This window comes from Melanotaenia boesemani, chromosome 13 (assembly GCF_017639745.1).
Source record: "Melanotaenia boesemani isolate fMelBoe1 chromosome 13, fMelBoe1.pri, whole genome shotgun sequence".
Lineage (NCBI taxonomy): Eukaryota > Metazoa > Chordata > Actinopteri > Atheriniformes > Melanotaeniidae > Melanotaenia > Melanotaenia boesemani.
This window is the reverse complement of record NC_055694.1, coordinates 20,539,980-20,601,585: the sequence shown is the minus strand read 5'-3', so window position 1 is coordinate 20,601,585 and position 61,606 is coordinate 20,539,980. Positions and strand designations below refer to the sequence as shown.

The 61,606-nt window shown below is 37.6% G+C and overlaps 2 protein-coding genes across 6 annotated transcripts; both read left to right on the top strand.

Moving 5' to 3' along the window:
* Positions 1-5,746: 5,746 nt before the first annotated feature.
* Positions 5,747-7,074, top strand: hes2.2 (hes family bHLH transcription factor 2, tandem duplicate 2). The gene is made up of 4 exons (XM_042004669.1): positions 5,747-5,874; positions 5,972-6,067; positions 6,178-6,265; positions 6,362-7,074. Exons 1-4 carry the CDS (start codon positions 5,785-5,787, stop codon positions 6,673-6,675), a joined length of 588 nt encoding a protein of 195 aa, XP_041860603.1. The 5' UTR covers positions 5,747-5,784; the 3' UTR covers positions 6,676-7,074.
* A 457-nt stretch (positions 7,075-7,531) lies between these two features.
* Positions 7,532-60,891, top strand: acot7 (acyl-CoA thioesterase 7). Of its 5 annotated transcripts, none has more exons than XM_042004667.1 (10): positions 7,532-7,897; positions 12,884-13,001; positions 15,050-15,206; positions 25,523-25,614; positions 27,042-27,156; positions 27,719-27,733; positions 27,886-27,972; positions 41,358-41,474; positions 46,407-46,588; positions 56,338-60,891. In XM_042004667.1, exons 1-10 carry the CDS (start codon positions 7,848-7,850, stop codon positions 56,434-56,436), a joined length of 1,032 nt encoding a protein of 343 aa, XP_041860601.1. In that variant the 5' UTR covers positions 7,532-7,847; the 3' UTR covers positions 56,437-60,891. The 5 variants fall into 5 exon arrangements, with proteins under 5 accessions (XP_041860601.1, XP_041860602.1, XP_041860598.1 ...); XM_042004664.1 differs by lacking the exon at positions 7,532-7,897 and adding an exon at positions 11,544-11,799; XM_042004666.1 differs by lacking the exon at positions 7,532-7,897 and adding an exon at positions 11,546-11,731.
* The last annotated feature ends 715 nt before the right edge of the window (positions 60,892-61,606 follow it).

Below are 61,606 nucleotides of genomic sequence, written 5' to 3'. Positions count from 1 at the left end.
TTTCTTCCCTGATGGCATGGCCATATTCCAAGATGACATTGCCAGGATTCATCAGGCTCAAATTGTGAAAAAGTGGCTCAGGGAGCTTGAGACATCAATTTTACACATGAATTTGCCACCACAGAGTCCAGACCTGAACCCCATTGAGAACCCATCATCAATACAAGATCTTGGAGAAAAATTAATGCAACACTGGATGGAAATAAATCTTGTGACACTGCAGAAGCTTATTGAAAAATTTGCCACAGCGAATGCTATCGCAATCAAAGCTAAAGGCGGTCCAACAAATTATTAGAGTGTGTGACCTTTTTTATTTTGGTGGCAACTTTTTTATTTTGGCAATATAAGACGGGATGGAAAGCAATACAATGCAACGGAAAACTACCTGGGAGTGGTGATAAAAAAAGAATGGATGCCTTTGTTTTTGAGTGAGGGCCTAAAATATGATGATAACCCAAGTATCCTGGTCATGGAGTTACAATGTCAGTAATGCGGGATGGGGTGAGACATTTAAGGGCTTTAAAAACAAATAAGATTAATTAATTTATCCTTTATCTTACCTGCAACCTGTAACCGGGTGCATTGTGAGCCAGAACTGGGGTGATATGCTGTCTTTACCTGCTTAAACTCTGGTGGCATCATTCTAAATTTTGTGAAGGAAGTTGGATTGAATCAGTCCCATACAGAAGAAAATAAAGTAGGCCAGGTAAACGGAAATGAGCTGGAGGACATTTCTTTTCTAGCTTTGTGATTTTGACAGGACAGCCTAACAGTATCATTACTGAGGTGTCTTCAGATATAGCTGAGAAGTAAAATTGCGTGTCATCTACATCTTTGTATTTATTTTGTACTTGCAAAAAACACACTAATCTCAGAAGAGGAAAGATGCATTGTACCGGATTTATCCACTGGCTAATTTCCATCTTAGGTCCCAGATATAACAACTGTCTGAACAACTATAGCTCCAGGATATAGCTGGTCATAGCAAATATGTGTAATTATATGCAGAAAAACTAATTAGACTTAAAAATTCAATAGTTTGTGCAGTCACTTTTAGCAACAATATCTTAATGGCATCATTTTTGTATTTCAGGCTCTTATCACTGTTAAGTCATTTTTGCTTTTTTCATGTTACTTTAGTTCATTCATATTTAGAGGCATTTTTTATACGCAGCTCTCTAAAAACAATGCATTTCATTCAGGTTAAGGTTCATTCAGACTTTAGTGAGTTAACTGAAAGGTTGACAACAGTCTTGCATGTTTTCCTCTTGTAAATAGCCTTTCTCATTGTAGAATGATGGACTCCAGTGTCATGACTGGTTTAATACCATAACAAAGAAAGAAACAAAGTATGAAAATAGCTTTATAAACCTACTTAACCCTTGTGTGGTGTTCGTACTTTTGTTACTTAGCCAGTGTTCATGGGTCTAGTGGACCCACTAGAGTTTTGGGTTTTCAAAACAACACAATCAAACAATTTTATGTGAAAATACTCAACAGATGTTTACTTAATCACAATTACAAGCCATTTGAACAGCAACCATGGTTAATATTTGCCCTTTACCTTTTATAGAACACATTTATGGATTAATGTGCAACTCATTTTTTTTAATAAAATGTAATATAAATATGAAAATCAGGTATAATCAAGTGAAGCGAGTGGAAAAAAACACATTTACAAGTGAAGCAAGATGTTTCACAACTACTGATTTTATTCATTTGAACTTCATTAGATATATAACTCATTTAGGTTAGTTTACATAACACAAGTTGAACATATACAGTAACAATATCAGTCTCATCACATCAGCCCCACTGAATTCTGTTTACACAAGCCTATACAAAACATGAGGGGCAGAGTTTTACAGTGTGTGTGTTGCATATGTATTTGTTACACTTGCTGCATGTATATTGAGTTTTCCTGTCCAACTTGGGTCCACAGACTTCACAGCGCTTCTTTTTGTTTTTGCTGGCCACAACCTAGAATAATGAAAAGATCAGAAATGTTACGAACACCTCTCTCTGTTGCAAAGCATACATGACATACTGCAACAGCATCACACACTTACTTCAGGTTCATCAGATGGTGGTTTTGTAGGTCAGGTGGATGGGGCACTAGCATTTTCCTCTTGAATTCTCCCCACAATGGCTGCAGAAGCTGGTGTTCGTTGAACATGTTGTCTTTTGAGGATTTGAGGTCTCACCAGTGCCTTTCCCAGTTCCTCGAGAAAGAGGCGTCTCCTCTGGAGCTTCCCCCTGTTCCACTTTGTGTTCAGTGCCATCCAGATGACAAAGGCATCTATCTGGTGGGCTTCTGATCCCGGAGCTGGTTGCTGACGGGCTGGTCGTCTTCATTTTGATTGAGGTTGTGATTGAACCTCATCTTCTTCTTCAAAGTCACTGTCAGACTCTGAATTTTCAGAAATATGATCTTCAGGTTCTGGAACCTCTTCCTCGACATCATCTTCAGAAGCTTCTCTCTTCCCAAACCAATTGCAAGGCCTTCTCAACAGATAATCTTTTGGCCATCTTGATCACTTGTAATAAGCTACTACACTGGCAAAGCCTTTATTTATAGTGTCATGCCCCTAATTTGCAGGTGGGATAGGGTATGAGAAAAAAAAGTTTGGTTCCCGCAAGACAGAGGGTAAAATGTGCGGGAAAGTAAGAGCAGACGGTGTTGGTTGCAACAATGCGGGAACAGGAGGGGCAGAAAACACTATCAGTAGCCCCAGAAAGGAGGAAGACAGAGTGAAGGTACGCAGGACCTATACTTTCCACACTTTATTATCCCTGGGTCCAGTGGACCCACACACCCTGTATGTAATATAAATGCGTAAGGTGGTGTACAGTATGCAGTCACTGAAAATGTGTTTTGATTTCTGTTCTTCACAGATAATGAGCCAAAGCCAATGAATTTCAGGTTGAAAAAATAATTAATTGTTTCATTTTTCTATTGATAAAACTGAAAACGGGTCCCACAGACCCGAACACCATACAAGGGTTAAATAGTTTCTCCATGATCATCGCCAATATATTGTCCCCTTTAAAGTTTCTTAACACAGACCTGAATACTTAAAACCAGCAAACTGCCAAGCTTCTGCTACTAGAAAAGCTTACTCAAATGCATCAGAGACTATAGGTCTTATGGAAGTAGGGTGTATCTTGCTCGTTTTTTACACACTGCTTAGTTTTTTAACTAAATAAATGCATGGTGTAATATGCCATGTGTTTTTGTCCATATCAGACTGTATCTCTTTAAATACAGCCCTATAATGCCCTGATACCAAAACCTTTCAAATTTACTTTATTTTTCACATCACTATAGTTGGAAATGGTTGAGACCCAAGGAAATCGCTAACTGTCTGTCAGCTCACATCAGGCTGCATTAAAAGTCACTGTTTCTCCCCCATAATTCCCATGAAGTGTCGGTACATTGTCAGACAAAGACTCCCTGTTATCCAGCCGGCACAGATGGGTTGCCGACGCCAAATTTGCTTGAAAAGACAAAAGAGGACTCTAACCGTAAGAGGAAAACGGAGAAGTGCCGACACCCCCTCCATCCTCATCCTCACCATCGCCCCTTGAATCCCAGCGGGCGGTGAAGAGCGCGTGCAGCAAGTGTGCCTCTCAGTTACAAGGCAGGGCTTTGCCGATGCACCACAAGATCTATACGCAATGTCGACCTTCATATTACGACTTTATTTTTATTACAATCAATCTGCACCAGTAACGGTGCGACTTATAAGTTGCCCCACGCATTTTGATAAACACATATGAAAACATAAATAACCATAACAATTAAATAAACCAATGGGTTATAGTGTGTTTTGGAAAATTAAGAAATAATTCCAACCACAAAGAAAACAAACGTATTCCGTAATATCATCGCATTTACATAAAATGGCTGTCTTTTTGCAGATTTAAACATCAACGTCGCGTTAATGTTTTGTTTCACAATATGCTGTAGTCCTTAATTAGTAGTAGTCAAGAGTCATGTCAACGGAGCCACGCTCTCTCAGACGAATGTCTTTCTTATAAACAGATGACCTTTGCATGTTGTCATCAGCATACAGAATTGATAAATAGATAAACAAGCATTTTATGATTGTTTAGACGCTAAAATGTATCCAAGAGTCAAGCTGGAGACAGTTGCAGCTTTGAGTAAACCAAAAAAGGGTTGGGGGTGGTGGGGGTGGTGGTTTGTTTCAGTTAGACAACGTAGACTCATTAGAAACCTGCAGATGGGATACCCACGCCACAACTGCGTGGAGATCATGTGTCGTGCTTGTAAAGTTTGTACAAAGCACATTTGTGTGTTTGTGCGCGCGCAAGGATGAGCGACGTCTAGATTGGACCAGAAGATGCAGGATTTGTGTGTGAAGGTGGTGGAGTTGGAGGGTATTTGGGAAGGGGGTGGAGGGGGGTCATTAATAGAGGTTAGGCAAGGGTGGGGTTGTGATCTTTGCAACAGACAGCCATCTGGTCTCCACGGCGCGTGCTCTGCGCGTGGTTCCCCAGAGTGCAGTGGCATTTGATGAGCTGTCATGTCTTTAGTTTTTGGTCAAAATCTGAAATCTCTTAGTTGTTCTTTGATGTTTGCATGGCACCCGGCATCGGATGAGGTGGAGAAATGAAACTTTTCACTACCAGCAGAGAGTGAAAATGCTGTTAATTAAAGAAAATCTAAAAAAGTTCAAGTCCACGACGATATCATATTACAGGGGCATTGTGATCGACGTAGATACAGCATCACTGCATCTACTTCGATTTTTTTTTTGTGCCCCCACCTCTCTGCATGAAGCATAGCAGCTCTGGTGGGACACGCTGCAGGCATAGACTTGCTCCCGGGCAGAAACTCAATGAAAACGTCATAAGCAAAACTATTGTTGTCGAAATCTAAGAACAGATGCGGTTAAAAAGTAGCGTGGCTTGGGTATGTTAATGGAAGAGTGTGTATTTGTGTGAATATTTTTCATACACGCAAGCCTGACCCCTATGCCATCGATACTTGTACTGCATCCTGTTGTTCTAGGTAAATATGTTAACCTAAAATACAGATCACTATATATTCAATGAATAAAGAAAACTGGGAAATGACACACGCTACGTTAAAATGTTACTTTGAAATCATAACAGAAAATCATGCATAGTTGTCTTTAGTCTAATAAATCTAAAATAATGGAATAACATTAAAAAGTTATATCTGAAATGTTTAATTCTATATCTTTAGTTTTAATGAATTACGAAATATGTGAGCAGTATTGTCTATATCTTGTATTTTTTTCCATTTACGTTGAGGGACTGCGTAATTACGCACCAGTATACGTAGACTGTGTTTATTTCAGTACACATGTAAAAAGATAATACGTAGTAGTTTACTATTCTGTATTTTTTTTCCAAATAAATTAGGTTTCAGTATTAGTATGTGGTGAATTAGCGCATGCACATGCAAACTTTAGCTTCTTTACGCACGGCCTTTCTTCGGATTTTTTATGCATCTTTTGATTGGTTTGGTCTATGGATCATAAGCCAGACACGCAGTGAAGCTACGCATAGATTACAGTTTGAGACAGATGGTTATCTTACTATATATTATGCTTTTGTGTTGTTTTAATAAAGAAGAGTCCGTCCAAATCGCTTTGACTTGGCTTGGGGGCGTATCCGTGACGCACGGAAACCGACGCCACGGAACTGGATTTATACCTCGTACTTCGCCATTGAACACACACCATCGCAGATTTTGCTTCTGAACACTTCTGTGGTACAAAGACGACACTGAAAATGTCTCCAAACACTGTTTGCGAAGTTCCTCCGTCTTTTTCTCCAAGGCTTACTGTTGCCAAGAGAAAAGAGGCTCTCGAACTCAGAAAGGTAAGCCAAGCGGATATTCTGCATTCTGTTGAGTTTTGTTTTTCCACTAATATCGCACATTTAATGTATATAAACTAAAAATTATTTTCTTCTTCAGACAATGAAACCACTGATGGAAAAGAGAAGGCGCGCCCGAATCAACGACAGTTTGAACCAACTGAAAAGTCTCATCCTTCCACTCACAGGCAGAGATGTAAGTTATTTTTTCTCTTATATGCACTTGTCGCCTTTTTATATTTAACGTATAGGCAGCCTTTTCGGTTTGTGTGTTCAATGTTTAACTTTTTTTATTTTTATCTGCAGAAAAGTCGCTATTCCAAGCTGGAGAAAGCCGACATCCTTGAAATGACTGTGAGGTTCCTCAGTGATATTCCTCCTGTTAAGAGCAAAAGTAAGTTATAGTTCTGTTTTGATTTTGGTTATAAACGCACAATAAATCAGTTCATCCACTTGGAACAGCAAATGTAACTTTCTATTTTCTTTTCAGTCCCGGCAAACAGTTACAGAGAAGGTTACCAAACCTGCCTCCAACGCGTCTCCGCTCTGCTTCCCAAAACTAACTTGGATCAAGAAGCGTGCCAGCGGGTCAACGACTTTGTCAGGAAGTCTGTATCTGTGACCGTCACCCCAACTTGCCTGAACTGCTGCGCCCAGAGCTCCACGAACTTCCCCCAGATCCATCAAAAACTCCTGAGCCTCAAATCCAGCTTTAGCGCCAGACTGGACAGCGGCGCAACGTCTTCCAGCCGAGCGCAGCCAGGAGCACAGCCTGTTTACGCAGCTGTGTGGAGACCGTGGTAGATTACTGCAATTTGAGAAGCTGACTCTCTGAGAAGCAGTGAAATTACTGTAATATATTTAGGACAGTATCATTTGTAAATACATGCAATGAGTAACTGCGTTGTTTCCACTGATGAAAATCCAAAGGTCATCGTTAAATCGTATTGTTTGAGTATTATATACTTTTTACGGCGCGAGTCTGTTGTCCGGTAGAAGTTGACAATTTTAGACAGTCGTGTTTTTTTTTAAATCCGCATGTATGTATACGTTAACTATTTAGTCCTTTTGCTGGACTAAGTGATTAAGGGCCATTAAAACTGCCCTGTAAGACCCAAAGGGTCACTGTATGTATGGATTTGCACAAAAAACTTTAGTGTCTTGAGTCTGTGCAGATGAACTGTGTAGACATAAAATGTCTGATAAGTACCTCTGATGGGATGTTTTATTGTTGCGGTTTGCAGCAAATGTTGTATATATGTACAAAATAAAATAAAAAATAAATAAAAACGACATGTCGTGGTTACATCTTGTGCCGTTTCTGTTGTTCTCTCTTTATGGTCATTAGAATGTTATGTAATTTTTTTTGCATGCTTAATATGTTTCATATGACGATCACATGGGAACATGTTTTACCCTCCATACTATAAGGCAAAGGGAACACAGTTTCATGGGGCTCCAACAGGCACAGACTAAATAAAATAAATGTATAAATAAATATCAGTAAACATGGTTAAGGGGTAAGTTTACAGAAACGATCCCAGGTCTATCAGCTGGTTTTGGACAAAGTTTGACACTTTTGCTGGTATCATGTGAATAATCGGAACAAAAGCGCCCCCAACAGGAGCGACACAAAACTGCTGACATTGTGGTGGTATTTAAGCGGTCTCTGCTGCCCTCCTCTGGCAAAATGTAAGTATTGACATCATTTCTGCTGCTCGATCAAGTCGTATTTAATCTCGCTTAAAAGCGTTCTGTTCAGTCATTTTAATAAAACTGTAAACCAAACTAAACACACTTTGAAATAATAATCCCTGATTGACTTTTAAGCTAGATTTAGCTCTTTTCTTGGTAAAAAGAATAAGACCGTAGCCACAGCAGCCCGCGGGACGCCGCAGGAGTCTGATTACCCTTCACATCACACAGGCACCTCGTTGCAACACGAGACCGTTGGTCCCCGAGAGCTCATCCAAACCATGTCGGTGCCGCAGATGCGAGAGGCATCATCTTCCCTCCAGCTATGCAGGTAGGATGTTTATGGGTCGTTAACACATGTGCGGCAAACACTTGCGTGTTATCAATGAGCTGTAAGTCGACAAATGAGGAGAACAACGCAGCTACCGGCGTCGGCGCGTGAGCGTTGGGTCACAGGAAGATATCCCGACTAATCCGCCGCGTCAGGTCATGTCTTAACACCCAATACACGCTCTTTCTTCTCGAGAACGACGTCTTTGCTTTGCTGGTGGTTGACTGTGTGCCGGTATGTGATACAGGAGACTGACTGTTTTGGGTATTTTAGCTAGAGGTCTGTGGCGACGATCTGTGTCGCATGAGATGACTTCCTGCAAATCAAGCGCCCGTGTAACCGGGAAATGCTGTCAGGCACAAAAGCTGCCACTATCGGTTTTCCCCAATATCATATTTATGATAGATTTACAAGCAAAACGTAGACATTTGGACTCCTTTAGTTTGTCGGGACTTAAGTCAAATGTGTGTTTTCAAGCCTTGGTTTTCCGTCATAATTACCAGAGGAATAACAGGAGAAGCAACACACATCCATGAACAACTCGGAAAAACCTGACTGCAGATCTGGTGTCTAATTTAACACTTACATACGTAATATGCCGCGTTTTCCAGGAGCGCGCGTGGATAGTAGTACTACGGATCGGCTGTAGGGGGAGCCAAACAGCTCTTCCAATGTTCCATCTGCACCCAACTTCTACGGAAGTGCAAATGGAACATTACACTGTGGTATTACTAGATTATACTACAAATCCTAAAATGTTTGTAACTCAAAGCGCTCCCCTCTAAAAAATAAATAAATAAATAAAAAAAATTACTTATGGCTACAAAGTTATTCTATCATGTCTAGTTTGTCAGTTATATTTATTGATGACCTGATTAGTTTTTGTTTTTCATCATATGGTTTGATTTTGACACACTTAAATTTCCAGTTTCGCTGAAAAACACGTATTGAATATATTTACAAGTTAATCTAGCAATATTTAACAAAATATTTATCATCTTGGCAGGTATGGAGGTAAGTTCAACGTTAACTCTGGGTTTTCTGTACTATGATGCTGGTTAACTTCTTACCGGGGTAAGAATATTAGAAAATGTTCCACCCATAGAACATCCTCTTCCAAAGAAACAAAAATTAAACAAAAATGAACCAAATTTCTAATCATATTTAACTGTTCATTCAAATATGAATAAAAACACCACCAAAACTTGATCAAACTTTAACTGCAACAACATCCTGAAAGCAAACTTAGTGTTTCACTCCAAAATATTTTGATACCTTTTGATGGTAATGGCAAATCAAAATCTTTATATGGGAAATTTCAACAGATGAGAGTACTTACCCTAATTGTTGCATTTTAAAGATTTGGAACTAACATTATTTTAGGTTTAAAGACTATCACTGTTTTTATAAATGAATGAACCATCATTTTCTCCTAAAGTGAGTGTGCAGGGAAGCTAATAGCATCAAAAGATGTCAGTAGGCTACATCTACACAGTAAAGATAACAGCCTATATCAGCCAATGATACATCTGACAGGATAAGGCCGATACTTTCTCAAATGCTGTGAGAATATACTGACTACAGATTAATTTAATTTAAAAAAAAATCTGCGTTTCAGAGACAACGATCAAGGCAGCCTGTAACCAATCAGGTGTTTGTGGTAGTGGCACATGGCTTTCTCTTGTTATCTACTAGCATATATGTTAGACTGTTAAAGGAGCACGATTCTCCTATAAATCCAGAAATAGCTGCATTTATCCACTTTTTCTAGAAGTAGTGGTGCCACCAACAATCTATAGTTGTGTACTGTGGGAAGGTGAAAGATACCTTGACCTTAAATGGCATAAATAGAGAAAATGTCCAAACTGCAACGTGTACACATTGTGTTATGATGTGTGGGTTTTGGTTCAGTTGTTCTTGTTGGATTTCTGTTGTTGTCCTTTAGTTTTCAGCATCCTCTGTGCTGTCCTGTTTCCTATTTTATTTAGTGGAGTCATAGATGTATTCTGCTATGTGTTGCAACAACAAGAATAGCAGTGAGATAATAACCCAAAGGCTGCTACGAAATATACATAGAAGTGGCTTATGGAAGACTCAGTCAAAGTCCTGGAGTTACCCCACCAGATCTGGAACCTAGTAGAAAATGTCCAAAGACACCTGTTTGTGGCTGTTCACCAACACCCCCACCCCCAATTAATTTCTCTGCCAAGAGTGAGGGAGATCAAATTATTTTACAGCAGAATACGTTGGGTATATATATATATGTTGAATTTTCCCAGACTTCTCTTTTTTCTTGACTTAAAGCCTCTCTTAGCAGCTGTATAAAGGAGAATCTTTATTTCTGTTTGTGGGATGGAGGTGTACCTGTGTTTAATAAATGCTGGTCTCACCTGGTGATAGGAATATGTGGTTAAAACCCAAACAGCCTCGTTCATGATGCCTCTCCACACCATTCAGTGCTTATTGGTCTTCTTCTAGTGTTCATTAGAGATTAAACTAAGACATGGTTTTCTGAAGCTGTTTTGCACTTTTTGACAGAGGTAGAATTTCTTTATCTCAGTTTCTAGCAAGGTTTTAATTGTAGTTCATGCTCTTGTTCAGTATTACAGTAGTAGTTTGCCTTGTTAGCTACAGTCTCTGTGTTTGTATTGGTGACTGAAACATTTGTAGACCATATCCTGTAAATAAAATGTGAATTTTAGATAAGGATTGGTCATGTAAAGAATGAACATTTTTCCCTTTACTACATCATCTTTTTTAGGAAGGTGTGTTAGCAGGAGTTTAATTTCATTGCTTCCTGCCCTAAAATTGCCATCAGGAGATGCAGATTTGTGGTTGTGACTTTTCTCCTTTACGCTTCTTGATCTGTTACTACCAATAACTTCTGTAAGGTAAGTCGAAAAGACCTCTATTGTAGTAGGACCCTTAATCCCTGTAATCATGATTTGGTATTTTAAATGATTTTTCTAATTTAAGATACATTAACAGATGTTGACAATGGAAGAAATATCATGTGGACAACATCATGCGACACATCAGTAACCTCTTTGAATAAATCAAATAAAATTACTATCCTTATAGTTCTTACTATTGTTAACAAAACAATACTGGTGACCTAAAATAAAAAAAAAGCAATGCTGAAATGACACAATAGAGAAACACCAAACAGCCCAACCTGCTACATAACTTGAGTGTTGTTTGTTTCTGAGGAAAATTCGGATAGAAATCACCCAAATAAACTCTGACACAGGTTTTTACAAAAAGATTTTGCTAGACGTAACACTTGTCAACACTCTGGTCCTGCATGTTTTCCAAACTTTTACTTTAGTCTTTTTTTGTCATTTTAAAACCATAAAAGCTGAAAAAAAATTAAATGGCATTTTCTGTTTCTCTTTTGGAAATGAGCTCTGCTATTATGTGACAAGTTTTGATCAGCTGTGTCCATACTTTCGGTTGCCATTCTTTATCATTATCTGAGACATTTCCTGCTTTGTTGTCAGCTGTGACACAAACCTCAGTCTGGTAATAACAGATTTGATCAGTCACCAGCAGCATTCTGTCTGTGTATCAGTGAGATCCAGTTTGGTTGGTCATGACCTGTAGGGCGGGGTTAGCATTTACATTTCATGACGTCAGTCAGGCATCATCAGAGCCCAAGATCACAGAAAGTTGTGAATGAAGATTCCACACAGAAGGCCGGCACATTAAGAACTGAAGCTAAGAGTCAGATGGTGTCTAAAGATGCGCTGCTTTAGGCCAAAGACAAGCAAGACAACAGATGAAGTGGATGAAAGAGCTGTGGTGGTGGAAAAACAGCCTAGTCAAAGTCAGCAGGTCAGTGGGAATATCCGAGACGATGGGGAGGCTGGATCTCAGCAGGCCTACAAGTATCAAATCAGCAGGTACTTTATTTCTAATGTGCTGAAAAATACTGTGCATTTATCTTATCTGGACTCTTTGACTGAAAGCATCCCTTTACTATAACAGTAAACTAAAGTTAAAACATTCGAAGTTAAAACTACTTGTGTATATATGGACATACTTGGGGCATCCTGAATCTACAACATCCTTCCATATCTGTCACATACACACATATGCTAGAAGTGCTGGTGTCTATGGTGTTTGAATGGATTATGGCATATTATATTTAAAAGTAAATACTTTTCTCATACAGAATTTTCACAAAATTTATTTTCTTATGGAGCATATGTGTCAGACTTTTTTTTTTTTTGGAGTAAAATGAGTTACTAACTCCCTAGTGACTCTGTGTTATAAGTGGATGAATTTCTGAGCAGTTGCTGTCTTCTTGATAATTATATTGTGTTGAAATTGTGTGATTCCCCACACACTCACAGTGCATTTTACAGAAATTCCTCTTCACTCTGACGTTCATAACAAACAGACCAACCAGTGGCTTTCTAATAAACGTAGGGATTACTAATGGCATTGAAATGTTGATTTTCTTGCTTTGCTGCACAAACATTTGGCTGAAAACCTTAATTATCTGAGTCATAGGACTATAAGATCTCAAAGCAACAGAGCAGTCTTGCGTAGCTTGACTTCTCCCACTTGTTAGTTTGAGAAGATTAGATTAAAACTTGTAAATCTAGTTTGATGCTTAAAGAATGGGAGATTTTGATGGAGCTGATAAATATGCAGTGTGTGATTGCCAAAAGATGTCAGTTCTTTTCAGTGAGTAACTATCTGTGATATAAATATGTCACTAAAGAGAAATTAAGTGACCTATGTGATATTTTGTAAAAATAACTTATTAAAACTAAATGATGTGTTTGTTAGGTCACTGAAAGGCGGGTAGCAAATGCTTTTTGCCTTTAAGTGAAAACACACATTTTGCTGACCTGTGGCAGTGCTGATTCAGACACCTGCTGTCCGTGAATGTCTAAAGTTTTATGACTCTTGTTGTGTCTCATCAGTTGTGATCAGCAGATCCACAGTCTTACTGATATATTTCTTACTCTGCTGCAGGATCATGCGGCCAGATGATGCCAACATCATGGGGAATGTTCATGGTGGCAACATCCTCAAGATGATCGAGGAAGCTGGAGGCATTGTCAGCACCCGACACTGTAACACTCAAAATGGAGTAAGAAACAACCAAATTCATTTGAAACTTTTTAAACTGTACATGGGAAGTTGGACTTTTATACTTTTGAAATGCAAATGAGGAAATTAAAGATGGCTGGCTCAAGGTTAGCTTTTTTAATGTATCTCAACAGCAGTTTTATAGCTCCTCTTACCTACAGAAGGGGTGAGATAAAATGATCTAAATGTCTTTTCAATGTTTTATTAGATCAAGAAGAAAGGCTTTATGTTTCCCTGGCAAGCTGCCTTTTCTGGGAATGAATGTAGAAGTCAGCGATGATGGTTTCACAACCCAATTTGAGTCAATTTTGAAAAATAAACTATTTTTTAAAAAGAATATTATGACAAAAACAAAACTTGAAGGAAGTTATTGGGTTGAATTGGTTTTATGTTAGATTGTCAAGGAAATAAAAGTCATTTAAATTCATAGAAGTCTTTAAAACATGAACGTTATGGCAACATTTTTACAATGCCAGTTGTTTATTTGAAACTTACAACACATATTTAGTTCTTTACATTTAAATCTACCTTTATTGTAAAATAATTTGCTCATGCTTAGCATCAGCTAACTTAAATGTTCTTTCTTCCTGAAAATGTTGGTTTAACCTTTTACCTGGTAAACCTCAGCCTACTTTTCATGTTGTCATCATTTGATTGTCATCTCATCTGCAGGGACATTCCCATCATGTCATCATAGTGTTCAGATAAGATAGCAAGAGAAAAATGCAAATGGATGCTGAGATCTTATTGTTCTACACAGCTGCTTCATACATTGTTGTAAATACCTGTTTTAAATTTTATGTTAAGAATTAAAATCATGCAACATTAGAAGTGCTACATAGCACACTTCAGATCATTGAATGCAGCACCAGAGCACCTGCATGTCCAATCAACACAAACATGCATGTCAGCTCCACTTTTTAATGTGCTGCTGCTTTGTTGCTTTGAGCTTTTTTGTGTGGCAGTTTTAAAATTGTTCATGTGATGATATCGTTCATATGAAATTAAAATATGTCTTGTACAAGGAGTTACCTTCACAAATATTTTTCATAACTAACCAATAAGCCATAGCTTTTAACTTTCTGGTACCTAATTTGTTATATTTTATGCAAGTAAATAAATAAGTTATATACATCACTAATCTCAAGTTCCAAATTTCCAGCTGATTTCTATCAATGAAGAGATTCAATTCAATTAAATTCAATTCAATTCAATTCAATTCAGCTTTTTTGTATAGCGCCATATCACAACAATGTCATCTCAGGGCACTTTACAGACAAATCAGTTCAAGCCAATTCATAATAAATAATACCCTAGTTAAGGTAAACCAACAGATTGCATTGAATCTTTACTTCGATCCAATCCCACATCCTGAGGGGCGACAATGGAAAGGAAAAACTCCCTTTCAACAGGAAGTAAAAACCCAGCTAAGTGAAGGGCGGCCATCTTCCTCGACCGGTTGGGGTGGAGAGGACAGGAAAGAGAGACAAACAGGCATCAGAACATTTAGCCAGAAAGACCCACTGAGAGAGAAAAGGAGAAATACGTCAATGATGGCACTACTGTCATAAGTTTATACATGGAAAACAAAGAGCAGAGAGATGAAAATGAAGTTAGCAGTGCATCATGGGATGTCCCTCAGGAATCTAAGTCTTTGGCAGTATAACTACGGGACGGCTAGACCACCCTTAACTATAAGATTTATCAAAAAGGAAGGAATTAAGCCTATCTTGAAGATAGAGAGGGTGTCTGCCTCCCGAACCCAAACTGGGAACTGGGAGAGGGGCCTGATAGCCGAAGGTCCTGCCTCCCCTTGTACTCTGAGAGACTCTGGGAAGTAAACCTGCAATCTGAGAGCGAAGTGCTCTGTTGGGAATATATGGAACTATGAGATCTTTAAAATACAGTGGAGCTTATTATAGATGGAGCATATATATTATTTACAAAGCTGTTTAGGTCAAGTTCTGATTATCAAACAGTGTCTCGACAACATGATTTATGTATTGCTGTGACTTATCTGTGTTTTCTGTATGATTTTCCCCCCAACAGGACCGCTGTTTGGCAGCTTTGGTTCGGGTGGAGAAGACAGAGTTCTTGTTTCCCGTGTTCATCGGCGAAGTTGTCCACGTGTCTGCTGAGATCACTTACACCTCCAAGCACTCGCTGGAGGTTCAGGTCAAAGTCATGGCTGAGAATATCCTCACAGGTGAATCCTCCTGTCATTTACTAGTTGAACATGTACATGTAGCTCAGTAGCGCACCATTCCTTCAACTACTGTCTTTAATACTACATGAATGATTTACATAAGTGATACAGTGGTGTTTACCTTTAGCCTTATTTCTACCTTTAACACTACAAAAGACTGAAAGGACGTAAAACACTCAAATGCACAAGATTAAAAAACAGGAAGACAGACACACAAGGATACACACAGATACACACCTGCTATCTATGGTATGCCTTATAGTAAGTGAGGCTGCCACTAAAGTTAACCTTTTCATGCAGGGTTTCCACTACAGTGAACACCTAATAGAAAGCTGTTTTTGTATGTATAAGTAAAGATGTATTTTTTTGTAAATTAACCACTTTAATGGGCAAATATTGTAACAGAATAGATGAAAATAAATCAAATGCATAAAAAGTTAAATAAAATTACAAACTGGAAGAGTGATCAACTAAAAATTGAATCTATAAAATAATGAACAAAGCTAATCACTCTTTTCCAAAGTTTAAGGTGACTCGTGTTTTACTTAATCAATAGTATTAGTCCAAATATTGTATGTTCAGCATTTAATAATATAAAATGGAGAGAGACATTAGATTCTTCTGAACTTGGAGTTTGTGCTTGGAGCTTTTATTTATGAAGTGTTTGAAGTTGGGCTAAGACAGGAACAGGCATCCATGCACACTCACATTTATAGCTGCAGTCAACAGAATCACCAGTTAACCCAACATACATGCCTTCTGACTGTGGGAAGAAGCAGGAACACCATGGAAGCTCATAAAATCCTCACAGACACAGGATGGCATGATAAATATCTTAATAATAAAAAAGCAAGAGAAAGGTAAAATATTCAGATCCAATCATTTCTTACCTTATGCTGATTGTTAAAATCTTTCCCATTTATCAGCATGTGACAGCAGGAAAACAAACAAACAGTTGAATTTTTAGCCATATCCATAATTAATTTGAGGTTATATTATGTAAGTGTTGAAGAGTTAAAGATTTAATGCAAGTTAAAACAATGTTTTTGCTTAAATTCCACAGCTGAGTCCTCAGAAGCTGCAGTTTAACCCGGTTCTACATGTAGAACTAACTCCAATAACACTAACAGATGTTGGGATAATAGTGTAATAAAAAAATATGAAAGCCTTGTGCTGTTAGCTTCGTACCCTCCACAGCATTTATAAATGCGCCTGTGTACTTCTGTCTCATGAGGGCATCTTTTATTTCCACTATTTTTAGATCAAAATGGATGTTGCTTTCACATCATGCTGCACCAAATATCATATACTCATCATTTACACAAGTCATTTACTTACTATGTCTGCAACGAGACTGCTGTGATCAAGAAAAATACTGTAAAAAATACCTCCTCTGACATTTGTGAGTTATTTTGGCTGCAAACTTCCATGGAATCATTAAGTTAATTTTGTCACTTGGTATTATTGAGAATTTATTAAAGAAGGTATTTAATTGAGCTTTACTTACAGTCATTTAATGTCTCCACTGTTAAAGTCTTATGTTTGGCCAATAGAGGGCAGCACATCACAAGTACTGATGTTTATAAAAACTGAACCCACTTTGAAGTGTTGCCTTGTGTTCAAGTCTTCCAGTTGATTTTTTGTTTATTATTAATACTAATGAATACTTTATGTATTTTGTGCACACCTGAACACACACACATCTAAAGACTTTTGTAAGCAGACTAACACACATACAAACACATCTACAAAACATCTCAATTCCCTTGAGTAAAGATGTGGGGAAGACCCCATTGGACTGATGCAGTGTCATCTGTGAACCTTCAAATGGCAGCTACACAGACTAACAGGCACATTTCATGTGTTTGCTGTGTTGTAACTGCCTGGTCATATTTGAAAGTGTGTTGCAAATTTACTTACACGTAAGAAGCATGTAAATCCATTAAAGAGAAACAAAAAGGAAGAAGGTGAGGAGACAGACATATTGAACAGCAGGAAGATAGCAAAGAGAATGGAACAGTATGCATTGAGAAAAACAGAAGGATGAGAGAAAAGGAGGTGTGAGAAACAAAAGAAATATCCTCTAGACGGCTGTTGCCATAGCAACAGGATTGTACTGGTTGGTTGGTTGGTTGGTTGGTTGGTTGGCTCGTTGCCGGGCTGGAAGCAGGTTGACAGAGGCGGGGGCTGAGATATGGGTTGACAGGTGGAGAGCAGCGTACATACATACAGGCATCACCATAGACAGCTCACTATGGCCTTACCAGCAAGGACCCCTGATGAGGGGAAAGCAGGAAGAGAGCTCATTGAGTGAATGCAGTTCAAAGCACAGGATGCATTCCAGTAGTAAAACATAATGTTTATCATGACAGAGAAATATTTAGTATATCATAGAAAATTATTTGACTGGAGAAGTATCGTAAATACACAGGAAGCTCTTCTGATCTGGTTGTTAGCAAGCCTCAGTGGTTTTTTTTTATAGGCTTTTCCAAACCGCAATCACTTGCACTGTGTAAATTTGGCATCTGTGTCATAGTGTCTTGCACAGGTATTAACAAATTTGAACCACAAGAGAGCAGACAGATACATGTCAGACAGAGATGGATATTTTAGCTCAGGGTAAATTAATTGTAAACTTCAGCACAAACAACATTACATACAGGAGCTACATTATGTAGCTGCAGGAATGCTGGAATAGTTTAGTTTAATAGAAAACTGAAAATGAACTATTGGAACATTTATTTCATATAGGATGAATTTAAGTCAAGTACAATCAAAAGTTTATTCCTACTTTTAGCTGTTTACTGAGTAAGAACCTTTTCCATTACAAAGGCCTTGGGGGTGATCCTGCATCAGTTTTACATATAAAAATGTCATCCATCCTAGAGAATTTAAGGTGACCGATTAACCTAACATGTAAATATTTGGACTTTGGGAGGAAGCCAGAGTACTTAGAGAGAACCCACACATGCACATGGGAACATGTAAACCCCAAACAGAAGGGCCCAGCTCAAATCCCTCCAAACCGAGGCTTGAACCAGAGACCTTCTGGCTATGAGGCAATGCTGCTAACCACTACACGACCATAATCTTGAAATAGTGCAAACAATTAAAGATTTGACTAAGTTACTTGCATTTAAAATGGAATTAACTTTTGTTTTTAAGTTTCTTTTTGCAAAAAGCTTTTTGCAACGCATTTATCTGTATCCCTGACTTATTTTTAAAACAATGCTATTTTACTCTTAAAACTATTTAGTGTTTTTGTGGAAGTAATGATGATAAGGTTAATGAGTAGCTGTTTGTGTAGATGTTGGAGACTTAATCTCTGTATATTTATATTAGATTGAAACCTATCATTTCTGCAAGAAGTCCTATCATACAATTTTACATTCTGCAACTTTAGAGGATAAAAATCCATGGCATTAGTATGCTGCACACATTGGAACTTTCTAGAATATATCATATTATTTACAACATTTACAGTTCTCAGTAAAAATAAAGAAAAGTGAAAAAAAAAGCATAATCGTGCTTGTTTAAAAAAGAAAAGAGTAAGCAGTTCTGAAGGTTCAGTGTCAGGGCAGTGTGGGTGTATGCAGATGAGCCCCAGCGTGTGCAGAGAGAGGGCATGAAGGTGGGATCCTACGGGAAAAAGTTTTGCTTCTGAGGTCTCTTGAGGCTGTGTGGGCCAAACATAACATCTGTAATGGTATTTATGTAAAAGCCTATATATGGTCCTGATTTATATAAATACCATCATGAGCTAGAGGAAGAAAAGTACAGTACATTGTTAATGTGTTAAAAAAGTTGAACTCAAGAGAAATAAAAATAAGGATTATTTTCCAACGTTATGTAGAGTGGATGAACCAGTTTGTGCCCTAATATTGAAATGATATTGATCCCAGTTGAAAAAGGGGAGTCAGAGAAGGAACTGTTGGTAAATTAGGTTATATCTACAGTATAGGAAGTTTTTCATGTTTAAGTGAATAATGCATATAGATACTTACCTCTTTGTGTGTATGCATGTACATTTGAGTTGTCACAGCTTCCATTGATTTAAACATGCAAATGTGTGTTTTCATGGATCGATGTTTGCCCAAAACATCGATAGAATGTGTACCTGTTTGTTTGTTTGTTTGTTTTTTTAAGCAACAATATGTCTTATAACTGTAAAAAAAGCTTTTTGTTTGTGATTTGCTATTAGATTCTTGATTTTGTGAAAATGTGTTTGCTTGATGCTTGATGCATGCATATTTTGTACATGCATGTGTGTTTTCATCAGTGTTTGGCCCTTTAAAAGGTTCCTGTGGGGCCGAGGGGGAAGAGAAGATAACGGGAGCAGACATTATTTGCTTCTGTCATGTCGACTTAACATCAGACCTCACACGCTGTGGCCCAGTCAGACGCAGACACCAAGTGAATGTACCTGCACACATGCTCCCACACAACGCATGCACCTTCTCAACACACTAAATCACACACACATACACACACAGACGTGGGGTATGAAGGGATGAACAGAGTGCACATGTAGCCTGATATGCTGACACATTTAACACAGAAAAAGTCACACAATAGCACACACACTTACCTTTTAACTAAATGGAGTATAGCACTGAACCAGAATTTGCACAGCTTTGGACACTCCTGTCTAGAATTTTTTCCCAACCAAGGGATTAATGGATCACTTGGATGGAAACACAGATATGGGAATATAACTGTTTGGTTGCAGACTGGAATTTGTTTTTTTCATTGTGCACATATGAGGGTGTGCCATTGTGCAGCCATGCATGTTTTTGTAGCTTTGTTTAAATGCAAATGTGCCTTGTATATGAGGTTCTTTGTGCATGCATCTTTGTATTTATGCATTTATGTTTATTTCATGTGTTTGAATGCCTGTGTGTGCTGGGGGAGGAGGCAAAGCAGCCAGGTTCCACAGTCAGTCAGGCAGCATCTCGTCAGGCAGGCCTCAGTCACAGACCCTCAGGGTAAGGCTGCCCACTGTGGGCACGAGCCGTGATGATTGTCCCCGCTGGGGGTTTGCACATGCGTACTAACATACATATCCGCACTCACAGTCAGACCTACACATGCCACAGCACAAAGATATTTGTATGTACCCATGTATGCAAAATATTATCTTAAAACACACATTCATATCTAGAATATAGCACAAAGTCATGGACCTCCTTTAGGATTGCACACACACACACATAGTCACCCTTAGTTGAAGATGTGTACAACACTGATAAAAAAAAACAACAAACAAAACAAATAAGATCTCTTACACGAATAGATATTTTGTCCTCCGCCAAACATGAAACAAACACACAGATTTCCCACTGATGTAGTGCCATTTGCATTCCATGCGCATGTAGACGTTCATTTGCATAAACATAGTACACAGATTTTACTCACTCAATACACGCGCACACTCATAGACATAACTGAGAGCAATGCATTGTGGACAGAGGCCTAAAATACTGTAAGCAGGACAGTTCTTATCATGATCCTGGTAGGCCTTGAAATTACAAATGCTAAAAAATAGTGCTACATGGAAACACACATATTGTTTTAGGATCATATTAGCCTTTGTTGCTAACTGGCTAAAACAATGGTCCGCTTGTTGTCAGTAGAGATTAATATTCATGAATGTATTTTTTTCCTAATCTAAACTGAAACAAAGTAGAAGATGCATTAATAAAAGTACTACAAGTACTTTAACCATAAAACACATGGCTCACATGACTTTTGAGCATTCCTATGGACATATGTTAGGTTTACAATAAAAACTGCTGCAGAGTAAAGGTTAAGTGAGTACAACAGAGAATTGTTTACGAAGAATCACACTTGGGTCAACTATGGAACAGGTTTTTGTCTGTTTCTTAAAACCACTTAAGGAAATCAAAATATACAACATTTTTGGGAAATGTACTCAGAAAGGTCTGTCCTAAAACTACTTCTCTTATCAAGCAGCAACATCTCACTGTGGGATTGTAGCGTAGTTAAAAGAAAAATGGAGCCTTGGCTCAGCACAATGGAAAATCTGCGGTTTTGATCACAGGGACCAGGCACCAAGAACAATCCTCTCTGCTCTGTCTCTTAACCGCGAACATGCAGTTCAGGACAGAGAAAAGAAAAAAACAAGTTGTTTTTTTTTCTTTTTCTTACTCCCACTGAGACAGCGTTAAGGGCAGTGAGTAAGAGACAAAGGGGAGAGCAGAGGGCTAAGTGAATAAAAGAAAGCAATAAATCAAATATAGCTGCTTGAAATATTAGATTGGGGCAAAGTGGAGGGCAGGAACTGTGAGATAGAGATCTAAAATCTTCATGAAGTTGAGCCAAGGATTCATGACTGATCATTTCAAAACAAAAAATGAATAGAAAATGGTATAATGCCCTGATTGACACATTAAACTTGATCTTGCATAAACCAATGCGGGGTGATCCTTTGCCCACTTAAGCACTTCAAGTCAAGATAGCCCCTCTCTCTGAATACTCAGAGGAGCCCCCAAAACTGCTCTGAATTCTAATTAGGTAGGACATAACAGTGTTGGACATAACACAGTGTTTATGCTACCTATCGTGTTTTCCAAAAAAAAAAAAAAAAAGGAAAAAAAAAAAAGAAAAGAAAAAGCCATTAATGGGCAGCATTTTTTTTTATATTACACACCTAATTTACTTGATTCTTGTCTTGAGTTTAACATTTTGGGGAAGACACAGAAACTTAGATTTATTATGTTTGAGCTCAGATTTATTTATTTATTTATTTTTTAATAAATTTTGGTTTTACTTTTTCCAGAATTCCCAGTAAAATAGTCAGTATTTGCTCTGTTTGGCTCAGTGTGTTTCTGCATTTGTCAACGTATCCAGTTTGCTACAGAATGTTGTAGACTTACCCAGGCAGTGGTAGTTGGACTGTCTTTAGTGTACAAACCTTATTCTAAAAAAGCTGGGACTAATATTGAAATGAAAATAGAATTCAGTAAATTGCTAATCTCATAAACTCATATTTTACGCCCAATAGAACATAATCAAAATATTGGATGTTTTATTTAATATTGGATAATTTCATGGAAAATATTTGCTTATATTAAATTTTGTGGCGGCAGGAGAGCAATGTTGTCCTACTCATCATGTCTGACGCAGTGTCCTACCTGCTCTACAGTCCTAGATCTTTGTTGCAGGATTTTTTTGTTTCACGATGCATCATATGTTTTCTATTGATGATAGGTCTGAACTGTAGGCAATCCAGTTCAGCACCCAGTCTCTTCTCCTGCAAAACAATGCTGTGGTGATAGATGTAGCATGTGTAGTTTGTGGTTCAGCATTTTCTTGCTGAAATAGGCTTACAAATATTGTCTGGATGGGACATATGTTGCTATAATACCTCTATGTACTTTGTATTGTTGATGGAGCCATCCCAGATGTGTAAGATGCCCACACCATAAGCACTAATGCAGCCCCATACTGTTTTTTGGAAAAGTTTTCTAATTAGCCTCTGACCATTTTAAATGAGCTTCAACCCAGAGAAGATGGCAATGTTTTTGGATTGTGTTTGTAATGTCTTTTTCTTTGCACGATGGGACTTTAACCTGCATTTGTGGATTTTATGGCAAACTATGTTCACAGACAGTGATTTGTGGAAGTGTTCCTGAGACCACACAGTGATTTCCAGGAGAAAATCATGCCTGCTTTTCATGCAATGCCACCTGAGAGCCCAAAAACCATTAGCATTCAGTTTCAACCTTCTGCTTTGTCACCTGCACACAGAGATTTCTCCTCATTCTCAGAATCTTTTGATGATTTAATACAAAATGGTGGGATCTTCACAATTTTATGATACTGAATATTTTTATGAAATGTTTCCAAAATATTTACACTGTTTGCGGCTTAGTGAACCTCTACCCATCTTTTTTATCTGAGAGACTCTGCTTCTCTGAAGTGCTCCTTTTTTATGTTACTGTCCAGCTGGCAGTTAAACTGATCAATAATCAAATGCTCCTCCAGTTGTTTTTATTTGTGCCATTTATTTTCTTTTGTTGCCCCTTTTCCAACTTCTTTGAGATGTGTAGCTGCCATTTAAATTCAAAATAAGATAATATTTAAAAAAAAAAAGGTAAAATGTCTCAGTTGTCTTAATTATGTTCTGTTGGAAATAAAATTGGGTTCATGAGATTTGCAAATCATTAGATTCTGATTATATTAACATTTTACACAGCACCCCAACTTATTTGGAATTGGGGTTTTAATATCCTCTTTTTCATGTGCCTCTCATCTTCATGGCGGGCATATCCGTCACACAGCTGTCTTCTTTCCCGTCCAACAGCACAACATTAGTTAAAAACAAAATAAAACAAAAGGAATTTGTCTCAGCTGTCACTATGGCTGGCACAGGGACGGTTAAGATTCATGTAGGTCCTTGATCTAAAAATGCCACCAGATGAAGTTAAAAGCCATTTGTTGTGCCACAGATTTTAAATGTTTGATGAACAGATTTGTTGAACTTGTGTTTGTAGTAGATGCAGCCAAAATCCTTTGATTCAATTATTTGTTAATCCTAACTAAGTAAGCCAGCTGTCCTTCTTGTACTTTTTTGTGTCTGAGTTCAGTTTTCTGTTGTCACATGAAACCAAAACATACCATAAGTCATTTATAAGCAATAACATTATTCCAGAGGTGTTTAATAATGTTTACAAGCTGAGTTATCTGAAGGTCATGTTACTTGTACTTTTGAGGTGTGCTTCAAACTTGTTTTCCCTCCATAAGGAGAACAATACTACAGCTATGTGTGTTCCATTTCAGCAAATATACCGTGAAAGTTGAAAGGATGCAGCCCAGACGATGACATGGTCAAACACTGGCATTGTCTTCATTGGCTGCAGAGGGATTTCAAATCCAGAGCCAGTTCCTTGGCTCCACTGTGGTCAGAAAAGGTCATCAGTCGTACTGGGAATGCTGTCTTAGCCAGCTGGTTCATTCCAGTAATTCATCCTTTGTCTTTCTGTCTAACCCTTCCCTCCTTCTTCCATCTTAAACACAGTTTACTTAAAAGTTCCAGCAGGAACTAATAATAGACTAATAGAGCGAAGGATATGTATATGTGTCTCTCTTATTATTGTGTGTAACTTCCTGGTTGCTGGCAGAGGTAGGAGCCAATGAGAGGAGGAATAGAGAAGCGTGGTTGGCATGGCAACGAGATCCGGCTGCTTGCACAGTTTTAAGTCAGTGTAAAATGCAAATGTATTTTCCATTCGTCTTTGCCATAAGCTGCTGCACCCACTTGCTTTTCTTAACTTCCCATGTTAATGTGCAAAGTCTCCCAACTTGTTAACACATGATCACAGTTCAATACAATTTTTTTATTAAGACAGGTGTATTTATAAAAGGTCCATGGTGAAGAAGTGTGCATATGCATGTTGTAAAAAGCAAAGCAACAATTTCTTTGAAAAATTAAAAAGAAAAAAGGTATTTAATCTTTTTTATTTAAGCCTCTTAGATCCAATGGAGCCAGTTAGCTGCAATAAATAAATAAATAGTTTTGGACTCTTTAAGACATCAGTTTCTATTCAACCTGCTGCCCCTGTGCGCTCTTTAATCTGTGTGCCTCTCCATAACACCACCACCTTAAAATAGCTCTTCTCTTTCTGTTTGCAAATTAGGTGAAAAAGTGTGGGCAGAATACAGCAGATATCACTATGACAACCTCACTGCCTGATTGCTATGAGATGTGATTTCTGTGAGTTTTGCCTCCCGATGTTAACTTTCTTGATAGAGAGGCAGAGTACCAAAATCCAGCCACCAAAACATTTCATGAGCCTCAGTGTGCAGATCATAAATACCTGCACAGAAAATGAATGAGTGAATGAATATGTATATTAGGTAGGTATTTATTCCATTTTTATATTTACAACATAAACATGCAGAAACTTCAGGATTTGTGGACTATGTAAAACCTTGAAATCACCATATTAAGTGAATGAGAGTTTGAGCTTTGTATAGACAAGAACAGCTGTCTTTGAATGAAGTCTTCATTTGTTTTCTGCTCTTTTGTTTGCAGCAATAAGACTAAAATTCAGGCAAAAACAAAGAAACATTTAAAAACGGGATTGGCTCGTATTGGGGTTTGAATAAAAGGGTCTGACTGGATATATTCTGAAAGGATTTGTGCCAATGCTTTTTCTAAAATAGATGTCCAAATGTGTTGCATATTGGTTTACAAATCTGTTTATTTACTTGATTATTTATTAATATAAAACTATAAAATGCCCTGCTGACGTTTTTGAGCTGACAATTTAAGTTTTTCTTTGTCACTGCAGGTGCAAAGAAACTGACCAACAAGGCAGCTCTGTGGTACGTCCCCTGCTCTCTGCAGAATGTTGACAAGATTATGGAAGTGCCTCCCATCAAGGTGCATATGATAAATGTCCTAGAAGTTTTGCATTTTGCCTTGATGATTCTGTTAGTCCATATGAATCTATATTTCTGCTTAAGTATGGCCTAATACATGATCAGGTTTGTCACACATGACTTAAAAGTAGAATCAAATGAGACCAAAATGTTATATTGGTTAACGATTTCTTTTTTTGGTAAAACATGATCCAGTATTCCATATTTTAAAGTTGCAAAGAACGTGTAGCTGAAGTATTTGTTGGTTAATGAAAGTTAGAATAAAAATCAGGTGTTTTTTAACATATGCTTGTTTTATTCAGGGAACAGGAATCTACGGAAGTTTAATCTTCACAACACATGCATAATGACCCAAATAGAGAAATTTTTCTGATGACAACAGGAAGAAGCTGGATTACTTTGTGACAGTGGTGAGGAAAGGGCAACCATGTGCCATGTCCATTTAGGGTGAGGGGACAGCAAGAAAGAAAAGGACAGCAGAGATAGAGAGAGCAACAACAAACAGTAAACACTGAGCAGGACGGTCAGATCTGATCAAGAAAACACAGCTCTGTTGCCTGCAAAAAGGTACAAGGAGATAAATCATACAAGATTTAACAAGACATTCATTGAAAGGATAGAACAAAATTATTCAAAATAAAGTCTTGCTTGATGTTTAGACTGTATTGTATCGCTCCAGTGAAGTGCTGCCATAAACAAAGGCAAGGGATACGACAGGATCCCTAGATTCAAAATGTCAATGGTGTTTTGACTTTAGGTGGTAAAGTCTAGAGCAGAGATAGGCTGTTAAAGATCTGATGAGGTTCCTCTGGTATCATGAAAAAGTGGAAATGGTAAAGAGGCAGGTCATGTAGATATCAACCAGAAAAGAAAATGAAAGAGCAGAGGAAAAACAGGAATCTAACTGATTGGCTCGAAAAGTGACAGGCAAGAAGACAACTGGACCAGAGTTGGGCTGACAGAGTTAAGAATGATGTGAATTTGACAGCCATGGAAAGAAAATGTCTGCTTCCTGAACTCAAACTGAGAGCTGCTTCCACAGAAAAGAGCCAGAGAAGGCGTTACTTCCCATTCCACTTTTAGAAACTACAGGAACCATAAGTAAGCTTGCAATTTGAGAGCAAAGTGCTCTGTTGGGATACTATGACATTATGAGGTCTTTGCAGCCATTGTGTGTGTGATGGATTCTAAATTCTTTCCTATATTTCACAGGGGATCATTAAATAGCAAATTAAACTGAATATAAGTTTTTTACTGAAAACATTAGATACTTAGATATTTGATATGAGCTCATACTCTTTATTTTCTTTAGCCTGATTGATTTGGCTCAATAAAGAAAATCTGACATTTTAGATCATATTTATGCAGAAATATAGAATAATTTAATGCAGTGGTTAATGTATTTAACTGCGTATATTCTGCCAATAGTACACTAGTGCACAAGAAGAAGAAGAAGGCAAAAAGCGCTATGAAGCCCAGAAAACTGAGCGAATGGAGACCAAAGACAGAATTGAAGCGGTGATGCCACCTACATCGAACGCAGGTAACATAATACAAAAGGTGCCAAACCAAACCGACTGTCTCTTATGGCTCTTGCTAATAGGGTGTTATCACAAGTGCTATGATGGTTTAACCTGAAAATAATGTGCAATTCCTGTGCTGCTATTTAATGAAAACAACATGTTATTTTAACCAGTGTCAGAGACTGTAGTAATATGAGAAAATAAAGACCCAGCAATATAGAATTATTCTGTTTCCACTGCTCCACCTTTTAATACTCAGTGCTGTCATAGTGAGATGCAGAAAAAAGTGAAAAACAAAACAAATAAACAAACAAACAAACATGTTAGTGTAGAACTATTATGCATCTGAATTTATTGAGTATGTGTTATCACATTTTGGACATAGATAAAAGATTTTTATTGTCTTAGTCAATAACACAGTTTGGACTTGTGACTTGTATGATTAAGGTTGAGAAAATTTACCATGCACAGGAAAAAAAAAGCCTCCCAGTGGCAGTTTTATTTTATTTTATTTTATATAACTACATCTAATGCTTATAAAATCTAACCACACTCTCTTTTGTCCTGTTGGCTCAAACATAGAGGACACACCTAAAGGTATGTGAGTGTGATTATGTGTTGTCGTGACTCGGTTGTTTTCGGTTGTGGACAACATTTGGTTTTCTTGGTATTTTGATCTATTTTCTTAATTCAACATTAATTTGTTGGAAGTTTACGTCTGTGTGTGTGTGCTTGCATTTATATTGCAGAACGGCACACAGTTGGCTTCAGCCAGTCCAGTCTGATCCATTTGGTGGGCCCTTCAGACTGCACACTACATGATTATGTCCATGGCGGTGAGTCCATTTGTAGATTGTGTTTTAAATGTCTCATTAAGTAGGCAGATTAGATTCACTTATACATTTCTGAGAAATGTGAGGATTGTTTTGCAATGTGAGGGGACTCCTATGATAACAGTAAATTATTTACCTTAAGTACTGTTTTATGAAAGACAAGCTAGATTCAGCAATAACCCAACATAGACTTACAGAATTAATCTATACATACATCACCTCAAATCCATGACTGAAACTTCATTTATGAAACAGCTTTGTTATAAAACAACAATGCATTCTGAAGCTATACAAGAAAGTAAATTTTCATGTAATTTGAACAGCGCTAACAACAAAGGATGATGCGTCACATGAAGTCAGTCAGCTGTTTTTGTTCAAAGAAGCCTTACCTCAGTGGTTTCTGTATAGATTCTGGTGCTCCACCCATAAATTGGGACGTTAACCAGCTGAATTGCACTACACCTGAGAGAGCTCAGTGGTTTGCATCCTTAGAAAACACTTGCAAATAGATGACCATACTTAAATTTATGAAAACATCTCCATGAACTGGCCACCTGTGCTGCAAATACATGCAAAGTGCTATTTTAGGGAGGTTCTTGTACAAGGCACTGTATGATTACATAATGTGGTACTTTAGATCTCCTTATACAGTCAAAGCAAGTGTTACCAGATAATAGTTTCAGAAGAGTGTTTTTGTCCTGCCCAGTGTGAAAACACACCTAGCTGATGTAAATGTAGTGAAACTGAAGGATGTCAATCATCAAGCCTCTGAAACAAAATTTTCTCATCTGTCTGTGTTTAATACTAGGGACCAGTGGATTGTGGAAATGTCAGTTTGTTTGGGCTGAAAACCTCTAGTGATAAAAATAAAACAAAACAAACAGTTGACTTAAGCCTGGTACACACATAAACATTATCAGGCTGTTTTTGTCCCGATTTTGCTCTTACCAGCCAAGGATGGCAAACACCCAAATATCTTACGTCTTATAAGATTTTCCTATAAAATTATCATGTGGTCTGAGGTGTGTTAAGAGCGAATTTGTCATGACAATCGGCTCCGAAACTGGTCGTGGCTGACAATCGGAAGTATCGAACATGTTCAATAATTACTACCAATGTGTGTGCGGAAAGGTGACGAATCCCGAGTTGTGACTGTGTGGATGGTGACGTGGGACAGAATGTAGCCAATCAGAGAGTGAGCTGACGTCTTGTAGATCCTCTTCTATGCTGGGTGTTGTGTTTTCCGGTTGTTGCCATGGTTGTTGTTCTTCGTTTTTGTTAGATCACGTTTGATCATGTGAGATTTCCGGCTCGGAGGATTAGATTGTGGCTCGGTTGCGGGACAGCATCGTCATGTGTGTGCTGTTCTGTGCTGAAATTATCAGAGCACACCACACACAGTACGATCTACACTGTTAAATGTCTGATTCTTTATCTTCACGTGTGAGGTCTCTAACAGATAAAAAATCTCAGCAGATTAAAAAAATCTTTATGTGTGTACCTAACCTTAGTGGTGCATGAAAACTTTTATTACCAAATGATGAAGTCACTACTTTTATTGAATGTTTTCTCCCAGAATGGTTTACTAGTTTTTATTTTTTTATTCTTTTTATTATTTAAATAAATTTAGGTATAAAAGCTTATGGGCATTAAATGGTTATTTAGTAATAAAGGTAGGACTTAGCATCAATACAGTAAGAAATCCTGCAGGGAGGAAAATAAAACAATGCACATAGACCAGTCAAAAGGGTTTAAGGAGGAAGGGATGGAAAATTTCTAAGAGAAATGGAGGTTAAGAGAGGCCAAATGAAAGAAGCAAAGTAACAAGTGATTAATTATACATGTGCAGAATACATTTGAGTGTATTTAGATGTATATATGGTGTATCAACAGTATCTGCATTTTTTTGGTTCTCGTGTCATTGGTAGAAATCCTGACAGGCTCAGAGGTGGAAACAATGCTAGTTCATTTAAAAGACAAAGGTCCTTGAGAAAGAAATTCATGGCTTTTAGCACATCTTCCTGCGTTTAACAGTGTAATATTTTGTTGGGTTTAGTCTAGTTTGACTGTAAACACATGATTTTGTAGAGTGGTAGAGTGTGTGTTAGTGTTGCTTAAGTAACTGCTTGAGTTGTAGCTCCATGGTACCTGCATGAGAGCACTCCACTATTATGTGCGTGGCTGTAATGGGGTAGAACAGAATGACAAAAATGAGGCAGGAAATTACGAAGTGGAACAGCAAGCAGAAAATTCAAGGTCTGTGTAACAGGAAATTTATTGCGCTGATGCAATTTCCATTTCTGTGCTGTGAGCTAGCTGTCCCAGAGTTTTAAATTGCCCTTCACCTGTTTTCTGTCTGGAGAGAAACTAATTTATTTCAATCTTGCTTTACTACTTTTTTTCTGTAGCCATCCATCTCATCAGCTTTCAGGTGAACCGCTGAAAAAAAAATCATCATTCTTAAGTAGTATTTTTCTTTGTGTGTGTGTGTGTAGTTGTGCATTTGTTACTTTCTGGCTGCACAGGATTTATCTATTTAACTGATCTTCCAGTTTTATATTTCAATCAAGTAAACATTTCGTGCTGCAACATTTTTTTAGCGCATAGCTGATGCTTTCTATCATTTAAGGTGTATTGTTTCTGGATGGATGTTCCTGCCACAACCTCCCACTTCTACTGAGGTCAGCTATGTTAGGAGGCCATCAGAGAGACACCACATTGAGAAAAGAAAGAACAGAAGACAAATGTTGACTTTAAAACCGAGGCACCGAAAAGGAGACAGAGTAGCTGCATGTGATATATGTGCTGCATGTGTCACGGTTGCCTTTTTAATTTGGCGAGCTCGCTGGGAAATCTGTCCAATTAAAAATCAAACGTGGGACAAGCATGCAGGTTATTTAGAATACATGTACACACAGGCTGTTGACTCTTTTATGCCATTGCTCATTAGGCAGTGTTCCCTGTTGCTCGCCGCTGCAGTTGTTGCTGCTTTTGTTGCGCTCATTTTGTTTACATAACCGAGTCAGGTCAGGCAGCCTGGGTGCTTGTTCCTTTTCTCTTTTACCATGTCTTACAATCCTCTACCACAAACATACTGCATTTCCAGCTTAAGGAGCCACAATGGTCACTGGTGGCGCATAATACAACTGTCTCATTTTAAAACCTACTACTTAACAGTTTAGGGTTCAGTCCTTGGATGTTTGGTCAAGACGCTCCTTATTTATGAATAAAGGTTCTGTCATATAATGTGTTTTGTTGTTGTTGTGACGTCTTACTGTATCAGTGCAGTTACATCAAGGTAGAATAGTAAACTGACTGTAAATAGCACTACTCTACTAATCATACATTTCAAAGTATTTTTAGGCCATATTTATTAACGCTAATACAGCTTAGCTCATACAGTTGATGCAAAATGTTTCCAGCAGATGTTGAGAGGTCAAGATCTATGTAGTCATTCCTTCAGTGCTGGTCACTTGGATATTTACCTAAATTCTCAAACATGCTGAATGAAATCCAGGAAATATTCTAAATCCTGGAAAAGCTCAGACGATCAGAAACTTGTTCCCAAACCAACTGTCTTCTCCTTCTGTTTCTTATTTTACTTTTCTGTGTCTCTCATTCTTCACAGTCTACCCACCACTCCTCATTATCTCATGATCTCTTCACTGTCTGTTCACTCCCCTCCTCCCTTTGTGTTGTAAGGAAGCATACCACCTGTTTCCATGGAAACAGCAGTTGATTGCCACGGCTGGAGGATGGTCTGATTAAAACAACTAATAAAGAGAAAAAGAGAACTTAAAGTATGCATCATTGTTTTTGTTATGTTTTTTTTAAACTTTTAGTATAAAAAATATATTGACTGGTTAATGGCAGTGTGTGTTCCTGTGCCACTGTTAGATGGGCCAGGGAATGAGCAGAGAACATCTATCACTGTGGCTATATAATATCTGTTTTCTGTTTGGATCTGTACTCAGTGAGTATATAAACATGTCAGTAACTAAGACAGACAAATTCAGAGAGACAGACTGCCGTGTTTGCTGCAGCTTTTGTTAAAGACCTTTTTGTCTGTGAATTATTTCCTCTTGTCTTGGAAGCCTCCTCTCCTCCAAAGGCAGCATTGATTTAGACATAAAATTCTTAAACTACTTTGGAAAGCCTTCTGTAGACTCAGGAGAAGTGTCTTTACATTTAGGTGAAACCCAAATCATGGTACACAAGAGACTCAGGTTCTTCCTTGTGGATAAATCCTAGATGGGAATTCTAATTAATTAACAAAAAACAAAGCCAGTTCAGGGATAATAAAAGTTGTTGCGTTCTGGTTGGAGGTGGTAAGATCATACTAATTGGTAGCAGTTCTTGAAACATACCCCACAATGTGTTATAGAACTATAGGAACCTAAATCTAAAGTTTGCCTTTACTACAACTGAAGACACATTATATATTTTGCAGAGCACATGCAAATTGAATCTATGCACCAACTCATATACATCATGCATTCTAAGTTAAAAAAATTAAAGAGAATATTGAGTGTATTTTTGCCTGCTTTGTCCTGTTTAATTCCAGTTTCCATGATTGTAATTTGTTTCAAGTGTTTTAAAAAGAAATTAAGCTGAGAAGAGCTTTAATTAACTAAACCAGTGATTCTGCACAGCAGTTTCACCATGTTCAAAGCAGCTTTTATCTAAAGATAATGTAAATCATGTTACTTCTACTAATTGCTGATTGAAATCACCTTAAGAAAAAACAAAAAGCAGCAACTTTTAATTTTTAATGTGCTCTATGTGTTGGGCTTTCTATCAGTGCATGTATACATGTATTTGATCCAGAATGAGACTTTAAGTATACCTCAAATTGAGGCTTTGCTTTTTAAAAAAGGAGAGGAGATATTCTTGCTGTTCTGCAAGTTGCATTGTATGTGCAATCTCTGCTTTTCCTAAATAAGTTTTTACCCTGCCACATCCCAAGTTTAATAATTTGTTTAACATTTGTTTGCAAAATAACTGGTCTTTGTGTTACTTAGCAGGAGGTAGAGGACCCTGAACAATGCTTACAGTTCACTGACATAGACATTATTATTCATACCAAGACATCTGCTCTACCATCTGCTGTAAAAAAGGACTTGTAGCCAACAGCTTTATTTATTAAATCTCCTGAAGCAAAACCTAACAACAAGTTAACAGATTGTGTAACTATACATTTCATTATTCAGTTCATTATTTAAAATGATACATGTTAGAATTACCTTATATAGTAGTGTTTTCCCACCCCCAACTAGAAGATCAACCATATTTAAAAAGCAACAGCAAAGACTCATTTTTAATGTAAAGTCTTACTTTGCCGCAGTTATATACGTACTCTAGTAAAGATTTTCTCAAATTGTATCAGTACTCTGACAGCAACCAGTTTTGGGTGTGGCTACAAGTGCAGACCACTTCTTTGATCAGGATGTGTTCAACCAGAGGGGGCAGTGAAACACAACTTTTCAGCCCTGATAACAAGTATCAAGGATCTTTATGTCCTGAGGGAAATCTGCTCGACAAGTGCCAGAAATGTTGGCTGCTCTGAAAAGAGAACCATGCAGCATCTACAATCACAGAGCATTGCTGCCTTCATCTAAATTGGTTGTGTTGTAGTCAGAAAGCAACAATTTAAGATGATTCTGGGATTGTATATTTAAATATATCAAGTCAGCTCTTCTGTGCTAAATTTTGAAAGTTGCATGGAAAGGTAAGGTGACCCTTTAGAAATTATAAAATTAGCCTTTTGAAAAATGATGGGGACATGTACAGTTTTCGGTGGCTAATCTAGCCTAATGCAAAACAGTGCAGATTTATTAGTGATGAGAGGAACAGCTGATTTGTACACTTAGAAAACTGATTTGCAGATATGTGTATCCTCTATCCATCTCAAACATGCCTTTTGTCAAAATGTCAAGATTTGTAATAGATGTGTGACCTTGTGTAATCTGTAAACTGTAAGCAGTAATTAAAGCAGTGCATACAATTTCATTTAATTCATTTAAGTCCACTGAAAATATCTCACTGAAGATATAAAGTTTAGCTGGAAGGGTAACAAAAAATGTAGTTTATAGGATTTTGTGGGAACGTGCGTTAATTTGGTACATGGTAATGTTAACAGGAGTGGTGTCCATAGTAACAGTTCATTAGGAGGCAGTTTGTGCTGTTTGACACGGTCTATGATTAAAGCGCTTGTTGGGGAATGGATGAGCAGGATGGAAAGAGAAAGAAAATTATAAATAAGTTAGGAAGAAGGCAAGAACCTGAGAAGAGGAGAGGAAATAGGAATAAAATGGAAAGGAAAGTGTTTAAAAAGTGATGAGAGAATAAATGAGAAGTCACTAATATCTTGCTGTTGATATCACTTGCTCTGTTTACACTGTATCTGAGCTGGTATTTATTAAAAGGTTTTCAAGTAAGTTTACATAGTTGATGGGTGATAAGAGCAGCCTGAAAGACACCCTTTGTTGTTCTCATGCTTGTTTCCCATGAACAGCAGTGTGTACAAAGATTTGAGAAATCATCACAAGACGTCTAATCACAGAGGTATTCTTGCCCCATGGCAAACTGGGCTGCACTGGGGACTTGGTTGCTAATTGCCCTTTTTTCCCCATTTGGAGTGTGTTGTCTTTCCTCTTTACACACATTACCCACCCACCCTCTTGTATTTTGTGTTCCCACCCTACGGCAAAGAGAGTGTCATAGAGTGCCATGTCATTCTGTGAATGTGTAACGTCAAGCCCAAGGCTGTCTTGGCCTAGCCTGTCCTCATTTGCAGTCTCACATTGAGGATCACTTCAACCTTCTACATTGACTGTACAAGGAGACTGTTTTGCAGGAGTTGCATTAATAGTTCCACTGATGGTTGTGATTAATAAAGACAAGCATCTTCCCCCTCCAAGACAGCGCAGTCCTTCATTATCTTTGCTTTTACATTTAGGTCAAAGTTTCTGTTGAAGATGAATTCTGTATGCATACAACCTGATGATCATTGTCAAACAAATAGGAACCAAAACAGAAAGAAACACTCTGTGTTGGTGAGAAGCAACGGAGCAAATAAAATTTGAGTTCATTATATAAGGATGTAAAGCAATGTCAAGTCTGGTGTTTCAAAAAGATGGCTAAAGGAATAATTCTAAAGGCTAAGATAGAAGCAACTGGACTTGTTTGTCTTGGTTCTTAAAGATGTTTCACCTTTCTTCTGAAAGATTTCGGATTTACTGCAAGGTACATGGAAACTAAATTACATGTGGAAACTAATTAGGATTAGACTTACATGTGGTCATGTTTTTTTCTATCTTTTGAATGAGCTGCACTTAAGCTTTCACAGATATGCACATGTATTCAGTTACTCTGCAATAAAGAGATGTGGTTTTCCTGTCAAGTTGCTTCTCTAAACAAGCCCCCTTGTTTTTTTTCTGTTTCTTTTCTTGTGTTTCTTTTTCCTATATGAAGATTGATCCATGGGGATTTGTAGTTAGGGTTAGTGTTAAGTTGGTATGCTCTGTCTGTGTAGTAAGAAATATTTGAATTACACAGGGATGGGGTGGTTTACTTCCTCAGGTTATGTACTCCCTGGTTTCCTTTGTTCATTACCACATCCTTGCCTTAATCTCTCTATGGCCGTTAGGCTTGGGATTAGCCACTGCTTCATATTGCTGATTTTTGTTTTGGTTTTTGGATTTCCTGTCTTGATAGCACTTTTTCTTAGATTAAATAAATTATTTAATTCTGATATCTGCCTATCTCGTGGGTGCTGGTCTTGCTTTTCGGTCTTCGGACTTTGACAGCTTGGGTGAAAATCCAAATCTGTGACATATAGGTCTTCACTGACCTCATGGACTTGGTGAACAGCCACATTAAGTTTAGATAGTAGGATGCAAAATATATCAAGCTACCTTTTATTTGGACTGTGCTGTTTATATCAAGAAAATGTAAATGTAAATAGTCAGAAACCTACAAATAGTGTTATATGCTCATTGACTCACCCTGCCACCTACCATCAAAAACTATAAGGTTTAGCTGAAAATGTCCATCAATGGGCAGAAGGAAAGGGTGAGGAAGACAGACTCATCAAGGAAGTATCTCAAATATGTGGATCCCCAACTTTTATCAATTAAATAAGAAAAATTAAGTAATAAAAAAAATAAAAATAATAATAATAAAAAAAAAATAATATGGTCATTATATTTGTGGCAGGAGTGTTTGAGAAACTTAATATTATCAACGAACACATCATCCCCGTACACTTAAAACCCAGCCTGAATGACCTGTAGGGCAAAATGCCCAAACACAAGCTGAGCAGTGTTGTAATGCAGTTCAATGCAACAACAAGTTAACCGACCTTCATGTGGGACTATCTAAACCACTTCACCAGCACATGGCGCAGCATCAAAGAGTCTGCGCTTCAGATCAAAACTTAGCGCTGCACCTACATTTCAAAGATATGCCATATTTAAATTACCGTAAATGTACACTTCAGATGATTTGAGAGAGAAGTGAAAAGAAGCTAAATATAATGACATAAACTGGAAAATAACTATTTTAAATGGAGCAGGTGGTGTCAGGCATCACCTGACAAATACAGTGCAGTATTGACTCATCTCTCCAGGTGGTTTCACAACTATTCACACCTTGAATCATGTGACCAAAACATCTCACATATTGGTCAGGTAGGTAAACAACTAAGGGGTGACAACAATTCACAAGAGTGGATGGTGGATCAGTGGCATATGTGTCTTCAATGTCTTTAAAAACGTCCAAACAGCTTAAAAGGGAGTGGATGATGATGATTGGCCTTTGATGGCTCTTCTAATCAATAAATATTTAATATTCCAGTAAGTAAAAAGTAAGTGCTTTGGAGCGAAATAATACTCTACAGTAATTAAACCATTTTCAAGTTTTTGATGGTGTCAACCCTTTAGATACCAGAGGTTTTAAAGTTTTTAAGGCAAACTGTAAAAATGTTGATTACAAATCAGATTTTATGATGTCAGTAAAATTACTCATCTAATTTCATATTGTGGCATCACAGTTTGGCAGCTGTATTAGATTCCATAACCTCCAATGTGAACTAAATATACACACAGTACCAGTCAAAATTCAAGATTTTATGGAAAAGTGTGTCCAAACTTTTGATCGTGGACGATTGTTGATGGCCGGTTTTACATGTCTGCCATCTAGTAGTGGAAAGTGTTACCAGGTTAAGCTTTCTGTCTGGAGATATGGCCTGGTGCCTGTCGTAATTTTGCGACTTTGGCGCCTAAAGGATTAACAGTCACCTCACAGCAAGCAAGCTTCTGTTTCGAACTTCAGCTGGGACCTTTCTGTGTGGATGATCTCCCTCTGCATGCATAGATACTTACTGGGTTCTCTCTTTGTTGTTTCCTCCCACAGTCTACAAACATACATAGTTGGTAGTTCTAAATTCCCACTAGGTGTTTGTTTTCTCAGGGTTCGCTCGGTGATGGACTGGTGATCACCTGTCCAGGGTGTACCTCAGCTCTTGCTTTATTGGGTTAAACGGCCACAGAAAATGGATGGAAAGGTGGATAACCACAAAAGGCAAAAAATCCAAACAAAGCTGATATAAAAACATAATCATTGTTAATTTATACTAAACAAATTAAAGTGAAAATACAATACAGTAAAAAAAACACAAACAAACAAACAAACAAAAAAAAACACACACATTTCCACTACTGTAACGGTATATGAAGGCTCTGTTATGCTGCAGGTGATGTTTACTGGCATAATCGGGGTTTACTTGTCACCTAAGGGTTCTGTTATAGTTTGTGTCCACTTTGCTGCTTTGCATACTATATCAATCTTTTGTAACATTTTACTGCCACTGTGGGGCAGTTCAAAAACATGCAGAACAACCTGAGTTGTACATTATTCCTGCTTGTTGCTTTTCTCAGTCCTTCAGCTTTGAACTGCCAGAAGAGAAAGTTGCCATGGACACAGATTTACTTTGTGATGGAAAACAAAGTGTTAAAAATAATCAGCGTTGTCCAGTGCAGATATTTTCTATGCCTTTAATTTGCATGTCTTTGTTCTTTATTGTTTTTTCATGATTACTCCCCTTTGTGTTATGATGAGCACAATAAATGTCTAGCTTATCTTCATCTTAGTAGGTTTTGTGCTGTTAGGTTTGCATGCAAGCCTGTCTGCACTGGTTGCATTGGTCTCTCAACACAAATAGAAACAAATACATTATCCCAAATTACACAGCATAGAAAAGGGTCAATAAGAGGTCGTTAATTGGACTGATGTGCTAGACAGCACCATCTATGTCAAGATATCAGATAAGAGAATATCTTCTGATGAACTGTGTTTCAGTCCACCACAAGAGACCTATGGATTCGGATTTAAAGCATTCCTTATTTATTCTGGTAGCTCAATCCCTTTGTAAGACAGTTAATGTTAGTTCTTGCTTCAATTTTTATTTAAATTGATTACAGCCTTTTTAAGATATACTGTTACACCCATTCATATTCTTTTAGGTTAATCCATCGGTACCAGACGTCCCATGAGAGGGAAGTGACAAATAGATATGTATTTTACTCTAACTTCCAAGTACCTGCACATATTATACACCATTTGAAAGATAAAGATTCTTGAGATTTGAATAATGTATATCATTCCAGGTTACAATCATAACTGTAGATCCCGTAAACACTTATTTCTGACTAGTCGTCAATGCAGTTTATGTTTGAAGCCATAGTGTACTCCAGTAGCAGACGATCAACAAAAACAATCCTGTTACATCACAAGTGTCTGGCAAAAGTAGTCCAGTAACATAGTCTGTCCACATAAGTTCTTTATCCATAAAAAAACACATTTTAGGTGAAAATTAAAGTATTTTAAGGGGTTAACCATATAAAGATGCTACAATTTCAGTGTCAAAGCACTCCAATAAAATTAGGTGGAAAGGTTTATACTTCAATGCAGCATTTCTGTTCAATTTTTATCATCTTGCTGAGGTCATGATCCATTTCCATTAAGTGTTACATGCCCAGACATGACCATGCCAGCTTTAGAATAGCAGCTGCTTGCTGCGACTCCCACCCAGGGGAAATTTTCAATCTTAGGTGAGATCCCATCAATTTTCACAACATAGAGCTGGGGAAGAAAGAGATGGGTTTTTATAAAATATCTTCTGAGAGGTTTAAGCAAGGTGTTATATTTCCTTGTCCACACAAAGCTTAAGCCTGGCAAGTCACCATTCTGAACTGTGGGCTGATTATCAGCCTCAATCTGAGCATTTTTGACATGAATACCTCACCAATCAGTGAATTTTGGTTTAAGGGTGATGCTGCCTTTCATGTGAGGGAGCAAAAGATCCCTGTCATACTGCATGGTCTGAGTTTAACCACATGATTACACATCAAAGTCAGAGCTTGATTCAGCATCTCTGCGGAAATTTTGAACTATCTGTTCGGAGATTTATAAACAAGTGCATGTGCCCGATAATGAGTATGCATTAGAATGTACTTGTATATTTTATCAAGAGAAAAATTAAAATAATACTCTCAGCTATTTGTGTGGGGCAGTCAAAGTAATAGCATGTTTAATTCTTAATCAACTCAGTGGGCTCACTTTCACAGTGAATGCTGCATTTGGGAGCAAGCAGCACATGCTGTCTGTACTCCCACACATTTGGCTGTCTTAAATAGGGCCACACAGTGCAGATGGTAGAAACCTTTGGGAGCAAAATCAGTTTCTGTTAAGTAGATTTATTGATTTTCTTAAACATTGGGATATATAATGCAGCCCGAAAGGAAACGACTAGTGCAACTGGAGTGTGTAACAGAGGGCCTGACTATCTTTAAATGAGTATACATTTACAAACACACATGCTTACAGACTGTCTCTGAGATGAGAAGCAGATGTCATCCTCTTCTTTCTCTCATCTCCATCCCACCCACTGCATACAAGATGTCCCACTTTCTGTGAGAAATCAGCAAACCTTTAAACATGACACCAGCATCCGAGGCTGTGTGTGTGTGTGTGTGGCACTGGTTTAGATTTGCAAACTCCTCTGTCTCCATGAGGGAACTAATTGATTTTAAGCTATACCTCAGTCTGCAAGCTGTTTTTTAATTAATAAATTAATTTTTTATTACAGTTCAGATAATTTGCAAGTTTTGCCAGTGAGAAAGTGGTTCTGTAACATTTTGGTGATTACTGTATATTTAAAGCAAAATAGGTTGTTGCACCCAAAGTCCTTGTTTTTCATTTTTTTTTTGTTCACATATACTTCTCTTTCAGGCATGAAAGGGTCTGAAATACTTTGTCGTGTAAATAACTGGAATCATGTTACAGACAATGCAAATGTGTCAAACCGTGACTCATTTTCATGGCAATGACAGAAACTGTGAGGTCAAGTATACAGGAAGTTAATAAAATGTGTATTGGTCTACTCTACAATAAGGCCATATGGTCATGTTTCTTGGAAAGAAAAAAAAAACACACTGCATCTGTTTATGTGCACCTTGTGGTCCAAATATTTCCAAAAGACTGTTCTTTTAAATATGAGGCTTCTTATATTGGTCATACACACATTGTCTGAAGCGAGATGACAGATTAGCCATCGTTGGTAACTTAACATAAGTACAGGCTGCAGCTCTAAGACAGAGTTACCTTTGGTGTCTGTTTAAATATTTGTTCAGATTCTGGTGCCATCAGGAGACTCAGCAGGGGGCCTCCTGTTGGTTTCTTCACATCTGTTTGGTGCATAAGCAACTTTACAGTTTTGTGATTAAATTGTTGAAATTTGTCAGTCCACTTTTGGTGATTGTCTTTAAAAAATCTCTTTATTCAAGATTATGTCAAGATGGTTGAATTTTTCGACATTGCCTTGGCATAGCTGAAACTGCTGAGATGGTCAGTGTCCCATGTAATGTAAGATATAAACTATGCACTCTCAAATTTGAGTGAAATGATTAATTATGATTAAAGCGGATGCATGGTAAATACTAGGTTTTGTAGTTGCTGTTTTATGGGTTCCTAAATGTTTGCATTAATACATGTAACATACCTGAAATAAAAGAACCAAATTTTTTAAATGCCAAGTGGGACATCAGTTGACATGGCAATGGCTCAACCTCTGAGGTGTTTTTAAGCCCCTCTAATCAATGCTTTATTTCCTGTCTGTCAAATCTATAATTAGAACTCATGATTTTACTCATGGTAATGTCTTAGACTGGGTCTTTCTTGAGTTTTGTTGGTTTGGTTGGTTTTCTGGCAAACACCACTTCAGCTTTTTTTGTGTGTTTTCTTTAGCTTTATGTTAATTCCTGTAATTACAGTTATCAATGTAAGAATTTCTGAATTTGAAGGTAAAGAAAAATTTGTTTTTGATGCAGGTACAACCATGAAGCTAATGGATGAAGTTGCTGGCATTGTGGCAGCGCGGCACTGCAACACCAAGATTGTCACTGCTTCTGTTGATGCTGTTAACTTCCATCACAAGATCAAGAAAGGTGAGGATGACATCTAGAAAATGCACAAACTGTTGCATTTATGTTGGCAGGTTTGCAGGATGTGAATTACTCTCACTCACTTGCTGCTATAAGACTACAGGCAGTTATGCCTAAATATTATTTTATTTGTTTTGCCCATTACTAAACTGCATGACAATGTTAAACAGCTCAACAGTCTTTAAAATCACACAGTGCAACTTGAAATTGAGTTAGCTAACATTAGCAGTGGAGGATCGAACCTTGAGGGCGTTGGCCTTTCTGTGTGGAGTTTGCATGTTCTCCCCATGTATGCGTGGGTTCTCTCCGGGCACTCCGGCTTCCTCCCACCGTCCAAAGACATGCGTGTTAGGTTAATTGATAACTCTAAATTCTCCCTAAGAGTGAGTGTGTGTTGGGGTTGTTTGTCCCCTATGTGTTGGTCCTGCAATGGACTGGTGACCTGTCCAGGGTGTATCCTGCCTCTCACCTGTCAATGTTGGGATAGGCTCCAGCTTACCCACGACCCTTAATGGATCAAGCGGTTTAGAAAATGAATGAATGAATGGACATTAGCAGTTTGTAAGACAAGCATCTGGAAAACATATTCTTATGGATCATAGTTCACGATGAAGCTCTATTTGTTCTGTATTTGCTACAAAACCTTTTTCAGTCTGTGAGATCCTCATTTTGAAGTCTGTTCATGAAAACAACATTATCCACTAAGCCTTTGACATCTTAATGGAAAGAAAGACTATCTCACTGTCCTATTTATAGTGCTCTTCTATTGTAAAAGTTGAAGAATTGTTTAAAGATTTTTATTGCTGACACTGTTTGGACAACACAGTGTGATATGAAATGTCACTGGGCAGTTGCTGTTGAAGTAAAACCAATAGGACACCATTATATTGACAGCAGATGCACATATATACCTCTTCTCTATCAGGTCAGTCATGGAACTCATGTCATTGTCACATTTAAACTATCTTGACAACAGAGTGTGGTATCACATTATAATTATTATTACGATTATTGTTATTATTTTTATGTTAATAGCATTTTGCAATTACTGCCAACTCATGTTGTATGAAAGCAACAAAACATTTCTTGGAGTAACCTGTGCCTCCAAAGTCTCTGCCCTTCTATCTTTTTGGCTCTCATACCAGTCTTTTTATCTAGTGGAAATGGGTGAAACGATCTAAACAGTGGCAGTTTTAAAAAAATGACATAAAGACATAAGCAGTGGTTAATGATGGATGTCATGCTGTAAAGTCAAACTGCATGGTTCAGTTCAGCCACTGACCTGATTTGGATATTAAACCCTTTGTCATATTTCACTTAATTTATTTTTTCCAATAACTGTCAGATAAAAATAACTCTGAGGATATTAATGTCTAATAACAGAGAGAAAACGTTTTAAGTTCTGATAAATTTGACAGGAGTGCTCAGGTTAAAATGCTTTTGACATAATGACTATAAACATAGTCACTGAATACTGTTGATGAGGAAAAAGCATTAAAGAGCAAAGAGTATTTTAGCGGGGAAAATTGTGGACAACAATGTTTTCCAGCAGCATGTAAATATATTAAAGGTCACTGAAAGTAGTCTTTTCATTGTAGTGTTTGCTTGTTGCTCTCAGCTCATTCACTTACACGTTCCTGTCCTGAACATAATATAATCCAGACATCCAGTTCTAATATTCATATTTGGTGATTACCTCAGGACATGATGTGAACAATAGACCAGCATCTCTACCCATTGTTGAATAATGAAGTGGTAAGAAAATGTCACAGCTGTCAGGTCTAACAGCTCTGTGTTTACAGTGCATGTATTTTTCAATACAGGTAGGATATATCACTCAGTTTTTGTGTTGTTTTTTTTATTTATTTATTTATTTTTTTAATAAAAAGGTCTGAGCATCAAGAAATGGCAGGATGTGAGGGTGGTGATGTTTTAAACATTTAAAATGGAGTGACCTGTAAACTGAGTAAGTAGGGCATGTACTATATAGACTCAGGTGTCATTAGCATTGTATTCCTGAACACTGGTTATTGCAGTGCTAGATGCAGAAAACAAATTTCTTTTGAATTAGTGATAAAGTCTATATTACTATGTTGTAAAAGTGGTGGTGAAGGCAGTGATTTGCCGGACTAAGTCATGGACCTGTTCTGAGGACATCCAGCACATCCATATAACATTTTTAACCTGTGTAAAGACAAAACAGACTAAATGAACATTCAACACACTCAAGTGTGAAACTGAGACCCTCAACATTAAACAGACTGATGTCTGTTTGTGGGTTTTGGAGGTCCTACTGCGTAAAGCCTTATTAGCCCACTTTCCTTAGCGGGATGTCAGTCATGTTGGACACATCTAAACCTGCAACACTGCAGCTCAGATAATAATCACATTTCATGTGACATGCTGTGCAAATAAGACAAATAAAGATCCTTGTGAGGAAATCTGAAACAGAATAAAGTTAAAGTCTGATTACAGTAAAATGGCATGCAATGAGCTGCAGACACGGATGCCACTACAACAATACCAAACCTAAACAGAACAAAACAAACAACAGCAGAATTAAAATATAGATCAATTTAATCTATAATCAATAATTAAAATATTAAATTAATCATTTATGGATAATTTACTTGTTGGAGTGTTACTTTTTTATTTTCCATGAATGAGTGTTATTTTTTTTAATTGTCCCACGCTTCATATGCTGTTTTACTGTTTACCTGTTTTCTTCAAGAGTTCTCTTTTTGATTATAAACACGCAAATAGTGTGCTATTTAAATAATTTTCAATGATAGTTATATAATGGATGTTTTTCATTATTGTATACAACTTTTCACTTGCATTTATAGCAGATCAAGGTTTGTTTAATGTCTAGATATTCTACAATGCTTAAAAGTAAAAAGAGATTATATAGTAGTAATTGATGTAAAACTTAACCATACAGAGTGAAAAATCCTAAGCCACCAAGATCCCACATTTCCACCCCTAACCACAGACTTTGGAAAAGGAAAGTAACTGCAGTGCCATGTCAAAAAATATTGGGTATTATGCAGCAGTGAGTATATACAGTCTGGCTGTTAGATGCTAGCCACTGATGTACCAAGTGAGAGTTCAGTCACTGCTTTTCTCTATGATCCATTACAGCAAAACAGCCAGAGGTGCAAATAATGAGAAGAAAGGTATAAAACCTCAAAAGCTGAATGTCAGATGAAAGGACATTTCAGTGAGAGAGAAGAGAGTGCTGAAGGTGAGGGCGAAGGTGTGAGAGAAAGAAAAAAAGAGAACAGCGTTTCATCATGACTGCTCAAAATTCTCGTCTCGTTTTTGATATATTTCCAGCTCCATTTCAATGAACAAGCATTGTTTGTACAATCATAACATTTTATTGATGAAGAGTTTTGTTTTCATACAGAAACCTAACATTAAAATGGAAAAGTCATGGAGTTTTAACCATTTTCATATTTGAGATAAAATAGAAGAGTTGTCAACAAACAATAACAAACAATGAATTCTCCAGCAAAGATTGCAAATATGTTCAGTTTCAGTCTATATTTTGTATATATATATATATATATATAACAAGAAACCTGAGCATGAGTTTTGCACCAAATTTCACAGCAGCTTTACTATACCAAACAAAAATGGGACACTGTCCATTTGACTGACCTTCAGTGCAGGATCTACTTTCTGCTTAAATCAATTATTAATTATGAGGATCTTCTAAACACACCCATCATCAAGGCTCATTTTTGTGTAATGTCACTGAGCAGAGCACGCTTCACTTGGCTGAGCTTTATACATCTGTGCCAGACAAACTTTATGTCATTGAGCACAAACTCGCTCCTGATGGTGACACGTTAAAGCACTCAAAGCGCCAGATGACAAGAATGAAGATAAATGGCTTTAGTGTATGGGCTTGTCTTTTTGTATTACCTCATACCGATATACAGTCATTGCACTAAATCCCCCCTTTTTTATAAGGTTCTTCACTCAGAACATTGTTTTATTTATCACTGTGATGTCGCCACCTCAGTTTCTTAATGTTAATAGTGATATAATCATGTGGTACATCTAACAAAAGGGTTGGACTGAACGCATAAAATTGTAAAAAGTCTTGTTTTCAGGTGTATAAAAAAACTTTCTGAACTTTTCCCCTAAAGTCAAGAGTGATGCTCATGGACTTAATGCCTCTAAAAATACAAAAAATATATAGAATTTTTTAAATATAAGATTTAGCCCTGATGATCATCACTTTATCTGGATTCTCCACACAAAGCACAGTGAGTAACATAGTTTAAGGTCCACCCTAACAAACTATATCAGCCACATCTGACTTTTAATAATACAATAACTTACTTTTGTACAAATTTTCATGCAGGACTTGCTTCCTTTTATCACGTTGGACTTTTACTTTATTAAAAGATTTCCGTTATGTACCTCAGATCTGTTTCAGACTGCAGGGGACAACACCTTCTCTCCTCGTCTCTATGGCAACAGCAGTAATAATACAGTGCAGGCACATCAAACAGAATAAAGAAACGCATTTGCAATGCCCAGTACTAGTACTTGACTGTTTTTCTATCTCACTGCAAAGACAAAAAGAAAAGAAAAAAAAAAAAAACATTTTTGATGTTTCAAACACATTCGATAGATTTGGTGCAGCTCAGGCTGAAATCAGAAGCAAGAGTTGTGCAAACGTGTCTGATACAGTATGGTAACATGTTTGCAAAGGTGACAAAAATATAAAACTCAATTGTTTATGCCTGTCTCCTGTTGCTGTTTATCAGTAAATAATGCAACAAGTAGAGGTACATTTTCAATGTTGTTATGCAGCACTGGCTCTGAATGATCACTCTTTTTTTTCTTCTTCTTTTTTACTTGCTTATATTTATAAACACTGAAAACTGCTTCATTATCCTTTACCCTTTTTCTTCCAAGGCTGTGTGGTGACAGTGACGGGACGGCTCACCTTTGTCAGTAACAAATCGATGGAAATTGAAGTGTTGGTAGATGCGGCTTCACTGTTAGAAGAAAAAAGGAAATATCGGGCCGTCTCAGCATTCTTCACCTTCATCTCGCTGGACAAAGACAATAAGCCTCTGCCTGTTCCTCCTCTAAAGGTTGGTACCAACCAGTCTTCCTTTGAAGTCTGTCTGTTATGAAAACTCCAGTATAGGATTTGTTTAATCCTGGATATATTTTTACATCCCCAACTCTTAATACACACTTCATACACAGACAAGGAGTCCAATATGATTTGTTTGATTTGTAACTCCTTGGTAAGTTGTGGATTTTTATTATGCTTCATGTTCCTCTGCTGAGCGATCACTTTTTAAAGACTGATTTTCAGCTTTGTTTATTTTGACTGCTGATAATTCTGCTGCAGTTTCTTCAATCAGTAAAATATGGGAATTTTGTGCACACCGTGAAAGACTCTCTTCGGTTAATTTTATCCCTTGTTGTTCCTGGAGATCATCACTGAGTCTGAATTCCCAAAACATCCCAGGACGTCAGCGTCTGTCTGACTCAGCGTTTATTGTATTCACAGAGTGCATATTTACCTGCAGATAGGAAAGAGACGTCTGCTGTTTGTTCTGGCTTTGCAGTGCCTTGTGATCCAATCCCTGTTTATCATGCAAACACTATGCACACAGGCCATCTGTTTAACTCAGCACATTATTTTCAGAATTATTTTTCTGGGCCAGTTGCTCACTATCACTGTCTTTATTATTCTTTTCAAACTTGCACAGTTTTTGTGTTTCATCTTCTTGGTGAGTTGGATGCAGACAAAAGTGGAGCCTTTAAGATAATGTTCCAGACATGAAATGCAGAATTCAGAACTGTAGAATGATTTTGTTTGTATTTTAGTATTTATTTCACTGTAATAATGCAGGTCTTCATTACTCATTTATTAACACTTAAATTCTTTGTTTGTTTTTTTTTTTTTTTTTTTTTTTTTTTTGACTGGGTGGCTTTTTGCTTGATTTAATTTTGGAAACACTAGCCTGAGTTGTTACCCTGATTTGGTAATGATACCACTTGCTTTGCTTTTTAATGAAAAACAGCTCAGAACAGTGGAATGGACTGAGTAGGCTGCTTCAAAGAAATTTCAGAGACCAACAGCAGGACATCATCCCCTCAAGTGCACACTTGTACAGAGTTAGCACCTGTACTAATAATTTAGGTTTACTTTAGGGAAGTTCATTAAATGTAAAGACCATACAGCAGTATTGGTAATAAAATGAAGAATAAAGCTTTTCTGTAGGTTCCACTGTTTCTTTTTTTTAAAACCAAAATAATAAATTATTCCTGAAATGTGCAGAATGTAACTCCCCTTAACCCCTTTGGAAAAACAGTGATGCATAACACTGCCCTGCCACGTTTCAAATAAAGGATCATGTGATGAGAAATTTGCTGGAGAAAAGGCAAGCCTACCAGTGTAGATGAGTGTTCAGTCTGAACGTGGATGTTACAGATATGCTGTCTTGCCATCAAATGCTGTGTTAACTCCTTTGACCATAAAAATCCTAACACACTTCAAGGTGCAGTATCAGGTTTAGGCTTCATGACATGTTTCTTTCAAACAGACTTCTCAGCTGATGCTTCTGTCAGATAGAAATAAGCTTCAAACACTTGTCTCATCTGGCTGTCCTTTTCAAAAACTCGTCATTCTCAGTTTCCTTTTCACAAGCGTGCTCGAGTGGTCTGCCCATTGTCTGCCCCCACTCTGTGCATTCATTGCCTGGTTTTCCATCTTACACGAGCTCTTTGTTTTAATAGTTGGGGATTGTAGTCATGATAAGCCATTGCTATTTCTTTGTCCACCTCTGTTTTATGAAACAGTCTTTCTGGTTTTACAGCCTGGAGAAATCATTCTCAACACTATAAATGGAAATGGAAATGGGGCCAACTGCCACCACTCTGATGTAACTTGTCAAACAAGGAAAGATGTATTATATGTGCATGTGTAATGATGAAAATGTTGGACAAAGACAGAATAGAATAGAATTGAATAGAATAGAATAGGTCTGCATGTAGGAGGGTGGTCTTTTCGCAAATTCCATGAGCAAGAGAGGAACAATGAAGCTGACTCAACGCTATCTCTTGGTTTATAACTATTTAGAGAGAGCCTAAACATGGCATGAGGTTGACTCAAAATGAGGGAATGGACATCCTAATGCAGCTGATGCGACTAAACTATTCACAGATCTTGATCTTTGGTGTATAAAAGAGAAGTTGCTCATATAGGAAATAACTCATCAATTCCGAATCTGAATTTCATCCGGCTGTTTACATGGGACTGCAAGGGAAAATGCATTAATGATATTGTTTCACCTTATAGGACAGATGATATCAAACATGAAAGACTCCAATGTTATCATTCAATTTTACATTCGATCTTTCTCACTGTCCAATATTACAATATTTTACCAAATAACTTACATTTGTCTGGTTGCTAAAACAGATTTTTGTATCCCAAATAGAATACCATATAAATCAGGGATCACCAACTCCGGACCTCTTGAGCCAGTGAGTGTCCTGCAGGTTTTCAATGTGTTCCAGCAGCAACACACCTGGTTCAATTAAATAGTTGTCCATCAACTTGTTGTCAAGGTCAGGTGTGCTGCAGCATGGACATGCTGAAAACCTTCAGGATACAGGCTCAAGAGGTCTGAAGCTGGTGATCCCTGAAGTGGATGATTAAAAAAAAAACACATAGGCATGAATGACCAGTAAACTACATCATTGTGTGTATTTCTCAGCCATTTGGCTTTCCATTAAGTGTCTTTGATGGTTGAATGTCTTCTGGAGATTTTCCAGAAAACAAAAGATTTTCCTCTGAAGTATCAACATGGTTGCATGGTTGGATGCACAAAGTGTTTCATAGCCAGCAGCTGTTTAGCTTTGTAAGTGGTCAGCACTTATATAGAGCATTTTAGCCTTAAAAATTTTATGGTTCATCTGTTCACACACAGTGAGCACAAAAGACAACACTCAATGAATGGCCTGCCAGTACGATGAGGTGGCATGTATGTCAGTTAATCAGCAAGGAGTGAAGAAGTTCGGTTTCAGTCCCAAACCTAGCTTGCTACCAAAAACTGATAAATAATAATAATAAAATTTCCCTGTTCTTTACACTATATCATGTTTTATTTGTTATGGTTTTGGGAATTTAAGCTGTAACAGTCAAAGCATAAAACTTCACATATTGATTTCATATTAACACTGTATTTGACATCATGTCTTTTTACCATTCTTACCAACGTTTAGGCTACACTGATATAAAAACTAACACCTTCCTGCTAAGGCAGTCTGGAATGAAGCTCCCATCATGGCGGTTATTAAATTGATCTTCTCATCTGTTGATTGCAGATGAATTATATTCAAAAAAGTAAACAACTTTCAGATCTTTAACATATGTCGCGGTTTATGGGTTTTTGGTTTAGTTCTAGTTGGATCTATGTTAAAATCATGTCCTTTGGTTTGTGGTCTTGGCTATCTTGTTATTTACTTCCTGTTCTCTACACACCTGGTTTCATTTGTTAATTGATAATGCTCCTTATCCTGTTATTGCTTCCTCAGTGCATGCTTTGTTTTCTTTTGTCCTCTGCCAGATTGCGATCAGAGTTTCTTCACTGTTCCCTAGTCTTCCATGCCCCAGCTACCTCTTTGTTCCTTGCCATAGTTTCTTTGTCAGTCCGCTTCTGAGTTCTGTTTCTTGTTAGTTTTTTCATGCCTAAGCAGCGCCTTTAGTCCGGAGAAATGAAATCATCCATCTCTTATTCACCTGCCTCATGGCTAGCCCTGCATTCGGGTCCTTTGTCCACACCTCACCTTGAAAACATACGTCTGTCATCATCACAGAACTGATATTTCATTGTTTTTATAAAAACTGGTTACTGTAAATAAAAAAAATTAGTTTAAATGACAACAACTTTTCTCTTGCGTAGATTCTAAAGCTCTCTTAATTTACTCCTTGCTTTATAAAAGCCTGCTGAGGTTGTCTCTCAGTTCTCCTTTTCCTCCATATCAGCAGTACTGTTGGTTATTATCAAGCTTACATAAAACAAAGAGCTACATTACTTTATTACCTGCAAAATTCTATGAAAGATTCCAGCTCTGTTTTATCTTCATTTTATTTTGTGTGTTCTACACATTATGCATACACACTGTGGATAGGACAAATATTTAAATTTCAAGGCCTTTTTTTATTCCAAAAGATAACCATGAATTTCCAGCTTCTTTATTCTTGCAATTTTTCCTCCAGTGGGTTCTTTTCATTTCACATATAAACACCCCTGAAAGCTAAAAACAAATGTCAGACCTTCACTAATAAAATTTTCATGACACTGTGACAGATTTTGCCCCAGTTGTGTTTTATAAATAGCCTGATGGAAAGGCCTGCCTCTGCTATTTTTGACTGCAGGTGCTTTTCCCTACATTTGCTCCTCCCCAGTTTCTGTCCAGTGAACTCACTGCAGTTACTATCTTTAGATTTTCCTTTTTTAGCTCAGCGGGGGACTAGGGACTGTTTGAGTGTGGGTATGTGGGGGGTTTTAGATGGACTGACACTAATGCAACCTTACTGCTGGTAATGCTGAAGTGGGCCACAAGGACAGCAGGAGCAGGGAGAATATCAGGGAATACCTTCTCTGGAAATACCCTTGAAAAGTACTGAACTGATGTATGTGCATGCTGGCCTAATGTGGAAATGATCGAAAAAGCAACTTTGACCAGTCTATTTCTTAATCGGATTTCTGGTGGTTTTAATAGCTTTCTCTGCCAGTGGCCAGAAGATACTGGGTACCTGCTGGTAGAATGTGGTTGTACTGTGGTGACACAAGACTGAGGCCAAAGTGTGATTGTGAATGAAAGGGGTGGTTTTTGCTGAATAACTGTGTACATTCAATCATCCTACTGCAAAGACAGAACATCAAAATGCAAAATTAGTAAGTTCATTCATCCCCGATGAAGACATAGTGGGCTTGTTTCTTACATTTTGCTTTGTTCCTTTATTTTGTCATTCCTTTCTATTCTGTTAATGGTTTTATTCCTCCTGCATGCATCTTTTTGATCTCTTTCTTCATCTCTCACTCCCACTGCCTCTACTTGTGTCTCCCACCCACTCCCTCCTCCAGCCTCTTTTCCTGCCCCTTTACTCTTTTCTTCATCCTTTCTCCATCCCTTTCTCCCTCTCTATCCCTCCTTGCTGGCAGAGATTCAGCTGGCCTCTCCTGACACAAAAACAAGAACAGTTGTCATGGCAACCTCCTGTAGTCCACATGAAGTGATGTACATTTATTTTTAGATGCCTCCCATTCAAGACAATCAGAAACGGGTTAAAGGGTGCACTCATGCCAGTGTTGCAAGTATTTCTGACTCTGTGGAAATCTGAAGCACCACACAGAGACCTGAGTACTATTTGTTCTCATTGCACTTCTGTCTATGAATCTCGAAAGGACCGTTAATTATGAATAGGAGGTTTTTCATTTTACTTTACTCATAAATGTGCACAGAAGATTAAATATTTAAAATCCACTTATAACACTAAACTAAACCAGTTCAGAATAAGCAACCAGAAAAAAACTTGACTAGCTTGGCAAGAAGTCACATGCTTGTAACCAGCTTTTATCAATATGCAGATAAAGTATGAGATTTTTTTTCATTATAGTATTTAAAATTTGAAATACCTTTATAGTTCACTGAGAATCACAGTTCCTGCAATTTTTCATTGCTTAAATAACTTCTAAACATTTTCCAGGGCATTCAAAAGCAATACCCGTGTTTTGCCATAAAAGAAAGCTAGAAACCAGTCACCATTTATGAAGTTTTCCTTTTTAATTTTTTTTGTCAGAATTGCTGACCTAATATTCCACTTGAAAACTCTTTTCCATCTTTGCTGTCATTGTAGATTCAATATGTTGTTGTAAATAAAATAAATAAATAAACAAATAAATAAATAAATAAATAAAACAATTAAATTAAATTATCCCTGAAACCTTTCTAATTTGTTAGGGTTAAATAGATATATTTTCATTCTATTAGTGAAACAACCCCTAAGCTCCTTTCTCAAAACATGTCCAGCCCTGTAAATTGTTTTTTTAGGTGGTCATTTATGTGGTAGGGATGCAGGGAAAGGTTTTGCTGTGATAACTCTTACATTATGTCCAATCTACAGTATGCAGGAGCTGCAAAAGACCTTATAATTTGAAATAAAAAAAAACTAAGTAAATGGTAAAAATAGTAAATGGCCCGTATTTATATAGCGCTTTACTGTACCTGGAACGATACCCAAAGCGCTTTACATTATACATCACATACACCCATACACACACACATTCACACACTGATGGCGGAAGCTGCCATGCAAGGCGCTCGACCACGACCCATCAGGAGCAATTTGGGGTTCGGTGTCTTGCCCAAGGACACCTCGACATGAACCCGACTTAGCCGAGGATCGAACCAGCAACCCTCGGGTTACGAAACGACCGCTCTACCTTGCTGAGCCATGCCGCCCCCAGGACTTTTCTAGTCATTTTTTCTTTGTTTTTCAAACCTCAACTTCTGTGCATTTCATAATTACATCTTGGACTGAGATAATGGATACCTGAAAATGCTTGGTATTCTTCCTAATGCCTTCTACTACTTTGTGTGCATTAGTTATTTCAATGTCTATAGTGCTGTGCAGATGCAGAGAAGATCCCATTGGCTGCTGATTGTTGGGACAAGGTGTGAGGAGTATTTATGAAGCTTCTACGTTTATATTTTGCATCAAGTAGTCTTTATGAGCAATGACTGTGGGTAACCTAATTAAGATGCCAGGTCTTTATTAAAATCACTTAGGAGTTCTGACTTTGCACCTACAGTGGACCCGGAAGTATAATTTACACTCATTATTACCTCCAGCTTTGTACCAATCATAACACCAAAGAGATTGTAAAAATTTAAGAATGAGGGACACTTTTCTCCAGGGGGACTTGATTAAAATCTCTGCTGATTGGACTATTTATTTGTTTATTGTAAAACATGCTGCTTTTTCAGCATGACATCACCTCAAATTAAGTGGTGTTTGCACTACGATCAGATCCAGAATAAGAAGGTGACTAGACAAATTCCTGGGGGCTTCTCGAAGTGGCAGGAAGGTGATAGTTACTGGTCATCACACTCTTTTCCAGTCACCAGATAGAAAGATATTAATTGAGAGAAAACTTTTACAAACAGACTATGTTTTAAACATGACAGCACTTCTAATTCAGTCGTATATGTTTTAACCAGAATCTGATTCATTATAAAGTGACTACGGCAGAAGTTTTGCTACAGAATGTTTCTGTTGGGTAAATAAGCCCATTATCTGCAGTTATGCAACATCACTGTAATTTATTCTGTATTTTCCTATCCTGATAGTAGATGCGGAAAGTGTTCTGAAATGCTAGCTGACACAGAACACCCTGCTGCAGATATTAACAGGCTTGACTTTCGCTTCAGTCTCCGCAAGAAGCCACTATCATACTGGACCTTGCTCATAAAACCTGCCTGTGTAGTGTAGCAAACAAATCCAAACATTTTCACTAGTGTGTGGCTTCCCAGGAAAGACAAACTGCATTCTCTGGGTCTAAGGAAGCTATGAAGGGTCAACTTGACCTCACAGCCAAACACATTCTCATGTAGATAACTCCAGGTTGAAAAAGTAAATAAATAAAGTGCCATCCCCTGAGAGGTAGTGTTCTCATTCCTTGTAGTGCAAAAACATTGCTTTTAAAATGGTTGTGATTGATAGCTTGCATGCTCTAGCTGGGGCAAACTGCCTGGTAAAGGCCCTAATCTGCAGACTTCTTGGCAAGAAACCACTAGTTTGATAAAATATCCTTCACAGCATATTACACAATTCTTTAACTTTGCTACGTCCCTCTCACTTACCACTGGGTTGAATTAGGAATTAAGAATGCCAAAAATATACAAGGTAAAGGCCTACATATTTACCATTCATATGGATACTTCACCACTTTGCAATATGTTACATTTTGAAGAAATAGACAAAGGTTCCTATGTTCTGAGACTTGGCTAGGATGAAACTGTAGGTTTTCTAAAGATTGTTTTTTTATTTTAAGTTACAGGCCTTCCCCTGCAAGTATAGTATTTTAAATCATGAATTCAGTTTAGTTAGTTAACATATTTCTGAGCAGTATATGGTTAGGTAAGGTTTTTCAAAACAATGTCTAATAAATATTTTAAAATGCTGAACTGTGTTGAAACTTGGTTTCTCTTTTTTTTTCTGAAAGCAATGAACTGGAATTATCATTTACTTTCAGTTGAATGGAAAAGGCATAACTGGCTGAGCAGTATGTTGACTGTTATATAACTGGTATACAGAAAACAAACCAATAGTACAGCTGTATGTTCCTTAACCTGTTCTCTGATAATATTTTCCTACTGGTGTTTTCATAGCTCATATTCTCATCACACTTGAGTCATGACCCTTGGGCTTGTACCTAGCAGGATATTATACTGTATTATTAACACCCTGCTCTGTCCATAAAGTGAAGGTGGCATATGCCAGCTTTGCACCCTCTCCCTCTTGATAGATGCTCTTGATGTTGCCAGCTACCTGCTGTGTGCACATCAAAAGATCTCCATCACACCATAGATACCAGCATTCACTTCTACAGTGCATTTTACATATAAAGCCACACATGCATGCTGTAGTATACTCACACTCTCTACTGGGTCAGAACAGATGCACTCATGTGAGGTAATGGGACAGCAGGCAATGTCATAAAATTAAATGTTGAGACAATCATTTGTTGACAGGAAGTCTAATTAACCCTACAGACTAGATGTACTTTTCAATTCAGCTGCCAAGCTGAGCTACAGTATGTGGAAGTAAAGGTACAATGTAAAATGTTTGTTTCACACTTGAATAAAAACAGAGGTGTAAATGTGGTAGCACATAATGTGTATGATGATCCACTGCAATGATAGCAATATCTTTGACGGTGTCAGTGTAAATAAAAGTGAAATGCTGCATCTGCATAGACACCTTATTGTTAATACATAAATGACTAAGTTTAATTTTTCCTAACGCAGACCATCCCTAAAATCTAAATATACTCAGTCTAGACAATCAAATATTTACTGTAGACTGACCTTTACCTGGGTAAATGTAAGATGCCTAAATTCAAGTGAATGCAACATGTAATGTACTTCTATATCACGTTCTACATCAGCGCCACCATGTTCTTAAACATAAAGCTGAATACTCATCACCTTGCCAACCGCCTGCACGGATGATAATGTTTCTCTGTCCAAGCTATTTACATTTCATGAACAGGCTGTAAAAGTCATAAAAGCACCAGATGTGATGACTGTACAAAGATAAATAATCAGTAATGCTGAAGAAACACTGATAATGCTGGGATTGTGACTGTGATTTAGCTCAAAGCAAGTTTTTCTTCTTATCAATGAAGTATTTGTGCGTTCTAATAATCATTTAATTATTTTGTAAAAACAAGACCCTTTTTTTCTTTTACACGTGCTATCCTTTTCCTGGTCTGTGCTCTTCCTCACCCCACCTTCAAAAATTTTCTAGATCTGACCTGTCAAAAGCATCCAGATTGGTTGATGTGAAAATTTTCTCAAACACATGCTTATGTTAAATTTGCATGCTGCACAGTGATGACAGGCCTCTCCATGTTTCAATCATGTGTTATGTATTTCACTAGATGTTGGCTACCAATTACTGCAGCACTGGGCTGTAAATTAGATCAGAGCCTCATGCTCACTAAAAATATTATAACAACATAAAATCTACAGCAATTTATGTGACAAATGCATCTAAAAATAAATGTTTTGTTTTGCTTTTTTTCTTCAGATCGAAGGCGAGGATGAGCAGAAACGTTTCGATGAGGGCAAAGCACGCTACCTCCATAATAAAGCAAAGAGACTGGCAGATAAGGAACGGCAGCCGTGATGCTGTGGTTGACCAGAATCACCTGCAACAACCTTGTATTAACTCTATACAATATATACAGAATGAAGGAATTAAAACCGTCTTCTGCTCTGTGATGTAGCCTCCTGTTGAGCCTGAACCTGTGATTATTTTTCTTCCTGCAGTGCTTCATGCCAGTATATTCAGTTCCAGTTTCTGAAGTATTTATGTAAGAGTATATATTTTGTTTATGGGAGAATTTTATTATTGTATGAAAACTATTCCTGATCACTATCAGCAAGAAGTGACAGTCTGACTGACTGTTGAGGTAAGAGTACTGGTTTGTTTGCACGACCCCTTTAACTATAAAGACTGAGGGGTGATGTCAGTGCAAAGTGATACTCTGAGTGCAAGTGAAATGATGAATAAGGGAGTGAATAATAATAAATAAAAGATCCAATCGTGAGTCTAAGGCTCTCACCTCTTGTCCTTGCTAGTTTACTGATGATGTCATTGTCTTAGGCATGTCTTGGCAGAGAGGGCACTCGCTATCCATCTTTTCAGCACTGTGTCTTTCACAGAGAAATCAGGCGTGCTTGGGGGGTTTTGACTCAACTAGCATCTCTCCCACATCCCTGCCCCCTCCTTCCTCTACACTCTGCTCCTCCTCTGCATGTCTGTCACTCTTTCTCTAGCCTGTGTTATGTTCTCCTCCATGTCCATTTCTTTACCATGTTGCCATCTTGCTCATTCAGTCTATTAGTTACTTTGTATTTTCCTCTCTTTTGTCATCTACCTTCCTTGATGAGAAGAGATGTGATGATTACTCGCTGCCAGATAAATAAAACAGAGCTAGGAAATAAAATCAATATCTGGCTTTGTGCATGCTTGCACAAGGTAAGATAAGAACAATGAATCGGGCAAGTAGGATTTCAATATCCATATGGCCACGTGAAGACTGAAAGATGTGATTATTATCTTGCCATAACAAATGACTGACTGTGAGTCATTTGAGTCTGACACTCTTACTAAAGCCTTGGTTGTGAGGAGTGGGAAGCCTTCACTGTTGTGCAGCACATGGCAAGAACTAATTTGAGATCAAAAGCAAAGTGAATGAGCTGAATGAAAACTACCAGCACCCCTGTAAAATACCTCTTTTTTTTTAAGGAGGGGGGCATTTGCTCCCCTGTTGAATGCTTTTCTTACAAAGACAGAAACGGGTTTGTCATTGAATCTTGAAGGTTATTGTTTTCCCCTATGTCCCCCAAGCGCAGTATGTGTGCTTTTCATTTCCCCCATGAAAATAAAGTTAGGCCTGAGCTGCACCGGGGGATATATCTATTTTTAAGCCCAGTGAAGTGGAGGCATCTTGTGGGAGAAGGAGAGCACAGGGAGGAAGAACACAATACGGGCAAGACAGGATGCATTTCAGATGGTAAGACATGACTTCTAAGAAATTTGACCTCATAAAAATGTATCTGCTTTCTGTACGACATCCGCACTGACGTGCTTGGTTTTCCCTGTTTGGAAAACATTTGGAAATTGTGTCAATTATTATCCTTTGCAATGTTCATTACTGTAATCATTCACTTCAGCTTGTGGCAGCATGCTTGTATAATTATAGACACAATATGGTAACCATGGTTACTTGTGTGGAAGTTGGGCAAGAAATAGAAGAGATGGCATTATAAGAAAAATGAACTTTTTCAGGTAGCAACAAAAATACTGAGTGTTGCTTTAAACTGCATCATTAGAAGGTCATAAAATAATCTTTGTGCGTGCATGCACGACCTACATTATACACTTCATACACTAAAGGCAGTGACCCCAGAAGAAAGCTACACATTAAGCTTTTCCTCAGAGAATAATAACGAATGAAGGCAAAATGCTGATCTCATATTTCTGCTCATTTCTTTGCATCTAAATCAGGGGATGGCAGCACCCTCACTACTGTAGCAATGTATCGACTGACAAGGCAGCTTTTATGAATGATACTCTCATGCAACAAAAAAAGCTATTAATGACTCTGGGGGAAGGATAAATGATGACATGAGGTGGTGTTTAGAAAACTCCTGCCTACTTTCATCAGCAAGTGACCTTTTTTGCATTCTCTTCTAGTTTAGCTCATCCCTCAACGATGCCACATAAGTCATATGTGTGGCAGCAGCGACTCTCCTTCCTCGAGACACAACACAGAGTTCAACTTGCATGTGTAAATAATTCTGTCAATGTTTTAGGAAATGGTTCTGTTAAGTTTGCATGTAGAAGCTGCTTAAAGACAAAAGCCTAACTGAAAAAAAATGGTTAAACAAAATCAATTTAGCTGTTTTTTGGGGGGAAAAAAAAGTTGTTTTGTTTGTGCATCCTGGAACACCTTCGCAGAACAGAGAAACTAGTCCTACATTTAATCTCCCCATGTTATCTGGGCTTGGAGCCAGCAGGGCTTCCCTTACAGAGTAGAGTAGGTGATGGTCCACACTTTGTCTGGCCTGGAACCTCCCTTTTTTCTGCAACAGCAGACAGTACAGAGAGAACTGCTAAATTTGGCTACCTTTATCTGTAAGCTACACCAACTCCTCTGCACAGACAGGTGGCAACCCTAGAGGATGTGAAAAAAAGACTGTAAAAGAGCCCAGCAGCAATACACTCAAAACAGTCTTAAGTATTAAATAACTGCTATGTCTGTGTGATGTGACATTGTGCAGTTGGCAGTGGGAGTGGGGGCTGCCTGGTACCCATGGAGCCAGTGGGCAGGAATGCCTTCTGTTACTTTTTATTTCCAGGTCACCTAGCATCCCACAAACTCAAGCTCTCTCCCCTTGTCCAGTTTTAATGATGCACTTATATAAAGTTTGTGTACTAAAAGGTTACGTATCCCATCTTACTCAGCAACAAATATTAAAATGTTTCTTACACCAATTCAAATTACCAGGAAAACTATTTCTTGTTCTGCTTGCAGCATACATCCACAGCTAATTTATGCCCATTATAGTTCTAGAAATGGTTTACTTTGAGGATCTGGCTGATTTAATAAAGCAGTTCAGACTCATGTTACTCTGACAATTATAAACTTTGAAAAGTTTGATGTAAAGGCGTATGTGAGGCCCAGCACCCATGGAGTTACACTGTGCAAATGTAATGCTCAGAAATGATTGCATCATTCCATTAAAATGTGTTTTAATGAGAGTGTGTGTGGCTTCACAGAGACAACTTGTTTCCCTTTACGGCTCTTGGCTCTGTTCCGTGTTTCTTCTTCTCACACAACTGTTGGTTAGGCACACAGTCATCTGTTCTCTGAAATTGTTTCTATCTTTTGAGTTTGTCTTTTCATGGTTACTGTTATTTACATGTTTTAGAAATTTTAACAAAAATTTGGAATTTAATTTTTTGACATAACAAATCATACCATGAAGGTCACAAAAGCTATTGTCTAACAAAAAAGGGAACATTTAAAGCTTTTAAGGACTTGAAAAATTGTGTAATACTTTTAAAGAAACAAAAACAATCAATAAAAAAAAGTAAAAACATTAGGTGATTTAAATTTATTGCATGTAGGCAATGTACCATCAATTCTAAATTATTTTAAAACAAGAAATGCAGCCGTCAAGATATTTTTTCTCTTTTAAGAAAAGGCTTGTTCATCCTAGCTGTAGCCACGTCCAGACCCAATCAAATATGTATTGTACTGCATGACCATTCACTATATATAAATAAATAATTTATTCTGATGACAATGTCCTTTTATCCCTTCTTCGGGGCTCAAAGTATGAACATGGTCCTGCCTTATCACATTTTGTCAGCTGGTGCAATGACAAATATCTTGACTTGAATGTTTTAAAAAGACATGATCAATGATTTTAGACACAGCAATAACAACTACAAAATGAGTGTATTCATGGTGAAGATGTCCAAATTGATGATTCATACAAATATCTTGGCACTGTTTTTGACTGTAAGCTAATGTTTGTGTTAATACTGGGTCTGTGGTCAAGAGAGGCCACCAGAGAATCCATCTGATGAAGAGACTGAACTCTTTTCATGTCAGTGAGACCATTTTAAAGAACTTTTATTGTTCATTTGTTGAAAGCATCTTAACATTTTCCTGTATCTATTGGTTCAGTGGTTTAACTCTGAAGGATAAGAACAGCCTGTACTCCATTGTAAAAACTTGCTTTAAAGTTACTGGAATCAGACAAAGAGACAAAGACAAAGTCTTCCCTCTGGGAGCTTCAGGTTATTAAGAAAGCAAAGCCCATCATCAGTGATGCTCACCATGTGTTATCCAATGAATTTGCATTGATGCTATCAGGCCAGCGTTACCATGCTCCTCAAAGGAGAACCAGTAGATATTCTACATCTTTATTCCTTCAGCGGTCATGCTTAACTCTGACAGCAGTAATTTTAACTGGCATTTATTCTGTCATTGCTTTATTTTAGCTGAGCTAACAAGTGTCTCAGCCTGTATTGGTATTTATTGTTTTATTGTTGATTATTTATTGTACACTACCGTTCAAAAGTTTGGGGTCACTTCCCTATTGAGTCGCATGGCAAAGTGACCCCAAACTTTTGAACGGTAGTGTACCTCATGAGTACTCTGTAGTGATTATATCTGACACATTGTACTTTGAATGCTGACTAGTGTCTAGTTAAGCTGCAAATGAATTGCCCATACGGTATAAATAAAGTTTTCTGAATCTAAAAAAAATAAACAAATAAAAAAATAAAGGTTGCTTCAGTTGGACAGACCTGCTTCAGCATTTTCTTTTTAATAAATGTAGTAAACTGATTTCCTAGCTGTCCTGAGTGATCAGATTTATTGAGCATTCATAGCATTGGTCTAGATTTTATTTTCCTAGATGGCGCTTGCATATTCCAAGATAATAATATTCGTTTGGTTTAACATGTGAATTGAGGTACCAGGAGGATGAGACATCATTTTTACTCATAGAGCAGCCAGAGTCCAGAGCTTAATCCTATGGTATTAGGATCTTAATGTTAACAGGGCTGTCTGCAGTTCTGATCTGTTTCTCACTGGAGACATTTGCAGCTTAATGTAAACCCTTTTGATGGTAAAATTAAAAAATTATTGTTTTCATTTATTTATTTTAAAGAAAGACATTTTACACATGATCCCAGGTTTGTTTAAATGCAGCATAGGAACTGTTTCGAGTAGACTGCTAGCAGAAAATCTGATTGCCAAGGTTCTATTTTT

Excerpts from the sequence above, each read along its gene's own strand:
- acot7 (XM_042004664.1), top strand. The coding sequence starts at position 11,639 with ATGCGCTGCTTTAGGCCAAAGACAAGCAAGACAACAGATGAAGTGGAT. Across the intron at positions 13,002-15,049 it reads ACTGTAACACTCAAAATGGA|GACCGCTGTTTGGCAGCTTT; the intron begins GTAAGAAACAAC and ends TCCCCCCAACAG. Across the intron at positions 15,207-25,522 it reads GGCTGAGAATATCCTCACAG|GTGCAAAGAAACTGACCAAC; the intron begins GTGAATCCTCCT and ends TTGTCACTGCAG.
- hes2.2 (XM_042004669.1), top strand. The coding sequence starts at position 5,785 with ATGTCTCCAAACACTGTTTGCGAAGTTCCTCCGTCTTTTTCTCCAAGG. Across the intron at positions 5,875-5,971 it reads AGGCTCTCGAACTCAGAAAG|ACAATGAAACCACTGATGGA; the intron begins GTAAGCCAAGCG and ends TTTCTTCTTCAG. Across the intron at positions 6,266-6,361 it reads TCCTCCTGTTAAGAGCAAAA|TCCCGGCAAACAGTTACAGA; the intron begins GTAAGTTATAGT and ends TTTTCTTTTCAG.